General features: G+C 41.2%; 3 protein-coding genes across 5 annotated transcripts; 2 read left to right on the forward strand and 1 right to left on the reverse strand.

The window, feature by feature from the left end:
• The first annotated feature begins 271 nt into the window (after window positions 1-271).
• Window positions 272-13843, forward strand: top1a (DNA topoisomerase Ia). Its single transcript, XM_042503365.2, has 21 exons — window positions 272-432; window positions 911-935; window positions 3129-3225; window positions 3327-3429; window positions 4125-4177; window positions 5116-5208; window positions 5323-5395; window positions 5617-5708; window positions 5855-5970; window positions 6063-6184; window positions 6273-6395; window positions 6986-7173; window positions 7269-7413; window positions 7547-7690; window positions 7875-8060; window positions 8144-8212; window positions 8788-8902; window positions 9116-9243; window positions 10521-10615; window positions 10705-10854; window positions 12458-13843. Exons 1-21 carry the CDS (start codon window positions 400-402, stop codon window positions 12558-12560), a joined length of 2253 nt encoding a protein of 750 aa, XP_042359299.2. The 5' UTR covers window positions 272-399; the 3' UTR covers window positions 12561-13843.
• Window positions 13844-17577: 3734 nt separating this feature from the next.
• On the reverse strand, window positions 17578-31179 carry zhx3a (zinc fingers and homeoboxes 3a). 3 transcript variants are annotated; one of them, XM_042503386.2, is made up of 3 exons: window positions 31040-31179; window positions 19636-22531; window positions 17578-19111 (listed from the first exon to the last, which is right to left on the reverse strand). In XM_042503386.2, exons 2-3 carry the CDS (start codon window positions 22332-22334, stop codon window positions 19078-19080), a joined length of 2733 nt encoding a protein of 910 aa, XP_042359320.1. In that variant the 5' UTR covers window positions 22335-22531; window positions 31040-31179; the 3' UTR covers window positions 17578-19077. The 3 variants fall into 3 exon arrangements, with proteins under 3 accessions (XP_042359320.1, XP_042359312.1, XP_087943183.1); XM_042503378.2 differs by having other exon boundaries at window positions 30853-31158; XM_088087057.1 differs by lacking the exon at window positions 31040-31179 and adding an exon at window positions 30251-30769.
• A 137-nt stretch (window positions 31180-31316) lies between these two features.
• sack1d (scaffolding CK1 anchoring protein D) lies at window positions 31317-39421 on the forward strand. Its single transcript, XM_042497842.2, has 4 exons — window positions 31317-34519; window positions 36374-36541; window positions 36701-36825; window positions 38062-39421. The coding sequence occupies exons 1-4, from the start codon at window positions 34031-34033 to the stop codon at window positions 38939-38941; spliced, it is 1662 nt and encodes a 553-aa protein (XP_042353776.2). The 5' UTR covers window positions 31317-34030; the 3' UTR covers window positions 38942-39421.
• The last annotated feature ends 12100 nt before the right edge of the window (window positions 39422-51521 follow it).

Here is a 51521-nt window from a genome sequence, read left to right on the forward strand (position 1 = left end):
TATTACTACTAATACTATGCAGCCTGCAAAGGGCTGCTCCTTCCTTTAGCTCTGAGGCACTTATCAGATCAAGTGAATACAAACAACAAACATATAAACAAGTACTGCGCTCCTGAGCCTGGGGTTAGTTCGTGCTCCTGACACATGTGTCCCCCTTCACTCGGGACAGTGTGTGACCATCGTGGTCCCGGAGCACAGCAACACGTTTTGTCAAGAGGAGGAGCTACACGGCTCTCTACCATTTAAATTTACGCGCATGCGCATTAATGTACAATTGGGACTTATAGTCTCTTACACAACTGAGTCTCTTTTCTTCATTCTGCCTGCATCTCAGCGCCGGTGTGTGCTAACCCCACACGTTACTCATTCTTGACATTTCAATCAAACATCGCATAGGAAATGAGTGGGGACCATTCCCACAGTGAGGACCAGGTAATGTCATCCCTGATTGTCAATGGGTATAAGTTCCTACCGCCGCTGTAATGGCTCGGTTTGACAAGATAACTTAGCTAACTGTGAATAGTACCTGCTAGCGCGCGTTAGCCGAATGTGTTTGTAACATTGAGATAACTCATTTTGTTGTTAACAGCGTCCTTACACGTTTGATCGTGTTTTTATTGGTAATGTCGCTAAGAGGTACTGTGTAGTTTGCTATCGGGACAGTGTGGCAGGGTGTGAACTCAAAGACAAAGTGGGGTAACGCCACATCTAAATTGGCGTTAGCCGGTGTTAGCCGTAGCGGCTTCGCTATCAGCCGCTAAGCCATACTAACAGTCAGCATAGCAGGCTAGCCCGGCTAGCGGGCTAATGTTAGCTTACAAACTCGCTTTGCCATCCAGCAAGTTCAAAGTTAGTTAGCCGGCTAGTTAGCCACTACGATATTTAACATTCATCTGCTTTGATTTTTCAGATCGACGGTGGCTCTCGTTTCAATGGTAAGTTTATGACACGAAGATAACAAGTTGAAATGAGGACTTTCCCAAAATTCGGACGTCTTCACTGATCAAATGTAACGTTACGGTAGTTCTTAGTGGAGGACAGAAATGGCGTCCAGAGACTAAGTCCTCTGTCTCACTCACAAGCGCCTATTGTTCAAAAGGGAGGTCTAATAAAAGCGTTTCCGCATATTATTTTCCCGATCGGAGTCATTATTGGTACACACCTAGAGGTGTTTTATCAGTTTGTCGTATCAGAATGTATTGTTAGTTGGCTTTTAACATCATATTTCCCACCTGAAAGTGAGGGTTTGGGGGTTGAGGACTTAGTCTCTGCGCCATTTTCTTTTTCGGTGTAGCGGCCTGACTGTACGTTACTGCAAGCTGAACCCAGGCTGTGAGGTGCAGATGGCTGTGTGGACGAGAAATGCGAAGGCATACTGCCTCATCTAGACCCCGCGTAGTGACAAAGACTCTGCTTATTTGTAATACGCGACCACGAGCGCTTTTTCGTATCAAAAGTTGGTTTTATGTTATGGCTACATGGACTGAATATTCCCACATGCTAAGAGAAAGTGGACCATTTTAAGTTAAATCCAAATTTCAACAGTCAACATACCCTTCGAACAACTTAAATTCATCATTACATCCGAATTTAAACAGTATACTGGGTGTTATAGCATCTTTGCAGTATGAAGTGTGCTTGTTTTGGGAGTTTGAAATGTTATTAGCACGTATCTCTGAGCTCTGGAAACCTGTATCAAGGATACAAGGTACTGTCTATCACAAGAAAACTATCTAAACTATCTAAAAAGCTTGCCTACATTGAACAAAATATTCAATGTCTTTTTTTCAGTTGAATTGTTTATTATCTGTCCAGTCACCAAGCATGGGTTATTGATATGACCTCTCTATTCTTCAGTATTTAAAAAAAAATAATTTAGGTAACTTTATCAGTTCACTTATTTGGTTTTCATTCATTAGCACTGAGACAACCTTTGACTGTGGAACAGAAAAGGCTTTCTCTGACAGCTACTAGTTGTCAGAGAGTGGTATTCATTCGCTTCAGACAGGACTCTCCAACTTTATTAAGATTAACAAACAAGGCTGGTTTTTCCAAAAAACGCTGTGACTGGCTGGATCAAAGAAGATAACGCTCTCAACCACTTAGGACAAATTGTACTTTCTGCGTACGTTGGACGATTTAGCACAACTGGTTCGCTAGTCCATCCTATAAATCATAAATTCTGAATATGTGTGTTTCAGCTTTTAGCTGTGAACTTAAGGGTGCAGTCTTGACCAACAGTCTGTGGAATATGTCCTCAAGTGTGTCTTCAGTGATTTAATGGAGTGCTGAAGGCCCCGTTCATTAAAACGTACCACAGTTTAATCAAATAAACTGTCATCTTTTATAATGGATGAGCAAAGGCAGGTAGTTTTACATTGATAAATGTAAAAATCAAGGCAACGCTCCAAGTCTGTTTTGAGTTTAGGGAGTCTTTGAGAATAAATTACTCATTGATCAAACATTTTCATCTGGAACATGTATGCGAGGACATGTTAATAGACTAGACTGTCAGCTCTGCTTGTGACTGCATCTATTGCCTTAAACCATTTAAAGCACACAGACTTAATTTGGTGTTTGTTGATATCAAAGTTTGAGTGTCAGCTCTCTCATTTTGATAATTGCCTATTTTTCCTACACTGAGAGGATTTTTTTTGGTCTGCTGTGGTTGACAAATTTAAGAAAGGGTGAAAGCCTACTTTGTTCCCTGGCATGTTTCAACCTGTCTGTTGTTTCATATTATCTCATAAACAATGGGGCTCGTGTGGGCAGTAGGTGGTGCTGTGCTAATGTGTAATAGATGTTCAGTCTACATTCTGCATGACATTCAGTTTATAGCGCATGTTCAGACGTTGTGTGCAGCAGTTAAGTCGTGTTTTTACTTAGAAAAACTATGTGGGAGCGACTGAGTGCTCCTCAGGTTTTCTGTTGATTGTCTTTCTCAGCTTGACCAAAGTGGCACCTGGCTGAGTACACTTTGTTCGCATCTTGTTTATGCAATCGTACTTGTTATACTATGAATGGCCATTAGGCAGATCTTGTACACAGCAATCAAAGCTTTTATTCATTCCATTGTTGTATTTTAGTGTTGTACGTTTGAAGGAGGTAACATTGTTTTCTTCTTGTAGACTCTCACAAGTATAAAGACAAGTATAAAGAAAAGGAACACAAACATAAGGACCACAAAAAGGACAAGGAACGTGAGAAGTCAAAGCATGGCAACAGGTATGGTGTGTGCTTCTGGGCTCTTCATAAATGCATGTATTTTCTGTATTGAATAGTGGAAGGTGAAACAACGTAAATTGTAATATTGTTTTTAATCTCAGCGATCACAAGGACTCCTCTGACAAAAAACACAGAGACAAGGAAAAGATGAAGCACAAAGATGGCAGCGCAGACAAATACAAGGACAAGCACAAGGACAAGAAGGTGAATTACCATGCACATAATTCATTGAAGAATGCACATGTGGTTGTGCATGTAATGTGTGATTTTAGGGTTCGTTGCTATGTAGTATTCTGAGACATTAAGCTCTGTCAAATCATACACTCGTGTTCACAGCCTGCAGCTATTTAAACCACAAACTAAATATAAAGCTAATTATTTTTTGTTTGCATCTTCTGACTGAAATATGTTAGACTTATTGAGTCTGTCCTTTGAATCAGTGGTTGGAAATGATCGTGAACACATTTTTTTTTTAGTGCCACACATAATTTGAGATGACTTGAAGCAGCCGCACAAATTTGCTTGCATTTTTGCTGAATTAAGAATTTGGTTTGGTACTGCCTTTTGCTAAACTAAGAAAAAAAGTATACTTAATTGGTTTGCAAATGAGGTGGATGTTGAAGGTAATGGGTGTTTAAAACATTCTAAGTCACTCCTATCATATAGTCCTTTTGAGCTGCTCTTGCCTCTACAAAACCAACCATGTTTTATTTAGGAAAAATACTGAAAACATAATTCATAATTATAATCAAGCATTTATGATTAATGGCCTCAATTACAATATATGGAAACAACTAGACTGTCATTTAGCATCTATTATACAGACAGGGCTGATTATCATTTGATGTTGCACTTTTTACAAGTTTCTTTTCCCTAACAACTTTGTGTTAAACTTTCAGGTGAAGTCTGCTGATGTTAAAGTCAAAAAGGAAAAAGAAAATGGCTTTGCCAGGTATGTCTGGAGATTTCAGGGTGTGTGTCCACATAATGTTTCTCTTCACAAAAGCTGTGGCAGGATGCTGGGGAGTGCCCAGCAGTCGTCCCTGTGCTTTTTTTTTAATGATGTGGTACGTGTGGGCATGCTTCAGCGACAACTATATCTTGACACTAACGGAAGCAAGGTAGCAAACACAACGCTGCATGAACAGACGGCTTAATACGCAATTAACAAGTTTTCAACAAGTATGGTAACAAAAGCACATGACACATGCAACATAAATTGTCTGGCCGATATCTTCCCACAAATGGGCTTTTCTGTCCTTGTTATAATAGTTTCTGACTGACACATCATACAGTAGCTAAAGGAGCGGCGGTGACCTCACCAACGTCCTTCTGAAAAGTAAGAATAGAATAGAAGAATATGTCTTGATTGTCATTGCGCATATACAACGAAATTAAAATGCAAGCTTTAAAAAAACGATGAAATGAATAATTAAAAACAACACATTACACACACACACACACACATTCACATTCTGCAGGCATTGCACAATCCGTATCAGTGTTTAAATTTTGCATTGTTTAGTGCAGTTATGGTTCTGGCATAAAAAGTGTTCTTGAACCTGTTTGTGCTTTCAATGTCCTGAAGGGGCAACAGTTTAAAGAGGGAGTGTCCAGGGTGAGTTCATAGATTTTCAAATAGAGCCGATTGGAAAGGCGCACAAAAGTGCTGGAGCACCCTGGAAAAAGATGCAGGGTACAGCACTTCTTCTCTAGGTGGTGGCATATGTGCTCTCCTTATTGGGAACAAGTGAAAAAAGATGCTAGTGTTAAGAAAAAATGCCGTGTGGACACAAGCTCTGAGTTAAGTACTGTGATGATCTATCCAAAAACAGAAACGGCTTCATATAAAAAAACGCCTCTGTGTTTTGTTTTGTTTTTTTCCTGCAGCCCTCCACATTTGAAGTCTGAGCCTGAGGAGGATTTTTACCACTCTCCTAAACAAGAGAGGTCTCTGAAAAGAGAACGTGATGATGATAATGAGTGAGTGGCCAATGTGGTTAGACTTCCTGCATGTTTTCCATGTGTCCATTTCTTAGGGTATTTGAGCAGTTGTCTGTGACCAAATTTGTAACACAAGTTGGGTTTTTTTTTCAGCTCTGAATTCAAGCCCAAAAAAATTAAGACTGAAAATGACAAGAAGGCCAAGAAAAGGAAACAAGAAGATGAGGTAAGCAGAATGCAAACTTGGGTTTTTAGATTTTTTTTTTTTTTTTAAACAAAGAGACCCATTTTTGCCAATATGTTTAGCTCAACTCAAAATGAGGTAGCACCTGAAGAATTGGGGAGGATTGAGTCGCAGTCTTTTGTGTTGATGCTGTGATTTTTTTAATTGTTGTTTTTTGTGCCAACCTGTATGTGAAATAATTCATAGTTTCTCTTCCCTTTTAGGACATAAAGTCCAAAAAGACAAAAAACAAAAAAGGAGAAGTTGCTGATGGAAAAAAGAAAGCAAAGAAAGAGCCAGAGGAGAAGTGGAAATGGTGAGTTTTTCATGTCAGCCAGCTGTAAGAAACCTACATGCCGATCATTGTGTGGATGTATTGTGTGATGTTGTTGAATCAAGTAATTTTTTGTTTCTCTGGTATATTCAAACTCCTTATTGCATGGATTTTTTTGGTTTAACCAGGTGGGAAGAAGAGAGATACACAGACGGCTCCAAATGGAAGTTTCTGGAACACAAAGGGCCGGTGTTTGCACCACCTTACGAGTCTCTTCCTAGCAATGTCAAATTTTACTATGATGGTAAGATTGTATTTCCCACATACTAAACTTCGACATCAGTCAATGGCTTTACTGAGCATCGCGATGGATAACATTGCACTGTTTTTGAAAAGGTAAGCACATGAAGCTGAGCCCAGAGGCAGAGGAGGTGGCCACGTTCTTTGCCAAAATGCTGGACCACGAGTACACCACAAAGGACATCTTCCGCAAGAACTTCTTCAAAGATTGGAGGAAGGTAGGATGAAAACACACTTATGTGAATAAATTATAAATGTCCTGGCTGATTGAAGTAGAAATGAGTATACTATGTTTTGCTAATGCAGGAAATGACTTCAGAGGAGAAAGCTAAGATCACAGACCTGAACAAGTGCAACTTCAATGAGATGGGCGAATACTTCAAGGCACAGTCTGAAGCCAGGAAGGCCATGTCAAAGGAGGAGAAACTGGTAAACTACTATATGTATCGAAACTATGGATGAAACCAATATTGAGAGCCACACAATGTATCAGTGGCTCCAGCCCCCCCGCGACCCTTACGAGGACAAGCGGTTACGGAAAATGACTGACTGACTGACAATGTATCAGTTAACCCCAAAAGAGAATTTTACTGAAAACACAAATCAGACGGTGTCACTGAGTCATAATTGACACTAGGGGTGAGAATCAAAGAGTAACTCACAATATGATACTTTAGTGATATAGTGGTTCTGTGATACTTGAGACATTACAAGACAGTTGTTTACAATACATCACAATGTCTGTAACTGAAGAAGAACAAGAAAACCCCTAAAATGGCAAAAAACAGGAATTATGTATGTATCCACTGCATTTTGATGTCAGTTTCACAGAATTTGACAACAGATCAAACGATGTTCAAAAGGCTGCAAATAGTCTTAGCCCTACTCTAAAAAACTTGGGCCTGGAAAGTCCTTTTTAAAGTAATTGAATTTGATGTGATAAAGGGATTGTGACAATTCAAATGATTAACCCCAACAAGATGGAGTTCTGATGTTTTTTTTTCCTTCATTTTTTGTAGAAAATAAAGGAGGAGAATGAGCGCATCTTGCAGGAGTACGGCTTCTGCATCATGGACAACCACAGGGAACGTATTGCTAACTTCCGCATTGAGCCCCCAGGTCTATTCCGCGGTCGTGGAGACCATCCTAAGATGGGCATGCTCAAACGTCGCATCAGGCCTCAAGACATCATCATCAACTGCAGCAAGTGAGCGAGGGGTTGTTTTTTTTTCCCTGATGCTGATGAGCTGATGTGTTAAGTGCGTGTAATGATTAAATGTTTTATTAATGTGCTCCTCATAGGGACTCCAAGCATCCAACGCCTCCTCCAGGCACTAAGTGGAAAGAGGTTCGTCATGACAACAAGGTGACCTGGCTGGTGTCGTGGACGGAGAACATTCAGGGATCTATTAAGTACATCATGCTGAACCCCAGCTCCAGGATCAAGGTGGGCCAACTAAAATTCAGCTATTCACAACAATAACCTTCTAATTTCACTGAGTTCACATGACCGTCTGCACATAGGGTAAATATGACCCCCCATCTAATTAATTTGGCCATGCTGTGTATCCTCTCTGCAGGGAGAGAAGGACTGGCAGAAGTATGAAACAGCTCGCAGACTGAAGAAATGTGTGGACCGCATCAGAACCCAGTACCGTGAAGACTGGAAGTCTAAGGAGATGAGGATTAGACAGAGGGCTGTGGCACTCTACTTCATCGACAAGGTGAGCCGCATGATTACTGTTGACATTGTCTGCAGTGTGTATGGCTTTAGGGAGTATAATGTTGTGTAATTGCTTTTTAACTGTAACTCGCAAGTGGGGGTTTAACGGGTGCTTAAACACTCGCTGCGGTGAGGGTAATGTCTCTGTAAGCCGGCTTTAATCCAGCTGTCCTGATGTGCTCTAGCTGGCTCTGAGAGCGGGTAATGAGAAGGAGGAAGGAGAGACTGCGGACACTGTGGGCTGCTGCTCGCTGAGAGTTGAGCACATCAAACTCTATCCAGAAAACGATGGTCAAGAGTACGTGGTGGAGTTTGACTTCCTGGGTAAAGACTCTATCCGCTACTACAATAAAGTCCCCGTGGAGAAAAGGGTAAGAACTGTAGAACGGTGGTGTTTTTTTGGTTAACTGTTCAAAGTTTGCCTTTGTATTTATGTGTGATCTGCCTCTTCTAGGTATTTAAGAATCTTCAGTTGTTTATGGAGAACAAGGAGCCTGATGATGACCTGTTTGATCGCCTGAATGTAAGTAAAATGTGAAAGGAAAAAAAAAAAAACAGAAATCTTAATTTAGTTTATAAATTTATTTGGCAGAAAATCTACCTTAAGCAATGTGTGAAGGTCCTTAATGAAATAAAAAAAAATTTAAAAAGATTTTTAGAAATATTAGACTTTAAAAGTCAGTCTTAAATTTAAATTTTTGTGCATTCCTAATATTCACAAACATTTTGTCTAATTTCATTATCCATCTTTGAATTTCTTTTTATCAAAATGAGCCAAGCTCCACATTTCTGATGAACCTACCAGTAAACCTAATACTTTACTTTATACTTGTACTTAACCTGTTGGCAAAATGTAGATTAACCTACCTTACTCTAATAACCATATTCCTACATAAAATCTAACTGCACACGACCACAAATGTACTACTTGCCTTTATAGCCTCCTGCAGTGCTCAAATTAGAAAAGTCAGTCTTATATTTGGCTAAAAATGATCTTGATCAGTCTTAAAGCATTAAATTAAGTGTCTGATACTTGTGAACAACCTGTTTTGGCCTTTTATAAACCAGTTTTGTATAATGATTGTTTCCCCCCCGCAGACTTCTGTTCTGAACAAGCACCTTCAGGAGCTGATGGACGGTCTGACAGCCAAAGTCTTCCGTACCTACAACGCCTCAATCACCCTGCAGCAGCAGCTGAAGCAGCTCACAAGTGGTACGTCTCCTTCTGCAGTCAAAGGATCCAAAATTACATTTTCACTCCAATCCAGCTTGATTTAGTCTCATGTAGAGTTAAATAGAAGGTGCAAACAGCATCATACATCTGAGTTACTGTTTCATAATTAATAATAAGTTTCTAATCTGGGTGTGACTGCTGTCATGAATCATTCTGCATACTCAAAACTCATAATACTCGTTGTCTCTCCAGCTGAAGAGAACATTCCAGCCAAGATCTTGTCCTACAACAGGGCCAACAGGGCTGTGGCCATCCTGTGTAACCATCAGAGGGCTCCACCAAAGACATTTGAGAAGTCCATGCAGAACCTGCAGACTAAGGTTAACTTTTTTTTAAAAAACTGCAGTGATACTTTTTTTGCCAAACCTGAGGTGGGGGTTATTTTTGTTTACATCTTATATTTCTAGGGCTGTCCCGGATACAGGTTTTTAATATTCAATGAGAAATATCTGACTAATCAAAGTTTTTTGACTGGGGGGCTGTAAGTTAGAGTGTGAGATGAGAAAATAAGATGGGACTTTTTGCAGACTCGTCACAGTACCATATGTAATAAAAACTAAAATAAAATAAAGCTGTGCAGACACCTCAGTTGTTACTGTCACTTACAGATTTCAGGTGATTTGCCAAGCTCTTTGCAGATTTGCCAGTTTCATTTGAAATATGTCACTTGACTTTTTGGGTGTCATCCTTGCAAATTTTGAAACTGTTCTAGACACTTACTTTTTGCTAGCCTATCTGTAAACAAAGATTTATAGTTGTTTTCTACGCAGCGCCTATGATGTTCCAACATTTATATTTGTGCGGTGGTGTGTCTGTCACTCTGCAGTTAAACCTCCAAAACGCCGGTCAGCAGTCAGGTTTCTGTGAAGTGCTGCAAAGTTTGATCGATTCAAAACACACCTAAAATGCACATTTATCATAGCTTTTTTGGTGACAATTTGAAACAGAAAAAAATAAATTAGCTTCAATATAACTCACAATGTTCAGAGACAAAACATTTGTCTTCTGCAAATGTTTGTAATGTTTTACAAAGGTGAAATTATTTGGGAATTTTGTGGTAATGCACTTGGATACTGATACTGGACGTCGATTACCATGGCAATGGTTTAAGCTTTGAAGTATTACGTTTAGCCCTACACATTTCATTTGATAATATGGCATTTCAGTGTAACATACAATTGATAATTTCAAATACCCAAATGCTGGAATCTCAATCATTGACTGACTGTTCTCAAAGTGGAATTGGTAAATGTTTTTCTAGTAGCAAATATGATATATGGAAATCTATCTGGGAAACATTCATTTGGTCTTTTTATCTAGAAAGAGCTTGATGGGTATTGAAATTAATGCAAGAGCAATTGAAAATGAATGTTTTGAGTGCCCTGACCCTTTTCATGTCATGTCCTGCTTTGTGAGTTAAGAATTTTTTAATTTCACCAAAATAGTTAGTAACATTTTGAAAAGCTCTCGCAAATGGTGCACAAGGTTCTGTTCAATGATAAAGAATTACCACTTAACTGTCAATGTTACACAAGTACAATTATCTGAGTTTCTAATTTTTTTAGACTAATTACTGTCTTTTTTTTTTTTTTTTAAGATTGATGCTAAAAGGGACCAGCTATCTGATGCCAAGAGAGAACTGAAGAGCGCCAAGGCTGATGCCAAAGTACGGAAAGATGAGAAATCCAAAAAGTAAGTATCTAAAAGTTTGCCATAGACTACCAGTTATCTGCCTGGTCAACCACATTTCTGACCTAATGTGCTGTTTGTCTCCTCTGCAGGGCTGTGGAGTCCAAGAAGAAGGCGGTTCAGAGGATAGAGGAGCAGCTGATGAAGCTGGAGGTGCAGGCAACTGATCGCGAGGAGAACAAGCAGATTGCTCTCGGCACTTCCAAGCTCAACTATCTGGACCCTCGTATCTCCGTGGCTTGGTAAGATAACATTCTCGAAAATATTTTTGGAAAGCATCTTGTTTTCTTTAAAGGTACACTATGCACCAGTTGTTGGTTACTCTGGCAAAACAGTATTGCAAGCAAAAGTTGAAGCCAAGCCCAGATTCACTCTCGTTTGGACGTTTTTGCCAAACACAGCGAAAGATTAAAATACTGGCAGACGGCAGAGTCTCTGCAGATAAAAAAAGGCTGCAATTAAAAATTATTTACATTGTCAATTTATCTATTAATCTATTAGTTATTTGGTCTATCATATCAGAAAACTGTAAAACATGTCCACCAGTGTTTTCCAAAGACAGGGCTCCTACAGATCCTTAAAGTCTGAAGGACTGCCTTTTTCAGAGGGTGCATTGTAAAATCTTAAATTAACTGGTAACATCTATTTTTGAAAAAATAATTTTAAGAATATCTTTTGCATTAATGTCATGCAGATTGTGATGGTGGAACCAAAAACACTGTCCCTGTGCCTGGCACTACATGGGAAAGTGCAAATTTTATGGAAAATTGGCTATTTAACAGAAATATCACAGCATGGCTGAAACTGGGGGAAAAAAAGGAAATTATATCAAGGTTTGGTGTATCCCACATGCAGAGAGAAAAACGAAACTGCCAAGAAAACCAAACAAAGGCCAGGTATTTCCCAGTTCTGTCCTACCCTCGTCTCTACCAACTAGACAAAGTAATTGGTTTGCTGTGAGGACAAACTGCATGTAGTTGAAGATCCAAACGTCACCGTTCTGCATCAGCTCACAGTTTTTCAACCAAGTATAACCAAGCTTTAAATATTTGAGGTCTGCTCATGGTTTATTTTGTTGTTTTTAATTGTGGTAATAGTAAAACTGGTCTTAAATATCATTCTGAGTGTCATGAAAAAAAACTTCAAGTTTTTAGACTAACTTGCCTTAAGATGGAGAAACCCTGCAGAGAAGAAGTTAACGTCCTGAACATGGCATTTTGTCTGTTACTCAAAGATATTCAGTTTTCTGTCATGGAGGAATAAAGAAACCAGAATTTAGAAGCAGGAAGGTGAGACATCACAGGTGAGGTTAGGTCAAAACGTTTAACTAATAGATATAGCCATGAAACGTACCCAATTTATTACTTACAGGAAGTCAATCATTTTTAAATTACAAGATTTCAGATTTGCAACTATATCATACATTTCCAGAATAGAAATCTAAACCTATCAGTAGGCAATGGTCTTCTTTGTTTTTCACTTAAATGTGTACGTTGGACAATTTCTTTCCATTAGCCTACAGGAAGACCTGGAAATAAAATAGCACAAAATCTCAACCAAAAAAAAAAAAGTTTTTACCTTCGGTGTCTCGCCTTAAAAATTACTCAAACCGATGAATTGATTTTTTAAAAATTAGTTTGCGATTAATTTAACACATTTAGTGATAATTAAGAGGGGTTATTTTTGTATGAGTATACATAGTTTTTAGGAAAGGCTTGCATAGTGTGCCTTTAGCATCATGGTTGAAGGCCCCTCCCCTGATCTTGCAGTCGGACAAAGCATTGAATTTAAATAATGAACTAAAAATAATGTCCGTACTAATTTCTGTCTGTCTTTTTCTCCTAGGTGTAAGAAGTGGGGCATTCCCGTGGAGAAGATCTACAACAAAACCCAGCGTGAGAAGTTCGCCTGGGCCATCGACATGGCAGACGAAGACTTTGAATTTTAAATCCCAGTTTGTGGTTTTAACTATGATACACTCATTCTCTTTTTTTTTTTTTTTTAATCGGATACTTGTTTTTTAGCTTAACCGAATTTTGCTCGATGGCCAGACCTGATCAGGAATTTCAAAAAGTTTGAGCAGAAAAAACAGCGGCGACAAGGTAAGACGAGATGGTGAGGCCACAGGGAAGTGGCAGGAGGGTGTTGTGGGTAGTCTAAACATCTGATCCCAGATCAGGCATCAAGGCTGAACTATACCCACAACTGAGCACCAAGGCATATTCCCAGTAATTGGAAGACCTTTTTACCTTTGTCTCTCTCCCTTCCTGGGGGCAAAACCTGACATTGCCTGAACTTTGAACTCTGTGGTCCTATAGCTACTGTATTCAGCAAAAACAAAATGCTTTGTATCATTTTATTTTCTTTGTTCACTTGCTCTGTATTTTAGCCCTCCCATGTATTATTAATGAATTATATATTTTGATAGACAAAGTAAAAGCAAATGAATTCCTTAACTACACCCACGCGCCTTTCGAGGAAATGGAAATGTGAGCTCAACTTTTGAGTTGTGTGTGTGTGTGTGTGTGTGCGTGTGTGTGCATGTGTGTGTATGAGGGGCTTGGCCATGGAAATTGTTTGTTAGGGTGAATATTTTAAACTGGACTCTGTTGAATTGTTTAGCATGAAAGAGGATGTCTGGGCAGGCAACAGGGGGAAAATACTGCAACCATGTCAATATTTACTTAAGCAAGCAGAATGTGAATATTTTGTTTTACAGCCTCCATCAGGGACTTCTTTTTCAGTGTAAATGTGAACCAATCATTTGTATCCTTCAAGTCGCAAGCATCCTCTGAATCTTTCTGCATAGCCCTGTCTACATTTGATTTTAACTTAATTTAACAATTGTTCCAAGACAAAAAAACAAAACAAATCCCGTATCTGTTACTTGAAGATAATGCTATGATAATGTATTTAAAGTCATTTAAAGGAGTGTTTTTCTTCCCATAGGGGTATGTGAGGGATATCAACTTTGCCAAAAAAAATCACCAATCTGTTACAATTTAGGCAGTTTTTTTAATTGTGTGAAGATTGAGGATAAAATAATGTAACATTTAATGTGAATTATCAGTTCATTTTATTCCACTTTTATGATAGGAAATTTGATGTAAGTAGCTGTAAAGTCAACATCCTATTCCTGTTTTACTTTTTTTGTCATAGCCTTTTATCATGTTTCATTTGAGTTTTATGCTCATTGTAGGTTGAAAAATGAATAAAACCCTACAAGTAAAATACTGTGTTTTTGTTTTTCTTTTTAATTTCTTCTAACATTTCAATTGAGCATAGGCTTACGGTTGGACATTTTAAGAAATATAAGTTGAGATTAAACTTTCTTTGAAGATTCCCAGACTGTGGTACACTATAGGCAAACTTTAACAAAATGTATAAATGAACAGTTTTCAAGAATGAATTTAATCTGGAAGGGTGCATCTACTCCTGGACGACAGGCTTAAGAGGCTGCGAAAGAGATATTAATGGTATCTTCAGCTGAGCTGGTTTGTTGGTTAAGTGATGCTAGATGAGGTAACAGTAGATGCACACTTTTTTTCTGCGCAGTGATGAGGTTGGTGGGTGTAGTTTGGTGGAAAGAAAAAAGTTCATACATAAATCTGCTCACAACAAGGCCTTTGGATTATATTGAGTTAACTGGTCATGATTTCTGGAAAGAGACATTGGTGTTAAGTTTTTCAAATGTATTTTTTTGGCGTTTTGAGCACCACAAGTCAACTGCCATCCAGTTCCAATATACTTCACACAGCCGATAACTCCAACAGTCAGCAACTTGCATCAACATGATCTAAACTGATAGTCAACATCCCAGTCTTCAAGATATCTTTCAACATACGATAATCAGACAGGCACAAAAAATCATCTCAGATCCAACCCATGTTCTTCAACCTAAATATCAGCTCCTCCTCTCAAGCAGACAGTGCAGAGTCCCCCTAATCAGACACGACCGCTTCAAAAACTCCTTTGTCCCACTGTCCATTAAAACCCTCAACACCACCTAGGCGAAATACGTATAATTGTATTTCTTTCTTGATGTTCAGCAAAGTATTGTTGTAACATGTGCATTATTTCATTTCATGATGTGCATGTACAATTGATGAATCAATGTATTTGTTGTTTTTTAATTGTGGTGTTTTTACTGTGTATGTATTGTTTTTTTTATACTACAGACAATGAAGTCCAAGGCAAATTCCCCAATGGGACAATTAAGTCTCTCTAATCTAATCTAGAAATATTTTTGGACTTTTTTAGACCACAGTGATAACAAATTAATTTTGAAAATAGGTGTAGTTCCCCTGTAAGAATATATTACAATGGAAAATGAACTGCGGTGTAACTGCACTCATTACAATCTTGTACATTTGTGTGATTCCTTGTGCTCTCAAAAATTTTACTTTGCTGTTAATATCCGGCAGATCTTTACCCACATTCTTCTCTGAATAGAGAAACTCTGGTCAACTGTCAGAGCCTCTGCAGTCATTTGACTTTTTATCCGGTTTTAATCAAATTTTGGTTAATCTATTTTTAATACACTTTTAGATATTGGTTAGTTTCAACAATTGCTTTTAACAAGGTAAATGATTTCAGTAATCGGACTTGGATTCTAACCTGTTTTATGAACTCGCCATCTGCTGGAGCGCGCGCAGGACAGTAATTCACCTGGGATGAATCACTCTCAGCCTGTTGCCTCACATAAACTTGTTTTTAACTTTGCTGTTATACTGATCGCGGGATTACTTTTATCTTGCTATTTTACATTTAACGATCGTGTTGGTTGAGGATTTATTGCAGAACTGAATTTTAGTCATAATGGCTGTGTGGCTGATAAAACCTTTATCCACATAGGTACCAATGACATTTCCAACAAGCATTTCAAATGAATAAAATGTGACTTTTTTGGTCTTTCTGACACAATAAAACAGTCCCTCTGCTGCGTTTTCATGTCCGGTCACACTAACAGCTGTGACCCTGTACTGAGGCATTTCTCGTTTACACTCAGGCTGCATAGTTACATGTTATATGCAGGGCAGCTGCTTAGTTTCATGTACAATTATCTGCGTGTTCCCAGTGCAATAAGTTGTGTGTATCTGTGACTTACCGAGGCCAGTATGAGGAATCCTCAACAGCTCATAATTGCAGAGGACAGGTCAACCTTAGAGTCTCTGCCGGGCGAGTCTGTCAAACATCCTCGTGCCGGTTTAAAAGGGTCCTCCTCTCCGCACCACATCTTCATAACTTTATTGTCCACAGTCCTGAAGCACCATGTTGCGGTTAGCCAGCTAGCTATACTGAAGCAGCTAAGCTAAAAACAACAGCACGGCTAACGGCTCCACACGTCCACAGAAAAGTCCTCACAGCGGCTTGTTGAAGTGTACCGCTGCCACCAATGTAACCGAGCACCCTGAGTTCGCCTAACTTGATAACTAATAAAACAATAAACGAGAGGGAAGACGGTGTGACAGCTCCAATTGCTGCCCTTTTATTTTCCTTAACCGAAACTATCATCTGCATGAGCTCTGAAAATAGTAGAAGTTCCCCCCATAATTTTTTACTTTTTTTTTTTTTACTTTTTTCCTACCAAATGGCAACTCCAGAGGGACACACAGTAGACCTCCAAATCAGTCTTTACACTGTAATCTACAGTAATGTTAGATAACTCCCGACCATTAATGTAGGCCTAATTAGCAGAACACCTGTGAGGCGGAGTGATACAGGAAGAGTCAAAAGTCTCTGATGTTGTGCTGTTGCTGATGGAATTCCTCTTGACCAATCAAATTGCTTTTCAGAACCTGTTGCTGTAGTTCCACTTTTGCTACATTACTTAATGGGCTCAGATCCACCAATGACACTTTTAATAATCTGTTCAGGATTAGTAACCAGTCCTTTTGTGTAAAGCCTACAAAATCTGATGTGTTATCTAATTTAAGTGTCACCTTGCTCCCTACAGTTACCTATAGGTCTATACCTAAATCTACCTCAGTCAAACTCTGTCTTTTTTAATATTAGAGCTGTCTCTACAAAGACTTTTATTTTAAATTATTTAATAATATCTAATCAGATTGATTTTATGCTCTTAACAGAGACATGGTTGCAATCTGGGGATGACTGTAAGGTTTGTGAACTATGTCCCCCATTTTATGATGCATTAGTCAGCCCAGATTACATGGACATGGTGGAGGTTTAGCTGCAGTGTTTCACAAACTGTTTAAATCCAACCACATTAAGGTGACAGATGTCTGTAGTTCTGAGGTACTTGTGACAACCCAACCCTCTGTGTGATTGTCTGTTGTCATCCTCTAAGTGCTGCAACAGACTTTCTACCAGATTCTCTATTATTATTATTATTATTATTATTAATATACTGTACCTTACTCCTGACATTAACCCTAAGTTTTGCGCTGCTCTGGTTGATTCTAAATTCAACCATTGTTTTTATATTTTTCTTTTGCTATTTTTCTTTTATTTTTTTCCCTGTGTTTTTATGTATTTCATTTGTATTGTATTTAATTTTTTTTCCTGTGTATTTGTTTTTATTTTATGTGTAAAGCCTTTTGTAACATTTGTTTTGTTAAGTGCTATAAAATAACTCTATTATTTTATTATTATTATTATTATTATTATTATTATTATCATCATTATTATTGTTGTTGTTGTTATTGTCATTATTATCTGCATGCACAAAATAAAAAAAGGTGAAATACCTCCTGATACACCTTACAGACAAAATTAGTAATTCTGCAGCGATTGCTTGTCATGGAAACAGACTCATAATTCACCTCGCAGCACAAACTGTATTGTCGGCTGCTAACCAGCAGGTGAGGCTGCATGCTTTCCTCCAATCCCATCTCCATTACATGTGCACATTCATCACACTGAATAATTTCACTAGTTTCCATGGTATAATGCATATTCACTCCTGGTGCAAGGTGCTGGGCAAAATAATGAGACACTACTGCTTGGTGAGTATTCAGTTTATTCTGTAAAGATTCAGAAGTGTAGAAAGGATGATACAACAGTGCTTTATGATCAGACTATTTCATAAAAGTTTTTTTAAGTGATCATTAACACCGTAAGTCCAGATTCCATTTATCTCAAACCAAAATAAATTTGTAACATTCGACACAAGTGCATACACTGCTGGTAGGAGATCAACCTCCAATTTCACTTTGGATGGTATAGCACCGTTCTTAGCTATTAGCAGCTTGACAAAGATGCAGCTTAATAGGATTCATGTAGTGACTGTATGTTTATATAAACACAAGAAAATTCAGAGGAGAGCAAAGATCTCCTCATTTGGCTCTCTAGCTAGCACAATATCTCACTCTGTCAGTGTCTAGGGATCAAATTGATAATTTTGCTTTTAAACAACATTTTTGCCAGTAACAATATTTGATACAATTACAGCTTAAAGTTAAACATCTCCAAGTGTACAGAAAGCAGCACAAGATTTTTTCACAGATATAGACGAACAGTGACCATTGATGCACTGGCATGTTTTTTTTCTTTCTTAATTTTTTTTTTCAGGACAGCACAGTAGCTGGAAAGCAAGGTGATGGACAGACAGGTCATATAAACACATGGACAGAGCTGAGTAAGGCAACGTTAGCGTGACAGGCTTCTCTCTGTTCAGTTTGCAGGGCAGTGTAGTGTATTGATCTTGACGGAGCTGTCAATACCTTTACTGTGGGGCAGTGTGATTTTTAGCATTGCTGTCTTCATTAGTGCATTGTATATAGTCTCTTGCGTGTAGCTGAACTGCAAAGTGATCACCAACATTTATACAGATCTAAATAAACCATGTTTGATTGCATCTGGACTTACAGTGACTATAGAAGAGTAAATAGAATTGAAAAAAACAAATAACGGAAAAAGTAAAATTCAAGGCAGTGCTGAAGTACTGGTTGCTAAAAAAGTAAAAAATATCACAAAGCCAACAATAACATTTCCTTGACACGTCTTTTGTTTGTCCAGTCAGTACAAACCCTCTTTAGTGCAGTTTCAATCATATATATATATTTCTCCCTCTGACCCAAAAACAATATCTCTCGGCCCTATCCTATCCTATCCTATCCTATCTTCGCTCATTCAAGTCAGTTTTCCAGTCAGTGTGCGTCTTTTCTCGTTCTTTTCTTTGATCCCTCGTACTGACCTCATTGTGCACCCTCCCCACACAACCACAAAGAAGCATGAAAGGCTTAAACATCACAGGACTCAAAGGTGAGAAGTTCTTTCTTTTGACGATGGCAGGAAGTGATGGCAGATGGAAGAGGAGGAGGCGGAGGAGGAGGAGGAGGAGGAGGAGGGGTGGGGGGTATTCACAGTTACAGTCAGAGTCCAACGGTCCAGCTACAATCACATCTGCTGTCATTATGAACACTCTTTTTTAGACCACGGCCAGGGGAGCGAGCCAGCCTTTAAAACATCATGTTCCTCTGGCGAGATCAGGGCCTGCTTCATCACACTTCCAGCAGCTCCATCCTCAGGCGATCCCTGTCAGCAACGCACACAAACATAACAAATTGTGAGGACGTGATCAGGAACTTCTTGATGTACAGGTGAGATGCTTTTTTTTTTTAATGGGAGGCAGCGTTGTAAAAAGATGCCTGTGTACTGGTTAACTTGCCTCTTGGAAATCCATCTCACCAAAGACAATTGTCATGATTTATTCACATATATTAGCATGCGCTCTCAATCTATAATTTAGCGGCCCAGACTCCTACTTATCTAAAAATAGCTTCTTAAACACAGACCTTTGATTGCCTGAATAAGCTACTCAGTGTGAGTACCTGTACACACTTCTCCTGCCTCCTTTTTACTGTACATCACGCAATGACAACTACAAACAGCAAGCTGTCATGCTTTTATCACTCCACCTGGCTTACATTGTTTTCATTTTCTCGATTGATAAATAGCACTAGGCTTGTAAATTATCACAAGGTGCTGTGAATGAGAAGTGTGTCTTACTTTAGGAGCTTTTATCACACTTTGCAATTCAAGTACAATGATTGCAGTACCTGGCCTGATTAGCGTCAGTCTGTTGTTCAATGAGTGACTGGCTGGCCACTGGCTGCTGGTGGTCCTCCGCTCTCTCCGCCCAGGGATCCTGCACGACTCCTGGCTGTGCTGACTCCTCGGCTTGGCCTCGTTCGCCACCTCCCTCGGACCCCATCAAACCCAGCAGCGGGGAGTATGAATCCTGCCATACAACCCGCTGACCTGAGTTCAGTTCTGCTTCTCCTTCAAGGTGCTTGCTCATGTCTTGCTCAAAAAGTTTCTTTTTGGCCACTGGAGAGTCCTTTGGTGACTCGGATTCAGCGTCTCTGTGGCCCCTTGCCTCCTCTGAAGTTGCAGGTGGTCGTTGATAGGTCTCCAGCCACTTCAGCTGCCCGTTCTTGTGGCTGTACCGACTGTCACTGAACCAGCGCACCACCTCCGACTTGGGAAGGCCAGTCTGGACGCTCAAGTCCTCGTACTGCTGACTGCTGGGCCAGCGGGTGTTGGAGAAAACCTGTCGGAGGATGTGCAGCTGTTGGGGGGTCTTGTTGGCCCAAGGGGGTGGGAAAGATGGATGAGAAGCAGATACCTCGGCCAGCTCAGACTTATTATCTTGCACAATCTCAGATGTAGTATCTGGTTCATTCATCTTCAGCCTCTTGAAGTTGATCTTGATGGGGTCAATTTTCAGCTCGGGGCAGCTTCTGTCTACCGCAAATGGGTCCTCCTCCTTGATGAGCTGCTGTAAGATTGACATGCCTTTTACGGGAAAGTCCTTGTTGCATTTACCCTCATCTAAAACAGATGAGCTGTTTTTTGTAATGACAGTAGTGCTGGTGCTTTCGGTTGGGGATTTGCTGGCATGGTTCAGTTTAGGGACACTGTCATTACAGGGGGTACTGGGGAATTCATTGCTAATACTGCAGTTGTTGGTCTTGTCAATGCAGTTGTTGCGTTCGTCGTCAGGCTTCGCGGCCTGTTCCTGTGGACTGATGGCATCGCTGTTATGATTGTTACAGGTGGATTTGCTGGTGTTATCGATGATTACTTGACTCTTGGTACTGTTTGAACTTTCCAATCCGATCAGTGAACTGTTGCTTTTGACATTTGGTTTCCCATTGGTGTCAGCAACACAGTGCTCATCGTTATTGCTAATGTTGGTAGAGCAAGTGGCGATGCTGTTGATGCTGTTGGTTGGGCTGCTGTTATGCACCGGTTTGCGGGTGACAGTCTCACCACCATTACTACTGCTGGAATAACTGCTGATGCTGCTGCTACTACTGCAACTACTGCTGCTACTGCTGCTTCGACTGCTGCTGGTGCTACCGACACAACCGCTGCTCCCAGCCATGTCCAGGCCGAGGCCATTGCTCTTCTCCGGCTCCACAGTGGGTTGAGTGTTCTTGGTCAGTACCTGTGTTGTTCTGACTACGGATGGAAACCTTGTTGGGACAATTGGAGTAGAGTACGAGACCCTAGTAACATGGGGGTTGGTTGACATGTTTGCCTGTGTGGCCATGACTCCGACAGGCCTGGGTTTCATACTGCCGAAGGGAACTTTGGCCATCTGAAAGTTTGGTCCTTTTGAGTCTGGATGGGCAGTGACGGTGTGGTGAGTTACAATGTGATTAACGTGCTGCGGTGTAGCGGGTTGCTTTTGAGGTGCTCCACCCTGGAACACCGTGTTGAACATCTTCCTCCTGGCTTCTTCGATCTCTTCAGGAGACCAGCTTATGCCCTGCTTGAGCCTTTGGGCGGTAAACCACAGTTTGATCTGCTCTTCGGGGAACTCCGAGACCACCGTTAGGTAGCAGAGTTCGGCTTTGGTCGGGTAGGGGAACTTGCCAAAGGATGTCTTGAGAAAGCTGCTGGTGTCCATGGCAGCATCATAGGTGGGGATGCTGCTGAGAGGGATCATCACCTTTGGAAGGTCTTTATTGGAACCAGAGGACGGGGGGGAGTAAAGGGAGGGAGTGTGCTGGTGAAAGACTTGGTTGGACACTGTCGTTTTAATCACATGAGTGACAGTGGTCCTCGGCATAGCTGGGGCGCCAGAAACACTGAGAGCCCCGTTTTGGATTTCAGGCACATTTGTCAGCATGCTGGGGTCTACATCCTTTCCAGTGTCTATCTTGCGTACCTCCACAGTGTGAGAAACCACAATCTTTTTGTGCTCCCCCTTGGCTTTCATCATCTTTGCGATGGGTGTTTTGGTGAGGGAGATCCCAGATTCTCTGTAGTCTTCTCCGCTGTCTGTGAAGAGGCTTTGCTCCACTGTTGTTACTCCATCCCTCGTGTTGACAGTCAGGGAGGCAGTGACCAAGCCCTCCATTATCTTAGGGTGGGCGTTAGCGTTATGCAGAGCCAGAGCCTCGAAGCGGACGACAGATACCCCACAGTTCAGGCAGTAGAAAGTGGGCTGGGCCCTGAAGTCTAAGTGGCAGTTGTGCATGTGATCCAAAAAGTAGTTCAGATCTCTGGACTCGAAACGGCACTTTGGACAGCTGTATGTACCTCCTTTCTGCATCTCGCTGCCACTTTCGGATTTGGAGGAGCTGTGGGAGAAGTGGCCAGACTCTTCTCCAGAGATGCTGAGTATGCTGTCTTCTGGGATTGTTGGTAGGAGTTCTGGTAACGAGCCCAGTATGATTTCCTCACGCACATGTTTGGATTTGGATGGTATCATGCAGGGTACAGTGGATTTCCTCTTGCTGGCCATGGTGCAGCTTCGTGTAGATGGGAGAGTGAGTGATTGCTTGTCCAGTATGATGAGAACAGAGGGCGGGTGGAGAGTGGAGAGGGTTGAATGGAGTTTAGTGTCATGGACCAGCCACTATGATATCACAGTGTTGCTTCATGCCCTCTGCCACTTCAGGACTCCTGTCACATGGACGAGTTTAAAAGCTCCCAGGGAACCTGTAAGGAAAGAAAAAAGAAAAAAAGAGACATGACTCTTTCAGTACATCGATAATTTAATAATCACAGAAAAAGAGATGCCACCTGAACATCATCAACATAAGAGATAAAAACCTGTAGATTTATAGTCTATGCTTCGAGGAAATTAAAAACATATGAAATATTCATACATCTATAATAGTAAGCAGGAGATAGAGGAAGCTAAAAGCCCCACACAGGGTAATAAGTGTAGGTGGAAATACAGTGTGATAAGTGTAGGTGGTATTTTTCAGCAATTAGAGCACTAAAGTAAAAGAGTCTAGGGCTTTTTGAAAAAAGCCTTTTGCATTTTGCTCATAACAAAAAATGAAGGTTACATTCATTTACTGTACAGATGGAAGTAAAGTGGACTCGCTCACACATTATGTTCTAAAAAATGGCATCAAAGTTCATGGAGAAAATCATTAACGCTGTTAAATTACATTTGGCTTATTTACTCAAAATCTTTTAAGATTAAATATATCAAGGAAATCTCCAAAGAAAAATAATACACAATCCTTGAGGGCACCACACACTCCCACATGCCTGTCAGTATTCTGCTTATTTACTTGGATTTACAGACTTCTGTCTAGCTGTCGCTTTTTATGAATTCAGAAAAAAGAGCATGAAAATCGACAGAGACAGAAACGACAGATTAATTCGCTGCTGCCATAGGTTCGGCTCCTCTAATTATTGACGTCCACAGCATTATTTTTAGTAAAGCTTCATGATATTAACAACACATGTCATAAAAAATGCTGCCTGGCACCGAGACTAAAGCTAAAGTTATTATCATATAAATGTGCTGCGTTTGGATCAGTGTTTGGATCTTTGTTGCCAGATGCCACCTGCCCCTCTCCAGGAAACAGCTAATATCAGTAAATAAATATCATCCACAGACTACAGTACGTTGGGGATTTTGCACCTATTGAGTGGGATGCACTTCACCACTCTAATCTGATAGTGTTGGGTGTATCTAACCTTACCAGCTGTTCCACATTGTCTGCAGCAACCACAAATATGCAAAAATATGCACGCAGGTATGTTTGTCTACAGAAAATATTTGGTGAGCTTGTGTGGTAAGTGTAAGTGTTATTGTTTTAAATTTTGTAAGGGGAAGGGAAACATTTTTCTTAGGCAAGGTAAGTTTATCTATATAGCATATTTTGGCAAGAAGGCAATTCAAAGTGCTTTACAAAAATACCATAAGCATGGAGACAAAGTGCAAAAAAACACATTATAAAAGGACATTGAAATGCAATTAAAGAAAATAAAAAATAAGACAAGTATAAAATACATGAATAGAGTTTACGGTGCATTGTAAGAAATTAAATTAATTTTTGATTATATATATGTGACTAGTTTTATACATATAAAATTTGTCATACAATACATATAACATTTTATACATAGAAATTTGTCCCGGGTCATGTAGTCTTGTTTGCCTTTGGTTTGATATTATAAATCAGACATATGAAGGTTAAATGAAGACAGTAACATGGAGCTTGGATGGGAGCCATATGTTTTACATTGGACGTTACAGTGCACCTTCCCAGCATAATGTAGTGTCAAGAGGGGAAATGAGGTGACCAGCGTATGTGTGTGTGTGTGTGTGTGTGTGTGTGTGTGTGTCACAGCAGTCAGCCAACAACAGTACAGCTAAAGACCTGGAACACTCTCATAAGGTCTGAGAAGGTTACTGCAAACTCATCTGAAGCCCTTTACAAGCTGCAGGCTCAAACCATTTCTTCCTACATGTGTTCTACAAGCAGCATGGTGCCGCATGCATGCATACAAACACAATACACACATCGCTGGGCGCACAAATCCATTAGCAAACCCCATCCACAAGCTTTCTCTTCCAATAACACTCCAGTCATGAGGATGGAAACGGATTGTCTCTGCAGCTTTCGACATTTCTCCTCTTTCTTGTCTGCATTACCATGTGAAAAAAAAAGCCTCTGTTCTCTCACAAAGCCACAAATATTCAACAAAGTTTGTAGGACAAGACGATGGATGCACTTTAGCCAGCGTTTCATTAGCAGCTGGTTTTTATACTCATTTTTACACTGGAAAACATGTAAAACTAAAGATGAGAGAAGAATATCAAAGAGGAGACGTAGCTCGGCTCCCTCTGCCCTCTGCATGAACCTTTGACACACAAGCAGCCTTCGTATATCAATCTTCCTTTCTGGAGAAGCACTGATGTGTGACATGCTGCTGAAAACTAGTCTCATCCCATCATCATCTATCCATATCACTGAGCCTTTACCTTATCATTCTGGGAAAAACATCAGCTGCACAAATTCAACCACCAAACCACCCCAAACCTGATTCCTGGTGAAATCCAGCATTCCTCAACATCTTGCACTGCATTTTGTTGCTTATAAAGAAAACAATTTCTCATATTTTTCAACACATTTTCTTTTGTCAGGCTGCATTTATACACAGTGAAAAGCATTCTCACAGACTTTACTGCATCCACGTGCATGTTCACCATGGCCGGCTGGTTGGTAAATAAAAGATGAACCTGTTCCAGAATTAAAACCCTCAAATGACTGCCCAACAGTACACACTGATCCCAGACAGACCGTGTCGTCGTCCACCTCTTTTTTTATTTCTACTGATGGCTGCTGTTTTCTGACAGGAAAAAACTAAAACAAAACAAACAAACAACAAAAAAAACTAGGTCACCAGCATCTTATGCAGTAATCCCGGTTCACTGCATCCAGACGCGGGCATGTGCTGTATGTTTTGCCGGCGTGTCCTCTGACGGCACACTCGATTAACCCCTGTTGAGGACACGGCAATCATTGAGTTTGTTCCGCAGAACAAGGGATTTAGAAGTCGGCTTTCACACAGCAGAGGGACGTAGTCATGCACATCTGAAACATCTGGGTGAGAGATGTCACTCTGCTATAGGACAAATCAGCGTGGGCTCAGTTTAACTGTGCTGAAGTGATTAATTCTGTTTGTCCCACAGACGGTGCGGCATATGTCAGGATGTTTCAGAAAAATAAAGTGACGGGGAAGGTAATTCGGTCAAGGCGGAGGGCTGGTGCAGAAGCCGCCCAGAGGGGACGCCGGTCTGTGACGACGAGCCAGACACTGGCCTAGTACAGAGGCTCTCCCTCCCCGTAAAAACAGTCCACTTCCTGCATGAGAAAACCCAAGACAAGCCAAAAGTTGAGAAAGGTTACATAAAGAATCAGGTCACCTATCAAAAGAATGGGCTGCTTTATCTGGCGAGCGAGACGTGCGATCAGACACAAGACAAGGGCTTCCCAGACAGGGAGCCATTGAATGGTTCCCTCTGAAAAGCCAGGCCTTGTGTTTCAGCGACGAGGTAGACAACGCTCAGACGATCACTGTCCCCAGTGTGTCGTATGTCCTCACACTGGCACTGGATCTGTGGCACAGGGGGAGGAAACTCTTTTCATCTGAGCGGACCAAGGGAGTCGTATGTGAAGTGAGGGAAAGTGGCAGAGCTCTCAGACGTGCTTTCTGAACACCCACGCTCAGCGTAAGCAGAGGGGGCCTTGTTCGGCGAACTAAAACCACGTCTGAACCATTCAACTTTTCAAAAACAAGCGTTTCAAAACAAATGGGATTAGGCTAGGTTTAAATTCTGATGGGATTTATACGTTCCGCCTCATTTAATAGCAGCTTTAAGATTTACAGGAGGGCCTCCCTTATGTGCTCTTACACCGTCATTTCCATAACAATATTATATTTACATCTCATTAATATTTAATTATATTCTTTATACTTTTACATGGCAAACAGCTGAGTGTGCGGCTCCCATTTCAGCAAACCAATTGAAGGAAAGCAGCATGTATTCCCTTTCATCACCTCATAAACTGCTGCAGTAATTACAATATTACAACAGGAAAAACATGCCCAATCTACAGCGGGCTGCTACCAGCGGAAAGGGAGGCGAGGCTGCAAAGTGGTTGCAAAACATTAAAATTTAATTCAAAACAGTCCACTGATTCAGACACTCCCAGATTGTTGGGTCACCTACAGTTGACATTAACAAACAGAGATTGGTGTTTTTGTTGTGCCACCTGTCACATGAATGAGAACGCGAAGGCTGGAGGAGGAAGAAGGACAAAGGAAGACAAAACTCAGACATTTGGGAGTGAAGTGAGAGAATGACTGATGATGATGACAGGCTCCGCTGTTTCAATATTCCTCCCCACTGACACCTCGTAGGCACACATCTCCGCACACACTCCTCACACACTCCCTCCTCACCTCCGCAACATTTAGCACCTGCACCGTTCTAAAAAATCTTTCTCTTTGAAATGAATAACTGGCAAGGAGTCTCTTGATGCGACAGTCGCAGAAGAGCTAAGAAAAAAAAAGGCATAAATTCTCTCACTTGTGACAATATTTGTTTTGCGTGTAATTTGCTTTGACATTGATCCGCGGCTGTCTTGAGAGTGTGCTTCCAAAAAATCTGCCAAAAAATGACCTGGCGTCTGCTGGGGATTGGGGCAGAGAGGGGGAACTCCTGTCAGATACATTTGAATGATCAAAAAATCTGTTTAGTGGGGACATTTTCTGCCAAATGTCCATTAAATAGATTAACGTCATGTGAGTGGATCAGCTGGACACCCAAATATAAGCCAGAGACAGAGAGCAATTACTGTCTTGCACAGAGAAGAGATTGGGAACAATGGCGCCTCATTTATAAAGGAAACGTGATCCAGCGCTGGGAACCTTTAGACGGCTGACTGTCGAATTGTGATTGTTCTGTTTTCTGCGTGTCCGGGTGTCTTCTGTGTCCATCACGCTGCCACAGTGGACTAATGTGGGCTTTTTATTGACAGTAAGGGTGGACAGGTTTCAGTTTGGGGACATCTTTGTGCGTGAATGGCAGTGTACGCCTGCCAGCATGAATAAGTGTCAGGCTCTAGTGTTACGTGTGCTGAAAAACAATTCAGAGTCATCAGGGTCCTTAGCACAGTGCTAATACAGTGTCCATGCCGTCTTTGCCGCCTGTCCGGCTGAGGACATGCCGTGGCTTCAGTGTGTAGTCTCAGTCTCCGCTGCGGGCTCTTCTTTTTTTATCTACATGGGTGTGTTTGTGTGCGTATTAATGTCTGAATGTCTGAGATGCAGGTGTTGTCAACCGTCTCGTCCTCCTCCTTCTCCTCCTCTCACACACACACACACACACACACACACACACACACACACACACACACACACACACACACACACACACACTCTCCCCCCTTACCTCCATGACTGCAGCCTCGTCCACTGGGAGACCGGTCGGTGGTGCCACTCATGTGTTAACATCGCCATGGCAACCCCTCTCTTCCCCTTGCCCACCACGCCACACACACAGCGGAGTCACTCGCCCACACCCACCAACCTCAAGACACACACACACACACACACACACACACACACACACACATATGCAGACATACACACTGAATTCCCTGGACTGCATCCGGTGTAGGACAAACTTAATCCACATGCTCTGCCAGCCATCTTTGAAAAAGTCCATTCACGGGTCAGGTCTCTTTCAGATAACTTCGAGTGAGGTCCGCAACAACAATTTGGCTTTTTCTTTCTCAATCAGCGCCGCAGCTCCACTGTTCTTATATTTACGACGGAGGTTGATGACAGAAATATTGCGGCGGCGGCTGTGAATGACCTCCTGACAGTGTTATTGCCTTGCTAAATCAGTGCAGCGGCCTGGAGACTGAGGCGGTATACAGTACATACCTACTGTCTGTCTGAGCATCTTTGTTGCATGGTCCTGTTTTGTGTTAGGGTGAGTGCGCACTGCTGAAATCTTACATTGTTCTCTGAAACCCTTCTATCTGTGGCCCAGATGAATGACAGACAAATAAACCATAGTGCACAGAGAGAGAAAAAAAAACTGAGTCATGCATCCTTTTAAATCACTTTTGATGAATAACTTCTTCAGTTCTGTAGCCAAGACTACAGGCATTCATTTGGCAACTTAAGAAGAAAAAGGAAGAAAGATGGCGGCGTACCGCACATTGTACTGTCCATCCTAAAATGGCTGACATCACAGCCTCCTATAACTGCCAAAGCCTTGCAAATGCCAGCTCCTGCTGACCGAACCTTTCTTGCATGGGACAGAGAAAGTGGCAGGGGCTCTTTCCCCACTAGCCCCAAGGTTTTTTCCCCCCTCTCAGAGCTCGAGCGTTTCTTTTGGTTGGAACTGTGCAAACATGCTGTTTTAGTGGGGCTTTTGAGCGGTCTGGGCTTCGATACGGCATTGGTCCGATGACAAAAGCAATACCAAAAAGGATGAAAGACCCAAATAAAAGTGAACCTGTATAGAACGGCGTCCTTTTCTGGTGGGAGAAATAGGACCCGGCAATGTGGTTCGGAGTATTTTCTGTGAGGATCATGAGGTATGCTGCTATCATGAATGCTTGTTTGTACAAAAACGGCTGGAAAATAGATCTGGTTGGCATTAGATTAGATTCATTTTCCTCTCTAAACTCAAGGAATGTTATACACTCCATGTCAACTAAATCTGCAAATCATGACCATATGACCTTCCTCGGTATTCTCTGGCAGGGGATTCATTTTGAGCTGTGGGAGGGCGCACAAAAACATAACATCTACAGGGACTGTTGTTAGAAATCAGAACACCAAATCCTGAAAAGTACAGTATTCCAGGTATACGAGGGGCGGCATGTGCGGTGAAGCTGTTTTGCTGAAGGGGAGTGGGCAGTCTTGGCCCACTACATTGTGTCTGTGTATACAAACACTCCGCTGTGGCCATAACGAAAACTGTGAGCTGTGCCTAATTGCAGGGAGTGAGGGATGAAAGGCAATATGCCTGGCCTCATTAGAGCAGTTCCGAGAAGGGAGATGGAAGACCGTTCCCAGGGATCCACAAAGGGAATTGACATTCCCCCAGTGTAAGCGTCCTGCTGGAGTGAAATCCTCCACACACACTGAACTCACCGGGCCAAGCTGAACCCGATCTGCAGGATCCGCACAGCAAGAGCTCATTTACCTTTTGTTTAGCCGGTCATCAACACACGCCTGAAAATTAACTATCGGAGAGCACAAATGTCGACTGGACTCCACACTGGGACTCCACAGTCCAAACACCTACTCCCTCAGGAAAACCTCAGTGGCACAAGTGTTGCGCAGTCATTTCCATGACCTACATTATATGTAACAAGCTTACATGGTTAAATAATTAAAAATACGCTCCCAAAAATTGCCAATGATTCATGCCTGTCTAGCTGGCAGCTGCTGGAATAATATGAGGTTGTCTCTTTCTTGTGTTATGGACACTGGACTCACACATGATCCACAGAGGCAACATTAGTCAGCACAGAGGTCCCTCCCCTAAAGGCAGAGGGAGACACATGGCATTCAAAGCTGGCTCAATATTTATCTACACATATGAAACAAAAGTGCAGCAGCTGATATTTTTTAACACAATGCCTCAGTGATAATCCACAGTTTGCAAAATATCTCCTGTCCTTACTGTACTGTGTATGTTTGTGTGTGTGTGTGTGTGTTTGTGTGTGTGTGTGTGTGTGTGTGTGTGTGTGTGTGTGTGTGTGTGTTTGTGTGTGTGTGTGTGTGTGTGTGTGTGTGTGTGTGAGTAGGGCAGCAGCACATGTTGGCAGGAGGAAGAGGAGGAAATGAAAGAAAAAGAGAGTCCTGTGCATACAGGCCTACCTTTCTGCTCAGGCAAGAGGAAGAAATGTGTACAGAGTGAGCGATCAATAGATGGAAATTGATACTTGTCGTGCAGTTTTAACAATCTGTGGACTCGGGGGCTTCTTATATCAGTCGATAATGCTGCTATAGCACAGTGTTCAGAAGTCTTTCACAACTAAAAAGCACTCACACTCGCGGCACAGTGGTGGAAATACAGCGCGTTGTGCAATAAAATAAGCAGATACGCCACATTGTATAGCGCGAGAGGGAGCGCAATTCAGCCAGACGGAGGATCCGTTGTTGTAACTGTAACAAACTGACGAGTTAACCCGTTTCACTCCATTCACAAGGCTGTGGGGCAACACACCGCCTCGGAGCCTACTTGCCAAAGGCGATCTGGCACTCTATATAACCTTATGAATATTCCCAAAAATCCTCCACCCCCCTCCTCCACCTACTGTCGCCATTTTATACATTGGCGACTTCATATAAACTGCCTTGACTACAGCACCAGATGAAAATTCAATATTCAATAGCGAGGCTTAATATCAGTAAACAACTTTGGAGATCGCATAATAATGAGAGGTATTCGCGTTTTGGAAGAGTAGGTGTGCCCTTACCTCAACAGTCGCTGGGAAAAATGGAATCCGACATTAATATATAAATGAATAATTTTGGATTAGCTCCGATCGTTGCGTTTTGAGAAGAAGAGGAGGCGAGCAGGGGGTGGGAGCTCTCCTCAAGTGAACCCGGTGAACTAGCGTGAACCCGTCAGTGACCACGGCAAGGTACATTACATTACATTACCTTTCCACCCCTCAGCTACACTGTATGGAGACGGCGAAACAACTATGGTCGGCGGTGCAGGACGAGGCAGCTCCAAAAAAATTATAGCGAGTGTATTTCCTATGAACACGTGATTCGGAGCGTCATCCAAAATCCAAAAGCCCTTTCATCTAAAAATTTTGGAGAGGGGCGGGGAGGAGATGGGGATGTGTGTGTGTGCGTGCGTGTGTGTAGAAGGAGAAGAGGAAGAGGAGGGGGGTACGTATACTGAGCCCAGTGCACATTTGGGTATGTCGTTATAGGGGTAAGGCAGTGCTCTAACAGATTGGGTTATACATAGCTACAATGGCGCCGCGGAGCAGCCGAACAGATGGATTGTATTGTGTAAATTTGGGATTTCGCAGGAGTTCAGTGATCCGCCGTTTCACTGAGCTTCATCATCCAAAAGGTCCTCATAATTAGGTCACATGTTTTTTTTTTCAATAGATGCCTGCCGTCTTTAGAAAAAAGAATCTCTTGTTGGGCTGCTATGAATATTAATCGTTGTGGGAATTGTCATTTAAAGCACAGGCCTATTAGCCCACCGGTTTAAAATACACTTTTACGCACACGCGTAAAAGCTTTAGACCACTTTACGCAGATGCACAGTAAATGTAACCTCGTTGTTCGTGTCCACTTTTATAGTTAAACATCAGAGAACGTTTTTCTTTTAATCGAATTGCCATTGTTAGTTATGTATTATGCTCCAGAATCGGGGCTGTACGGCTGTGACCCTCATGACCTTGTTGGCCTTCTGTGCGTAAAAGCGCACTGAGGAAAGCGCACAAGCCCAAAACAGACAAAAGTTTAGCATTAGAGTCTAACAGAAATAAGATAAGTAAAGAACAAGTATGGTAATATATTTTGAAGGATATAAAGGAAATATATCAACATGTCATAACGTGAGAAGTGGAATAAGCATTAAGAATAATAAGGTCACGCAGTGTTATGGACACATCACATGTCGGCTTAGAAATATTATGGTTACATGACGGATTTAGATGTGTTTACACTTTGCTATATGTGTAACAGCTTTAGGAACTACAGCCAGAGGACTACAGTATGCAACACAGACACAACACCCTCATTGACTGATGTAAACTATGGTTATATAGGGATACTACAGGCCTCCATTATTCAGGAAACATGGATTTGCTATTCCCTCCCAGTTTGTCCTGACTGGGTTCAGACATTGCCTGTAGCTGTGGCTGTGTACAGTCAGGATAAACAAAGATTATCTATCAGGAAGATGACTCACTCAAGACAAAATAAAACAACAACAAAAAAAAAACAGTCCGTAGTTCAAGTCTGCAAGAATAAGGCATGCAGTTATACATGATCTAGTGCCTCAAATATGACAAAATGTTACTCTTCTTGTGACAGCAATATACTTTTTGTATGTACTCACTCTGCATTATGTCACACACTATTTTGGGTGAGTGGGTGTCTGTGGGACTCCTCTGGTTCTGTTGGCACAGTTTCCTCTACTGCAGGTTTGCCTTTCTGTCCCGTGTGCATAGCAGGACACTACCCCTGTTTGATACTGATCAGAGAGTTCTAAAACGGTGTACAGAACATATTGTTCTTTATCATCTTCTAAATTTACAACAATGTTGCTGTGTTTTGGGTTGAAGGTGTGCAGTTTGTTTATAGTTGAATTTTTTGGAAGACTACATGCCGCAAAGTTATGTAACCTGTTTAAATATATGGTTACCATAAGTTTCACCAAAACAACTTGACAGAACTTCAGCACTATTCGGATTCAGATGGCCTGTAAACATGGCTATAAGTGTATAATGCGTGTAGAGTAACTGCATGTAGCCAGCTAATGTAAAAATAAATAAATAAATAATAAAACACTGTGAAACAGTGCACCGACTCTGACGACTTTTACGTCAAAGCTAAAAACATTACTTTATTACACTGCCTGTGCCTGCGTAATGACGGCAAACATATTCTTAAACTTGACTTTAAATTATTTTAAATATATATTTTTTTTAATCTCTGCACATCTTGTTTGCTATTTTTGATTATTTTTTATTTCAAAATTGTAAATCATTTCATAATTAATTTTACCTTTTATTTCTTATCGCTTTACTCTTTGATTGTAAATCCGTATCCTTTATTATGATTTATATGTTATTGCTCTGTAAAGCACTTTGACTTGCTCTGTTGTATGAGATGTGCTATACAAATAAAGCTGCCTAACTTATATTGACTTTAATTGTGTATTAATTTATTGCATAAGAAAAAGCACAATTTGCTTTTTTTTTCTTGCATTCTTATCTGAATTTCTTTTTTCTTATCATTTCCTCTATGCCTTTATATAGTATAATAGCAACTGAAACATATCCCACTTTACCCCAGGGATCGATATAGTTTTTCCTGATCCCTGCGTTTTTGTATAACACACCAAATTTATAAGAAATGTATTGACTTTTACAGTGCAGATTCTCTTTACTGCAAACAAGCTTTGAGTTGCCCAGTGGGCAAATGAATTAGGGCACTTTCTACGTGTCTATCTTTCTCTAAAGTGAGGGGAAAACTACTGCCAGAGTGAAAATGTGTTTAAAGGCAACGGTGAAGGTTTTTTCTACTGAGATGCAGGATATCGGTCTGGAGGACTCAAAGTCCATGGTATCAGGGAAAATGATCAGAGTGAGAGCTCTCTCATCCTCCTGCTCTGTGTGGTGTAACCGGATCAGGGCAGAGCAGAGGGACGTACAGGAGGCTTGTTTGCCTCCAAATGAACCAATGAGACCGGCTGTACATGAGACAGACAGTCCGCCTCAGCGAGCCCGGAGTCGCCATTCTGGTCTGACAACCTCCTAACAGCCAATACGGATCCATGACGGACAGGAACGGAGGGAAAAAACAAAATACGAATTTTGCTTCCTGTAGGTCAAAACGTTACCTGTCACCTGCGGTACGGTGAAGTGTGTTTGAGGACACAGGGGGACAACATTCACAACAATGGCTCTGTCTCAGTGCCTCGACGACTCGCCTATGAGGTTTGGTCCCAAACGTACCGGGGCCGAGGACCTGAACCTGCAGGAGGTGTACAACGAGAGACACCGACTAGCGCTGGAGGAGCTGCTGTCGGGAGGACTCGACAACTTTCTGGACTTCCTTAGGAAGGAGAGGATCCCAAACTTTCTGTCTGATGAGGAGATAAAGGGGATCAGGAGCGCCGCCGTGCCCCCGCGTTGTGTGTCCCTGCACGCGGAGGAGCAGCAGCCGCTGGAGCAGTCGCTCAGCAGCTCTCTGGACTGCTCCTCCGTCACCTACTTCCCCGAGGTGTCAGACGTTGAGCCCCCGCTGCTGGAGATCGGCTGGCCCGCCTTCACCGCCGGCTCCTACCGGGGAGTCACACGGGCTGTGGCGCACTTCCAGCCCAGCTACGGGGAGTGCATCTATAGCTGCAAGGAGGCTGTCAGGCGGATGATTAAAAGTGCCAGAGAGGTATGCACAAAGAATGTATGAAAAGCACAGCTGCATACTTGTTTACCTACAATCACATTTTATTGGGCCATTCTTTATTTGACAACTATCTATCATTTCCTTTGAAAACATGATGACATACTGATGACATACTGCCATTACTGAAGGGACACACTGGATAAGATCTAGTTGTAGTTCATTTTTATTTTTTCTACTCCCCAATAGAGGTGAGGGACATAGTGACACAGCATAGTATAGCTATATATATATATATATATATATATATAAATTAAAAAAAAAATCAATAGCTTTATCTGTCTCTGCAGCAGTCAATATGACTGAAGTTAAGTGAACACACTGAAAACTATGTTATTATATAAAACAGATGTTGGCAAAGTCCTCCTTAGGGGACAACATTTGCAGTTGAAAAAAAGGTAACTGCAATATATTGCATATATGTTATCCCAGAACTTACTTGCTTCACATTTAAAATTGCAATAATATTGAATTGTTATAATATTGTGGGGCCTCTGATGATTCTCACACTGTACCTCCTAATTGGTTTGCATTGTAATATTTCTATAGTTCCACTAGTATCTTCTAGGCCTATGACAGCATGGTTGTGTGTGCCATCATCCTAAAACAGGATTATTTTGACTGTCAAATTCAAATTGATATTTTATCAAATATCCACCTGCTACAAAACAAGTGTATGCACATGTATATATAGCCACTCATTAAAACACTTTTGGAGGGAAAACTCAATTTCAACATCTTTTCCGTATCATCCTTAAAATACATGCCAGATTGTCCCCATGGAATTTCCTTGATCAAGTCTGAGATTTTGGAAAGGATTTTGAAGTCTTGATCAGAAAGAAAGCAGTGACCAAAAGGATAAAACAAACAAAAACAGAGCATGAATATTCATGGTGATGCTCCTGATGGGAGCTGTCAGTCCAGCCTCTGGATTTGAAAAGAAACATTCCAGTATGAAGGAAGCGTGCGGCTTCAGCAGCACCTCGGGCTTGCGGAGGGCCTGCGTGCCAGATGTGCCTTGACTTGCATTGCTCCCCTCCATCAAAGTTTACATTCCCTCTCCATTAGAGGTAGTTAAATGCTGGATTTCCTCCCAGTTCATAGTTAAAAAGTGGTGGTGTGCATACAGTGTGCTGGTAACTAGAGAAATATTCTCATTCAAGTTTAACCATTAGGTCCTGTGTCCTTTTGTAATGTTAAACCGTTCACTGCACAGTGTCTTTATTGTACAACGAGGCCACTGACTGTAACGGCACACTGTGCATCTATATCATCTCTGGTCGGCTAACAGAAACAGCCAGCCTTGTCCATTTTTTTCAGCGAAATTTAACTTTTACACATTTTCCTGAAAATGAGCCCCCACACGCTATCATCCAAATAAGGTGGGGAACTCTTGACAAAGCTGCATGTGGATAACACCAGTTTGAAGCAATAAATCTGAGCCATGTAAACATCCGTGTCTAATCCTCGACACACAACCTTTACCACAGCATGTGAAATTCCATTCTTCCTCGTGAAAAAGAGAAATCTCAGTGCGAACCTGAGCTCTGGAGAGACGGAGCCGAGCCCTACAGTGCACCTACTTGTCTCCTGTATAAAAGTAACTTGTTTGCTGACCAAGTGTTACTGCTGATTGCCATGGTAACAGACCACAGTCAATAGAAAGCTCATCAGCACACACATTACTGGGAGTGTGTCTGACAGAGATTCGCAGCTCTGTTTGAATAAGGCCTTGCATTTGACAATAATAAAAACACAGTCGTGTGCTGCATCTGCAAGAGCTCTGCTGCAGCCCTGAAAGGAATTCTATTATATTACCTCTGTAATTTTCCACTGCAGGTGATTGCCATAGTTACAGACTCCCTGACAGACCTGGATATCTTTAAGGATCTTCAGGAGGCATGCTCCCACCGAAAAGTCCCCGTCTACATCCTGCTCGACCAATCATGCGCTCCTGCTTTCCTCAAGATGTGCAGAAATGTCAACGTTCGCCTGGACGACCTGCAGGTATGTGGTTGGATGAGTAAAGCTGGGTGTGGCTCTGTGTGCACAACACGCACATCAGTTGGCATCAAATTAAAATATGTCCTTAAATATTTGATATGACTGGGTGGGTCTGCATTCATCTCTCTCACTGCTGCTCTGTCTCTTTGTTTTTTAATCCAGCAAATGAGAGTGCGAACCATAACCGGTACAACTTATTACATGAGATCAGGAGCGAGGATTACTGGGGAAGTTCATGAGAGGTTCATGCTGATTGATGGAAACAGAGTGGCTACAGGTTCCTACAGGTAACAGCCCACTAACCATTTTACCTAAATGCTTTAGCTGTCTGGTATAGAGATGCCTGAAAACCCAGATTTACCGGACTATAAAGTAAAACATTGTTTACTTTCTTTAACCAGAAAAAAAACTCTTTGAGATTAAAAATCTCTTTTTTCAAGAGTGTCCTGGCCAAGACAGGCAACAACATAAGTAACAGACAACATAGAACAAAAAATACAAAACCAGTATATATAACTACAAAACAAACAATATAAAACACAAAATGAAGTTACTACAAGGAAGGGCTAAAAAGTATGTTAATATATGCTATAAGTGAACCATTAAAACTAGAAAAATTAAAACACCAGCCGAGATACACCCTGACATTGACATATACAAGACGACCTACGAAAGTCCTGCAACAGTCCTTTAAAACAGCCGAGAAGAACCAATAAGTGCTGCTTTAAGTCCGTCTTCAGTAGATACCACATATATGGAGCTGCATACTAAAGGCTCTATTGAACCCTCAGTATAGACAATAAGAAGAAGTTCTATGAATGAAGAGCATTTTCAATTTTTTGCATTGTAGACACATAAATATGCTGGAAATATGCCAAGAACAGCTTGGCCTTGAAGTATAGAAGCAGGTCAAGAGACTCAGACCAACTCATCAAATGGTAAAACCGGTGCTGACCCAATATAAACCAAAATTCTGTTACTGTGTTGCCTACTTCTCACCTAAAATGCATTCAGAAATATAATGTAGTTCACTGTTTAGCTGTAATTCAAGAATTTGTGAACATGTAGAGGGCACCACAATATCTCCATTATTGTTAAAATGTAGGCTGAAAAAACTGAGATCAAACAGTAAAACTAAGCAGTGCTGATCAAAGGTGAACCCAGATTCTGATTGCATTGCCCATTTCTGACCTAAAATGTTTTTAAAAAAACATATTTTAGTGTACAATTTAACTGTAATTCAAGACCATTTGTTACCTGTTTGCTGCCATATTGTTTCCTGTGGAAAAACACATTTTATCCCCTACCAGCGGTTATTGGTCTAGTGCACCACAGTGCATTCTGGTAGTTGTAGATTTTCCACCTCTTGAGTATAAGCAAATGCCACAGCCCCTTTTCTCTGTTTTTGTTTAAGCACCAATTCCAAAAGTATTTGCGTCTTTCCTCTGCATATACAGCCCAGTGTTATGAAAAGACCATCTTTCCAGCAGTGAAATTCATCTCTAATTCCCATTCTTCTGTAGGTTCAACTGGACAGACGGAAAACTAAACAGCAGCAACCTGATTGAGCTTTCTGGTCAGATATCAGAGAAATTCGATGAGGAGTTCCGCATCCTCTACGCCCAGTCTCTGCCTATAAACACTCGAGGACCTCCAAGTGTCCGAAACAGTGGCATTTACGAACATCTCCTCATCAAACAATCCATCACCTCCTCCCCTCATCCGGCCAGTGGGAGGCCCGTGGAGCCAGTGTGCCTGACCAGCACACCCAGCCGCAAGCCCCTAAACGAAGATGTCCAGCTCCCATGCGATCCCTCAACTCCAGATCATGTTAAAACCAACCCAGTGTCCGACTCCTCTACCATAGGCGAGGACTGGACGGAGCAACAGCACATGCAGGAGGAGATCCTGGCTGGTAGCAACACAGGGTGTTTCCCTGCTGATCAGCTCACAGAGAAAGAGCCGGCGACCCCAAGCAATGTCCCCTGCCACGCCTCCACTCAGACCAGCTGGTCAGTGGCGGACAGTGACACCCAGACTGACCTCCAGCTCACACAACACCCCAATCTTATCACACCAATGAACACAGGTGCAGACCAGGCCACCTCTCCAAGGCAGATCGCGCCCACCCAGGCCGCTCCAGATGGCACCTTAAAGGATTGTTTCCACAAGCTGACCAAGGAGCGCCAGCACCATTACTCCACCATTCGCACCAAACTGGAGCACATGGTGACCGCCCTGTCCCAGCGCCGAGAGCTAGCGGACATCACCAACATGACTCAGGGGCCTGGCGCTCACAGCAGGCAGAGGGTACACAAAGACTGTGAGCAGGAACCAAACCCCAGACTGCTTGTTGAAAGTGCGGGCATGGGCACGCGGCCAAGAGCCAGATGTGTACACTAGTTTGTCTTCAGGGATTTCGCTGATGGAGGGTGGTGGGGGAAGAGCTGTTCCAAGGTTTCATGTGGATTCTCTGTTTCAAATAAATGGCTCTGGCTCAGGCACTGTTTGTTATTTATGAGAGCTTAGGGGGTGGTGCAAAGTGGGGGAAGCACTTCATATATTTTTTAATCTCTGGGGAGGGACATTCAGCTTTATATGGCTGCTTTTTTGTATTTATTTTGAACACAACCCCAAAACCTCCAAGTGGGGTTTAAAGGCATTTTTTCTTTAAAACTAGCCAAAATCACAACATATATCATAGCCAGAAACTGTGAGATATGGTTATTTATGGTGGAGTGAGAGTCATTTTTTCCCAGTCACTTTGGGAAGATATTTGTAGCTCCGGGGAAGGTCAAAATATCAAAAAAAAACCAAAGTCACACCCCAGCCACCCCCCTACTCTGATAAATACAGCACAGCCTTTCATGCAGTTGAATACTAGCTTACTTCTTTTTGTCTTTTCTGCACTTTTGTCCTTTTCATTGAGTGTCTTTTCTATGTCAAAGGTCATTGTAATGGTAACACAGTTTATACTTTTTTCCACCAAAGATGCGGCATAGTAATATTTTTTTTGATCATTTCAATCAGTTTAATGAATATCCTTAGGGATAGGGACTGGATGATATCTGCTGTAGTATGAGTGAAAATGCATTTAAGTGCTGTTTTTGGTTATTTAATCAAATTTGGCTGCTGTAAGTGAATCTACTGAACAACATTCCAGAGAGCAGCTGGCTCTCTCTGCGTTTTTGCTAATAAACAAAGTAGTATTTTGCTAGATGAGTGCTTTTTGTATCTTTTCTAACACTTCCTACAGGTTCGCCCTTTGTGTTCACTTTTAGCTCTGTTGCAGTTGAAACTGCAATCAAATACTTGTTAAGAATATCTTAGAAAACCAATTTGCTCAGAAGTTCCAGGATCCAAGAGGAAGAGAAGTGACTTCCCGAAGAGAACGAGCACCTGCGCCTCATGCACCGCAGCGCCTTTATGCAATTAGTTGAGAGAGAGCATCTGTGATCCTGGCACCTCTGCTGATTACGTGGCCAATCACAGTTACTGTCCAGGGTGGATTTGGAGAAGAATCTTTGTCACAGATTACAAACATAGATTAGGAGGAACTCTAAACACTTGCACAGATTGGATTTTACACCCCTTTTTTTCTTGCTGTTGTATTGTATTATTGTGTAATATATATATGTATCACACAGATCCTTGTCATATCATTATTAACTATTAACTATTAAAAAGCCATTTGAGATGTATAAACAAATCATTTTTAAGCAGCAGTGAAGCAGGAGGTCAGCGTTTATGCAAAGCTCCATATTAGCAATATTTCTAAGTTATTCTAAATCTCAACATAAATTAAATTAAGGTTCTTCATGGGAGCAATGTGCTGCTGCCTGGCACACAAACACTGTTTCCGTCTTCGTATCTCACACTACAGCACAAAGGTCATGCTGTGAATGATCAAAGCGCGTCAGTGTCTCAGCTCTGGTGGGACGTTTTCTCAGGAAGCCTGGAGTTATAAATGTATTACTCACTCTGAGCTTTATGTGACTAATGTTTAACTATACTGAGGAGATGAAGTGTACGATGCCATATCAAGATGTACGGATAGCTTTAGTCACAGAGGAAGGAGACCTGTTGGATGCAGTTTCAGTACATGGCAGAAAGCAAGATTTAGCACGTGATTAAAGGATAGTGTTTACAGACAAACAACTTAAAGTTGTTGTAAACTAATGAGTTTAAGTGCATTTCTTCCTTGTAGTCCAGCTGTTTTAAATTTAGGAGGCAACCTTTTATGGCTTCATGTTTAAAGCAAAAATTCCACTATTTACTCTACTTTTTATTGCACAATAGAAACAAAGAGGAACACAGAACATAAAAGCTTGGATTTCATATACAAGGGTGTAGTTTTTTTTTCTTCCCAACATTAGGGCGGACACATGGGGGTTCAGGGTCCTCCTGACAGAAATTTTTAGCATCACTTTCCTGCATTCTGGTGAATTCTTGTGCACCAATTTGTGCCTTTTCTGCATCATTTTATGGTACAAATGTCTTTAGTTTAGTCTATATCTATGTGCACATTTAAAAATACCGTACATAAAGTAATTGTTGATGGAACATTTCGAAAATCATCAAATAGAATATATGTTTTTTAATGTTTAATCAATTACACATAATTAATTACATAGCATGTATGTTGAGTGGTAGTACTGTTACGTACATCTCAAATCAAATCAATCATTGTATGCAGTGTATGATGACTCAGTGATTTATTCTGGTAGAAAGTGACAGTGCATTTACTCAACTACTGTAATCAAGTGCAACTTTTAGAGGTATTTGTATTTGACTTGAGTATATTCATTTTATACTCTTTCACACTTAATATTCTACTTTCTACTCGACTATATTTGTCTGACAATTAAAGTTAAAATTTTATGCACAAGTACGAAATGATATTATAAATACGGGCTACAACTAAACGATTATTGCCCATTAATCTGACAATATATTTTCTTAATAGTAGTGTCTTCAGTAAATAGACCTGCACTTGTCATGTTTGACCACAGAAAGTGTTTTAACACTACACAGTCACATTCACCCATTCACCCAAGGATACTTCAACATTTTGAATGAAGGAGCGAGGGATCGTTCTAGCGACCCTCCGACTAGTGGACCACCCAATCTACTTCCTGAGCCATAGCCACCACAGTGCACCATATACACTAATAATAAAAATTACCCATGATGACTTCCTCAAAGTCCAAATGCCTTCCTTTGTCCTACCAACAGTCCAAAACTAAAATGCATTCACTTTACAATGATCAGCTGACCGTTTCACTTCAAATATACAGTAAGTATGGTGTGTTGTTTCACACAACTTCCCAACTACATATAAAGAAGTTACACTTAGTTCCACCTTGACAAACTACAACATTAAGGACTACTTAATTCATCAAATGACATCTAAAAGACAGGGGAAAGGGCTGCTGACATATGGCAAAAATCATAATCACGATTACTTTGGTCAGTATCAAGATCGCAATTATGTAACATAATTGGTCTTTCACTTTGAAAACATTATGCATTTATTAAAGGTTTACAAAATTTGAATTTAAAATATAATTCAACTGAAAAAAAGATAATCTTGTTTTCATAATCTAACATAGCAGCTGAAAATAAAATTTGATTAATAGCCCAGCTTTTTTTAATAGGGGCCATTCTGCCTCCATAACACACATTTAACTATGTACCTTAAATAAAGAACCATACTGAGTACATTCACAATTGATTCATTCATTAAATAATGTATCTACGTGTTGCTATTAATAGCCTCTGGGATGGTTTACCCAGTATTGACATGCTGATATTATCTTTGGCTTGTTTTACAGAGAAGTGCACTAAAATGTCACAATGAAGCACGGCTGTCATCAATAACTATAAAATATTGCAGTTACCTACAACTTTAGTAATGGGCGTATAAATAAACATCAGTTTTATAAATGTCTTTCATTTCCGAGATCCCACATTATCACCTCCCCGACTTAACATCGCCTACACTTCAAACTATTACATGGCAATAAGGTGAGCACAGCAGGATGTCCTCCTGCGGTGCTGCGTGCATCTCCTACCAGGCAAACACATCAAAATCCTCTGCATTCATTATGTGAAATGATGCAGCTGAAGGGAATTGATCTACAAGTAAATACAATGGCGGCAATATGCAGGAGAATGGTATTTGTTTTTAATTGGCTGCTGCAAAGAAACCACTGACTGTAATCAAGGAAGCAGTGGGGGATCCACAACACAACAGTCTGTACCTATTAGGCTCGGCTCACTGGTAAACAGAGGAGCCTGCATATTCCACCTCACATATTACAATTACAATACTATATCTATGATTTATTTTTTAATTTTACTGTTTTTTTCCTTGATAGAAAATGCCTATTTTTACTCATTTACTCGGGTGATTAGCATTAGCTGTGACACTTGCAGGCCTCTACCACCAGAGAGAGCCCTGTCCTCAGCTAAAACACCCTCACTGGCTCAGCAGGCCCTGCCTCAACTCGCTCCCCTCAAGGAAGAGCTCTGGAAATAACAATGGTTTATTTCTTAAAATGAAACAGCATAATACCGGTCTTTATCACCACAAAGACTTTGCTGAATTATAACAACCGAGTCAACATTTCAGATGTATTTCTCAATTCTGTTGTTGGCCTCACACTGCCTTAACCTGTAAAATGTTTATTTTCAAGTTTTGGGGTGGACTTATTCTGAAGAGACAACAACAGCCACTGTCTGATGTCCTCTTCAGGTCACTTATGATCCCTGGAGACATGTAGCAGTAGAACCTCTCCTGCTGCATGCTGGGTAAAATCCTTGTGGATGTCAGCATGTCTGGAGGAAGGTGTAACATTATATCCAAACAAATATTGTGTTAAGGCCTAATCCAGTTAGTCAGCAGATGGATGCTGTTGTGCATAATGACAAATCACACCCATGCAGATGTGAAATCTCTTTTTTACTGCAGGTGTGCAGAGCCACGGACAACTGCCATAATATGTTTTGGTTATAGAATATCAAAGAGATGTAAATGTGAATTTCTTTGTAAAACCTGTGATGTATCTATTACACTAATCTCTGTAAACTGATATTGGTATATGTATGCAGAATCTGTCAGGCAATGGGACAAGATCTTTGGGCACAGTCTGTGTGAAAACAGCGTGCATTGTTTTGCTGTGATTTCCAGGTTGAACAACATGTTTCCTTGAAACGGTGTGAAATTAGCTTTCTCTCATTTGGTGGGTGTGTCAGAGGTGTTACCCAATCGGCAGCGATGTGTGTATGAACCCAGTCCTGGCAGATCACACTTGCTATGGCAATGTAACTGTATATTTCGCATGCCAATTAAAAGCCTTTGAACTGAATTGAATTAAAACCCCAAATATTAAAAGGCAGAATGGCAGTGTAACACAGCAGTGTGTTCAATGCACCACCATTTCTGTTCAAATAAACGTTTAGCAAGTATTATCGACCAATCGCATTTTAGCGGCAGGTAAACGGTCTGTGTGGAGCAGTGGAACGGGTTGGCTGAAATGTAACCTCGGAATAAATCAGCTATCGTCTGACGATGAGCTTTATCTATACATTAGCTTTTAAAAATAATTATCTGCATTCTGATGTTGTTATTAGGTTGTTTTTTTTGTTGTTGTTTTTTTGAAGAGATTAGCCAAAATGCATAGGGCATGGAAAATAAAGCTTGGCCCGGAAATCCACTGGCTGCACCAGACCCCCCAAAATATTGACCATTGCCACCACAAACTTATCATCCTCATACAAAAGCCGATGAATTCCATGATTGCTATTTGTAGCACATTAGTTTATGTTATTATTATCAATGACAATGACCAGTAAAGGAATGAAAACATTTTTTTTTTTTTGGTTGATACTCATATACAACTAACTTTAAACCATTTTTTTAAACGGAAGTATGAATGAAAAGTCTCGCTTTTAAAAATAAATAAAGGACAGATTCTTTGTTTGGTTCCTTTTCTTAAAAAAATACCATAGATGAGCAAATGTGCACGATATGATAACTGTTAACATCCATATCATGGTGTACTTCCATCATATGCAAACCGCTGCAACCCTGTTACACATGTATGTTTGTATATATATTATGTGTAAATGCCTTTGGAAAATCCTGTTGTTTTTATTGTAAATGCAGATTTGAAGGCCAGAGGCTGTGTTGTATGACAGAGGTATTTTACACTAACAGCCCCTCGGGGTCCCACAGGACAGAATAGATCAGGATGATGCAGACAGACAGTATTCATCATACAATTGATTATTGGACTCAAATCCATCACTGTGTACATTTATATCAGCTCCCTCTCTGCTCCGGTGTGAAGCACCGACTGGACTTCTGACTGTGGCACAGAGTATTTGTTATGGTGTTAGAAAATAAACTGAACCAACAGTCAGAGCTCTGGCTCTGGCTCCTGGAAATCTCAAACATCAAGTTTGGCTTCTGACACTGACTGACAGAGTCAAACGGCTCTCCTGGTGCCGAACATAAACCTTTTAATTACTGCAAACATGGTTGATGAGTTTGAAGCTTGATTACTTGGCCTTCATTAGTCAGATTGTGAGCTATAGTGACTCCCAGAGGCACAATTTGCCATCTCTAAACGCTGCCAGCCTCTGTGTTTAGCAATTAGATTTACCCTACAGTACACCCAAACAGGTGTGTGCACGGACATACACACACACAGGCTCACGTATGTACACTCACACTTTTTATTATCAGCCTGAACAAGCAGGGCTGGATGCAGGAATTTCAGTCTGTTTTTTAATTTCGAGAAAGAGCCTGACTAAAAGAAAACACTGATAAAATGTGCTTAGTGTGCTGAGCCCTACATTGTTGAACTCAGCCTGTCATAATGATTTCATGTTTGCTGTGCCATCTTGGCTTTGTTTTCCATCAGGGCGGCCGGTGGTTGTCAGTACACCGAGGAGGGAGCGTTCTGCCTCAGGCCACGACACACTGATAATGAATGTTCAGCTCATTGGAAAAATAAAGTGTCTGAATTAAGTGGTCAGGATCTGGCCGTTGTTTAGGAGTGTGAGTCAGACACAGTGACACGCGCGGACGTTCAGTTTGCACAACACTCAGTCACTTCCTGTCTTATAATGCGCTGATGCAAGGCCACAGTTAGGCCAATGCAGGTGGAATGTATTGTTGATAGGCTCTTTGTGCGATACTGCATGTTGAGCTTTAACACGCTGTCCGGCAGCAGCCTGGACGCTATTTTTAGACGAGTACAGCTGCTCCTTAGCACCCACCCTTAAACCAGCCATTCACCAGAGATTTATGGCATGAGCCCATTAGAAACAGCTGTAGTGTCTTGCCACTTGCTTGTCCGAGGAGGTGTATTAAGAGATACATGTATTTTGTTTACTGTGATGCCTGTTCACAGCAGCTGACACCAGTATTAAATGTAGTTATCAGTGAGTGGTATGCCTCACGCGGTTGTGAACGTTTAAACCACAAGTCTAGAACGTCCGGCACTGCAGCGATGAGTCAGACCCTGGTCACAACGCCACCTGGGTCTAACACAAGTTCAACACTTGTGGCGAGTTGCTCCCCCACAATACCATGTGTCCCTGCATGTTAGCTCAGCACTCTGTACATACATCTGAAAAACAACTACACACTCTAGTTTGTCCCTGGTGTAGGTGACTCTGTGCTTGCTCATACATCCCTGGTGAGGACACAGAAGAGATTGCTTTGTGTTTTGAAGTGAAAAACACACACTTGTACTTCCGTTAATGTTTTGCCTTGATACTGTATCTACAGCCTCAGTCTGAGCAGGATTGTCACATGATTACAGTGGGGTAAATTGGCAGGAAGCTGCTGTGGAGGTACAGCAGGCAGAGAAATTGGCCTGGTGGTGGCTTCCTTTATGAGTGAGTGAGTGAGAGTGTGTGTGTGTGTGTGTGTGTGTGTGTGTGTGTGTGTGTGTGTGTGTGTGTGTGTGTGTGTGTGTGTGTGTGTGTGTGTGTGTGTGTGTGTGTGTGTGTGTGCGTGCACATGCTAAGGGGATCGGCACTAAACACACAGCTCCCTCAGCCACACTACAGCAGCTAAGCTTAAGTTTGGCTTATCACTGTCAGTTTGTTGTCTCCATTATTCAAAAGGACACCTTATCTGCCGGGGTGACTCGTATTCGCCTCCTCCACTGTGTGCTTCTCCACACGATGATGTTCTACATTGTTCCACATTAACTCTGGTGTCTATTTCAGCAGCTCTCTATCCATTTATTGATGCATGTCTTCCATTGATTCGAGCATTGATTTGCCATGCAATCCATTACCCATCTGTCTGTTTCAGCTGGCTTTTAAATGATCCATCAGATTGAGCTATTAAGGGGAGTAGTGGTGAAGTCCAAAGGTTGGTGATACATTCAGAGAGAGAGGGGTTCTGTGTGTGTGTGTGTGTGTGTGTGTGTGTGTGTGTGTGTGTGTGCGTGCGCGCAGTGATATGGTATTCAGTACTAAATGTGTATCTTAAAAACATAACTGATTATAGAGTAAAAATGTCTAAATTTTTGGTATAACCCAAAATCTGCACGGCATAGGGCTAGATGTTAAACCTCGACCCTTTTATAGCAATAACTAAATTGTGTCTCTTCTTTTATTTAGATATATTGTTATTCTGTTCTGTATACTTAAAGAAAACCTGCAAACAAATGATCAAAAACAAACATTATCTAGTCAGTGGCCAATTTTAGACTTAATTTTGTCAAAGGCCTTGTGTTTCTGTTTGTGTTTATACAATATTCAACAATTGTGAATTTGGGCTTTTTTGTTAAGATGAAAATTGATTTTTCCTTTAACATTTCATTAAGAAGTAAATGTTGATTGCACAATGTAATGGCTAAAGTAAATTCCGACCACCAGTGTTTAGATTAGTTCCTCACTGCCACTGGGTACAATCTCCCAGGAAAATGAAGGCTTGATTTACAGCAAAAAGGAAGTGCGTCAACCATTGTGTAATCAAAACAGGAAGATGATAGTGCTTTTGCTTTCCCAAGTAGCTATCCCCAGTTACCAAAGAGTTTCAGTGTAAGTTCTCTGCAGTTACTATCCCCGATAACGGAAATGGTGGACTATGGAACAACCAAAGTAACTGTTGAAACCGGGGTACTTGCTAGACTCTAAGGAAAATGGAAATTTCCATTTTCCTCAGAGTAAATATGTTTACCCTATTTGCTTTCTTGCTGAGACATGAGAAGACTGACACTACTGTCTTGTCTGTCTTTTAAGTATGAAGCTATAGCTAGGTGACAGTTAGCTTAGCATAAAGGCCTGGGAAAGTGGAGGGAAACAGCTTGGCTCTGTCTGAAGTTCTATAACACACCGACCAAAACTTTTAAAGCTCACTAATTTGCATAATATATTAGTTTTTTATCTTTACACAAACTGAAATAGTTCATTGGATGTCCTGAGCTCAGACTGAAGAACTTTTCGGTTAAATCGTCTGACTGCGCTCTCTTTCTCTCCCAAGCACCAGGAAACCAAAAAAAAAGAGGAAAAACATCCAAAGGACCATATTTCAAACTATCAAATACTTAATGTATCCTCAATGATTGCTGATATCTTATGTTACATGTTACATACTTAACGTGAAGTTATGCAGGACATGAACACCAGTCTTTTGGGAAAAAGTCCTATGTTTGTTTAACCCATCCAACCTGCTTCCTTTCGCAGAGTTTCGGCCTTTATTCTACTTCCATCTTTAAATCTGTCAGCACATTTGTCACATGGTTGCAGCAGTCCCGATAATTTGGGTTATTCACACATACCTGGCTCATGTTTATGTGGGTTATATACCAACTGTGGTGCATTTATTTTTGTAGATGTATGAGCAGTGCATGAGAATAGCCTGCCTGGCTCCAGCTTAATACTATCTGGACACATATGAGAGTGATATCAATCGTATCAGCTATCTGCAAGAAAATCCAAAGAGCATTTCCGAAATGTATGATTATTCCTTCAGTTTAAAGCGTCCCCCATGGTTTTAAGGAATGCCGCATGCTGAAAGTTCATGAAAACCTTCAAAATTCTATTGAATAAAATTAAAAATGCTTGGTCATCAAGCCAAAAAAAAACAAAAAAAACAGGCTGTGTTTCTTGGTTTCTGAAAAGTAAACAATTTGGAGGTTTTCACCTGACAACAGCGATATTCAGGAAAAACACACCCTTTATGCATTCTCCCTTAAAGTCCTCAAAATGTATTTTATGGGAATTTTTCCTCCCGTTTTTACACAGAGAAACGTGTGCTGAAATTTTTGGTGTTTCATAGTTTTGAATTATAGTCTAGGTTTTTTCAGGGTAAAACTTTAATCTTCCTGTAAGAACACACTTTGAGGAAACAAAGAAAATGCCACCAGCCAAACATAGATGTGGAGGGTCTAAGATGTGGGGGGTTTCCAGATTGAGATGCAAGATGGATTCATATATATTCATGAATTCAGTCAGAAAAGTCAAACGGAAGCAGTATGATAATCTTGCAGTAATTGCATTTTTCCCTCCAACTGTTTTTGGCAGAGCTGAGAGTCACATCCCAAGACATACGACGGGGGGATGCAGTCCCAAGGAGTGATACAACAGTAGTGACAGTGGACCCTGTACTTAAGGCCAGTCAATCCACAGCGGGGTCAAGTGGTGGTTATGCCAAATCCATTGGATTCATGGGTAATGGGATGGCTATCATTAGTCCCTGGATGGTCAATTATATGTTTAATTAAGCATGACAGACATAGGATAATTGAACTATTGACTTGTCTCTCTTATGCCACATTTGTCTCCTGATTCAGGGATCGGCTGAAGTCATATTTGTTTGGAGGCATGAGAACCTAATGAGAGTGGAAATGAATTTAAAGTAAAGGTAAAGCAAAATCAGCGATAGACTGTTGAACTGCTGAACTGTTTTTCACCATTTTTGTGTCCAGGATTTTGTTTGGGCGGGCCTTATGGCCTGCTTGATGACACACTGGAGTCATTGTTAATTTAACTCCTCCCCTATACAAACGAAGAGTGAGCCGCTGCAAAGCAACAGACTCTTCTTAGCAGCTAACTCAGCAACACAAAGCATACATGTCCCCCTGAGCTGAAGAACGAGCCCCTGTGCAGCTACAGACTACCGGCTTTATCAGCAGCACAGCAAAGCCCTGCTGCACAAAAAACCTGCTAACATCCGCTAACATCTGGGATTTAAATGCAATGGGAAAGTGTACAATCAGCAAATGATTCTGTGGTAGTCACGGGTATTAATCACCTCCAGCTCTTATCAGCATTGATGGAAACATACAGAGAGAAGTAAAGATGTAAAGTTTTCAACAGACCTCTGTCACTGCTTCTGTCTACTGTTTATCTGTTCTCCGGTCTGTCCATGACACTAAACAGATACACAAAAACAACACGCACACATACAAAACGGCTACTCATCTGCTGCAGAGCGATGTACACAGCTCTGCTCCACTGGCAATGGGAAAGCAGCCTATAGCCTTATTTTAGCAGGTTTACCTGTGTTTCAAAAACCTATGTGCAAGCCCTAATTTTAGTGGGAAGGGGGTATAACATACAACCCCCCTAGCTGAAGAACAAGCCACTGCCGCTCACACACACACACACCCACAAACACACACACACACACACACACACACACACACACACACACACGGGTTGAAGAACCTTAATGTTTGCAGCGTAGTTTCAGCTCCTTCAGTGGACACAGAGCAGAAAACAATACTCATTTTTTTCATGATTTTGCAACCCAATGTTTGGCAATTTTTCAAATAATTAAAATTTAGCTGCATGGTTGGTAGCAGAGTTTTATGTTGTGTGACAGATTCATTCAACATGCATATTTTTGCTTTACTTTAAATATTTACTTGAAAGATGTTCATTGGATGTCCTGAGCTCAGACTGAAGAACTTTTCGGTTAAATTTTCTGACTGCGCTCTCTTTCTCTCCCAAGCATCAGGAAACAAAAAAAAAAAAAAGGAAAAGCATCCAAAGGACCATATTTCAAACTATCAAGCTTTTTTTTCATACATGTCAGTCTGCTGGATACATGTCAGCAGCCATCTGAAAAGTGCTGACATTGCTGCCCTCCTGTCCGGCAGCCCGCTCCCTCTGTGTGAACTTGGATTTAGCTCAAGGGTATAGCCACCCTGCTAATGTGATGTAGCTCCAAGAAGGAAACAAATTGGCCTGACGTCTCATACACTGCCTTGTCTTGATTGTGTGATGGCTTCTACTGCTAATGTGTTACGATGGGTAGACCTGCGGAGGGAGGGAGACGGGTTTGTGTGTGTGTCGGAGAGAGAGGGAAAGAGAGAGAGAGGGAGAGAGGGAAGATGGGGGAAGGGCCTCAGTCTGCAAGATCAGCACAAGTGGAATTGCATTGATTCAGTTAACTGCAGAGTTGGAGCGTGATGTGGAATTCTGTTTATCAAGGGTGGAGTTTACACGATAGGCTCCATTTTGATGGTATTCTCTACATCGCATTCATAATCAGTCCCTGCTCTCTTATTTTCAGCTGTAAAATGTTAGATCAGTTTTATACATACAGCTCACTCCAACCTGGAGTTTCAAATGCTCAATAAAAAGGGCAGATATGTTTCTGTCTTATTTACTGTCTTGGTTTAAATGGCCACATAACGTGATGTGATGAAACTGGCAGATACACACTGTAAACAGCATCATAATCTGTATTAATCTATGAGATCAGATGCAAACAATTGACATCATGTTCTGTAAATCACCAGGAAACGTGCCGCATATTCCAAGCAAATACAGACTCGTGTTTTATAGTCAAACTGAAGCCGCTGGCCCAGAAACGACATCTGCTGAATCTTAACAAACTGCTAAATAAATCTCAAACATTGTACTAATTATAGGGAATAAAGCACAGAATTGTAGCTTTGTAATTGGCTGTTTCTCACAAATGAGGAGAAGAAACAATACTGTG

This window comes from Plectropomus leopardus, chromosome 2 (genome assembly GCF_026936395.1).
Source record: "Plectropomus leopardus strain MGB_pleo_1.0 chromosome 2, ASM2693639v1, whole genome shotgun sequence".
In the NCBI taxonomy this organism is placed as follows: Eukaryota; Metazoa; Chordata; class Actinopteri; order Perciformes; family Serranidae; genus Plectropomus; species Plectropomus leopardus.

Bases quoted from the DNA above. Each gene is read 5' to 3' on its own strand.
- zhx3a (XM_042503386.2), bottom strand. From the start codon at position 22,334: ATGGCCAGCAAGAGGAAATCCACTGTACCCTGCATGATACCATCCAAA. The intron at 19,112-19,635 runs GTACTGCAATCA...CGTTGCTGACAG, and splicing joins ACTGACGCTAATCAGGCCAG to GGATCGCCTGAGGATGGAGC.
- top1a (XM_042503365.2), top strand. From the start codon at position 400: ATGAGTGGGGACCATTCCCACAGTGAGGACCAG. The intron at 7,691-7,874 runs GTGAGCCGCATG...GATGTGCTCTAG, and splicing joins CACTCTACTTCATCGACAAG to CTGGCTCTGAGAGCGGGTAA. The intron at 10,616-10,704 runs GTAAGTATCTAA...TCTCCTCTGCAG, and splicing joins AAAGATGAGAAATCCAAAAA to GGCTGTGGAGTCCAAGAAGA.
- sack1d (XM_042497842.2), top strand. From the start codon at position 34,031: ATGGCTCTGTCTCAGTGCCTCGACGACTCGCCTATGAGGTTTGGTCCC. The intron at 34,520-36,373 runs GTATGCACAAAG...TTTCCACTGCAG, and splicing joins TGATTAAAAGTGCCAGAGAG to GTGATTGCCATAGTTACAGA. The intron at 36,826-38,061 runs GTAACAGCCCAC...ATTCTTCTGTAG, and splicing joins GTGGCTACAGGTTCCTACAG to GTTCAACTGGACAGACGGAA.